The sequence below is a fragment of the Peromyscus eremicus genome, chromosome X (assembly GCF_949786415.1).
Source record: "Peromyscus eremicus chromosome X, PerEre_H2_v1, whole genome shotgun sequence".
Lineage (NCBI taxonomy): Eukaryota > Metazoa > Chordata > Mammalia > Rodentia > Cricetidae > Peromyscus > Peromyscus eremicus.
In genome coordinates this window covers 131051343-131115040 of record NC_081439.1, presented here as the reverse complement: position 1 = coordinate 131115040, position 63698 = coordinate 131051343, and the positions used below count along the sequence as shown (strand labels likewise).

The 63698-nt window shown below is 45.4% G+C and overlaps 1 protein-coding gene across 19 annotated transcripts; it reads right to left on the bottom strand.

Annotated features, from left to right (window-relative positions):
* Positions 1-7916: 7916 nt before the first annotated feature.
* Positions 7917-50902, bottom strand: Znf185 (zinc finger protein 185 with LIM domain). 19 transcript variants are annotated; one of them, XM_059251593.1, is made up of 22 exons: positions 50826-50900; positions 50059-50136; positions 49775-49898; positions 49367-49429; positions 48303-48341; positions 48140-48217; positions 46086-46169; positions 45780-45821; positions 43762-43845; positions 43511-43600; positions 42514-42600; positions 41008-41106; positions 36912-36995; positions 31316-31510; positions 27157-27354; positions 24170-24280; positions 22835-22915; positions 20680-20811; positions 16608-16710; positions 8871-8969; positions 8258-8294; positions 7917-8166 (listed from the first exon to the last, which is right to left on the bottom strand). In XM_059251593.1, the coding sequence occupies exons 2-20, from the start codon at positions 50090-50092 to the stop codon at positions 8871-8873; spliced, it is 1827 nt and encodes a 608-aa protein (XP_059107576.1). In that variant the 5' UTR covers positions 50093-50136; positions 50826-50900; the 3' UTR covers positions 7917-8166; positions 8258-8294. The 19 variants fall into 19 exon arrangements, with proteins under 19 accessions (XP_059107576.1, XP_059107575.1, XP_059107578.1 ...); XM_059251592.1 differs by lacking the exon at positions 8258-8294; XM_059251595.1 differs by lacking the exon at positions 8258-8294 and having other exon boundaries at positions 45780-45818.
* Positions 50903-63698: the final 12796 nt, after the last annotated feature.

The window sequence follows — 63698 nt, the reverse complement described above, 5'->3', positions numbered from 1 at the left end:
TAAGAGTTGATTCTTAGCACCTGTACAGCTCAGTTCCTCATAGTTTATGTATTTCGTCCTTTGCATGGATAGGAGTAACTAGGAATGTTTTGTTTTTCAAATTTATTGTGCACGTAGTATGTGAGCATCAGTGATATACTGAGGTCTTCTGTACAGTTGGAGCTCTTGTCCTGTGATTTCCTTTATATATATATATATATACACACACACACACCATGGGAAATCTTTACCTGGAAACATTTGATTTAATAAACATGAAATTATTTCAGACTTGCTGGGATGAGTCATCTAATTGCCCTCCCTTCCTGACGTTTCATGCCTTTTAAAACAAAAATGGTCCCATGCCATGTAGAGGGGTGCTGTCACCCACGTTTCTGCGTGGGGCCAGTTGTAGTCCCGACCACCTGTCTCATTGTGTCTTGTTGTGTAGAAGCACTGAAAACAGAGTGCGTTCAGCATCTCCCCTTTTCTGCAAGTGGAATTCGTTCCTGTATAGTCAATGAGGGCTTCCCCTCTGGGATCACTTTACTTCCTAAACTTTGAATTATCTGGGGGGACTTCCCTGCTTCGTGCAAAGTATGTGTGAGTGTATGGACCTTTAGTACTATTTCCAGCTTTGAATATCTCCTACCTGAGATATTCTGACAATCGCTACCAAATGATAAATACATTACCATAGCGGAGAATCCTGTATGGTTCGAGTGTGTGCGTGTCCCTGTGTGTGTGTGAACACTTTGGTATGTGGAGCATGTGTATATGAGTTCGTATGTGTAGCACACATGTGAGAATACGTGAGAAGGCGTGTGTGTGTGCGCGTGTGCGTGTGTTTGTAAATCTTTTGGTATGTGGTGCATGAGTATATGTGTTCATATGGTAGGCACACCTGTGTGTGAATGCGTGTGCATATGTGTGTGTGTGTGTGTGTGTGTGTGTGTGTGTGTGTGTGTGTGCTTGCCACCAAGGGGGTGCACATATGCCACCACACGTGCTTTTACATGTAGAAGCAAGAGATATTTCAGGTATCTAACTTATTTTGAGACAGGGAATCTCTCTGAACATGGAGCTCATCGATTAGGCTAGAGCGTTAGGCCATTGAGCTCCAGGAATCCACCCTGTCTCTACCCTCCAGTGCTGGTGTTACAGACACTCACTTTGGGGCTGAGATTTTTTTTTATTTCCCTTATTTTATTTATATTATGTGTGTATGCCTCTATGTATGTATGTGCAAATGTGTTCTCAGGTGTCCGTGGAGGGTGTCAGACCCCCTAGAGGTGGACTTATCAGTCAGTCTCAGGCCACCTGACAGAGGTGCTGGGATTTGAACTCGGGTCTTCTGCAAGAGCAAAAAGTGCTCTTAACCACCAAGCCATCTCTACAGAACCCTGTGCTGAGGTTTTCAAAGGCTTGTAGGGAATCTGAACTCAGGACCTCATGCTAGTTCAGCAAGCATTTTACCCACAGAGCCATCTCACCAACCCCATGTATATATTTGTTTCTTAGGAGCTTGAACTCAGATATTTTATCTGTTCCTTGTACACACTGATGATGCATACAGAACACATTCTGACAGCTCTCATTACTTCACTGTGAGGCATCTAAACTTTGCAGGTGTGGGTCTTCCTCCCTGGGTACACCTCAGCTCCTATCACAGTATCCCAGGCTGTTGGGAGCAGGCAGGTCCTTGTGCTCATGGATCTCCATGGAAACCAGGAATGTTAAGGATGCAGAATTGTCTTTTCAATGGAAAAGATGTAAAACCTGTTCTTCCATCCAGAAAGCTGGGGATTGGAGGTGATTAATAGCCTGGTGATCTGCACTCTCTGTTGAGCCAGACCATATCAAACTCCTACAAACAGGACCAGATGTAGCTAATAATCTAAAGGGCCCCAACAGCCAGGGGCTCCCAAAATCAGGACCAGAGATACCAAAGAGCCCAAATGACCTTTACATTGCTTGTAGAGCCAGGAGCTCCACCAAGCTCCCAAGCCCAGCACCAGATATACCTAAGAGTCTAAATGGCCCTTACATTCCTTGTACAGCCAGGGTCTCCCTTAAGCTCTGACAAGCAGGAGCAGAGATACCAAAAAGCCCAAATGACCTTCACATTCCTTATACAACAGGGACTCCCTCAAGCTCCCACAACCAGGACCAGAGATACCTAAGAGTACTAATAACCCTTAAAACCATGTATGTCCAGGGGCTCCCCCAAGCTCCCACAACCACGACCAGAAATACACAATAGCCCAAATGGTCCTTACATTCCTTGTACAGCCAGGGATCCCCGAAGCTCGCCAAACCAGGACCTGAGATACCTAGGCGTCTAAATGACCCTTACATTCCTTGTACAGCCAGTTGCTTCCCTAAGCTCCCACAACCAGATCCAAGATACCTAATAGCCCAAATGACCCTTACAATCCTTGTACAGCCAGGGTCTCCCCAAGCTCCCACAACCAGGATCAATGACCCTTACATTCCTTGTAGAGCCAGGGGCTCCCCTAAGCTCCCACAACCAGATCCAGAGATACCTAATAGCCCAAATGACCCTTACAATCCTTGTACAGCCAGGGGCTCCCCCCAGTTCCCACAACCTAGACCAGAAATACACAACAGCCCAAAGGACCCTTATATCCCTTGTACAGCCAGGGTGATGGGGGGAACGTCTTTCTGTAGGCTGCGAATTTGTGTTGCTCTGATTGGTTGATTAATAAAGCCATTTGGCCTACGGCAAGGTAGCTTAGAGGCAGGAGGGAAATTCAAAGGGGGAGACAGGAAGAAAGGAGGAGACGCCAGCCCGCTGTCCAGGCAGAAGTATGTAGTGGCACACAGGGAAAGCCACAGAACACGTGGCGACATACAGATTAACAGAAATGGGCTGAGTTTAAGTGTAAGAGCTAGTCAGTGGTAAGCCCGAGCTAATGGCAACAGAGATACCTTGGCAAAATGATGGGGCACCCCAGACAAATGGCCGGGGAAATGAGTGGTGCAGAAGGGCAAGACGGCCAAGGCCAGGGTAAGGCACCCCACTTGCCACTTGCTAGAAATGATTCCAACAAGCAAAAACAAGCTCTACCTAGCTTGGTGACTACCATAGCCCAGGCCCATGGAGAGAACCGGAGAAAAGAATGGGGACGTACTATAGCCAGACTACAGGGTCATCCAGATCCCAATTGGGACACTAGTGAGTCAAAGGATAAAGATGGTGAGGCTTGGGGCTCTGAGCTAAGGATGCCCATTGGCACTGAAACAGCACGGGGCGTGGAGGAACCAGTCCCAGGGTTGTCCTGGCCAGAGAGAACCAATGCCTGGGGGGAAGTGCAGCAAGGCAGGGAGACAGTGCTCCGGAGAGGAGGCCGCAGGATCCAGCCCGTCTTCAGGATCATCTACACTGCTCTAGGGGAGCCCCATGAGGGCAGTACCCTTGAGTCCTTTCGTGAGTGAAACCCCTGGGTCCCTGGACCCAAAGGCTCCGGGAGGCCAGTGCCAACCCAGAGGCAGTTTCCTTCTGGGCACCTTGACAGGACTGTGAGTGGGAAAAGACACCAGTGCCCAAGAAGAGCCCCAAGCTGGGGGTGTGCACCCAGCACCATAGCATTCATGCCCTCAGCTGGCCTGAGAGCCTGTGAGTGTGTAGAACAGACTTTGTGTGAAGAGGAGGTGGAAGAACAGCAGCAAGAGGACTTGGGGGAGGGGTGAGGGTAGTTTTGTCCAGGGCTGCTGGAGAATTCCAGAAAGCAAGCAGGGGGAGCCTGGTGAATACAACTGGGCAGGCAGCTGCCAAGGCTGGCCCCAAACCCTGCCAACCTGGGAGGGTGGCCAAGCAGTGCTGCCGAGGTACCATCCTCCATCTGCCACCCATACCAAAAGGGTGGAAGTTACAGAAGAGGCCATCTCAAGGGTTCTGCCTGGCTCTCCCAACATGGATGCCCTCTCCCCATTGCTATCCTGAGGCAGGCTACTTCCTGCTTTGGAACACCTCTCTTATCTGTCAACCTCATACTGACCCAGCTGTCCAACCAGTCCCTTCCCCCCTTGTGTGCTTATCCCCTACCCATTGCTCCTGTACAAAGCTGTGAGTGAGGTGTGTGTTAGCTTGAGCAGCTGGAAGCCCTGACTACCTGGTCAGGGTCACCTCTACACCCTGGCACATGTTGTGAGCTTCTGTGCCAGCCAAGGCTATGCTACCTCCTCTCCCACCAGTGTTGTGAACTCCTTGTCTGCTTTCCTGGTGTACATCTAGACCAGCCTCCTGCTGCTCGTTCTCCTGCAGATGTGTGTGTTGTTACCTGATCAGGTGCTCCCCAGAGTCCCCAGGCTCAGTCCTGGCAGCCAGTGGGAAGCAAGGACGTTGACAAGGGACTGGTCAGGGACTTCAACATGGGATTGTGCTGTGATGTTCCACTCCTGCTGTTACTTGTGACTATTTTCTAGGGTTGGTGGGGTTTTGCAAGCTATGCTCCACAATTCCTTGTGACGGGTCTTTGTATACTCTAAGGCAGCACCACCCTGCAGTGAATCTCTTGAGAGAATTCCTTAAAGCAAAGGGCATTGCCAGAGCTTGACAGGATTGACATTGACCAGATCTTGACAAGAGACAGATGTAGGGCACCCAAGACAATATATTGTAGCAGAAAGTCCTTGTGTGGGCAGGGCTTGTGGCTTTTTGTGCCCACTGAAAGTTTCTGTGTTTCCTCTTTTTAAATGGTTTTAGTACAAGTTTTGCTGAATAAATTTCATGAATGTTCCAGCTGTGTCCTGCCTCTGATGGGAGTGAGTTGGATGGCAACAGTGGTGGCTGGGTTGACACTGGCATGTGTGCATGTCCAAGACCATGAGGGACTACAGTGGTCTGGATGGGAAGGAGTCAGTCTACTGGTAGCCAATGGATGTGGGATAAAATGATGGTCTTCTCAGAGCATTTGGCAGGAGCAGGAATAAAGGGGCTGCATGCTGAAGGGAGGGTGCAGTACATAAAGCAGGCCCCAGGATTCTTGTTGCAGCACTAGTAGAGGGCACAGGGCATCTATGTGACAGATTGACAGATATGGAAAGGACTCCAAAAGGGTCAGGGAATGATGCCCCTATAGATGTTGTGCATAACTCAGGGCATGGTGTTTTTCCACCCACTCTGTTCAATCTACCCCCTGACTGGGTAGGGGCCAGCTCTGTCTCCACTAAAGGATATTTGAGGACTAGTTGGACAGAGTGCTTGGCAGACTTGGGTGTCACAGGAAAAAGGGGGAAAGAAGGACTATTTAAGACAGCCTGCCATAGCATTTTTCCTGTCCTTTTGTGGGGATGTGTATGTTGTGATCCCTAAGCAGGTATGACTTTTTATGTGCACTTGTGTGTGCATGTACCCACTTGTATGTTAGTGTGCATTTTTGACAGTGAATGAATAAGAGTATTGGCCAGTGAATAGGTGCATATATGAGTCACTGTGTCTGTGAAGGAGCATGTTTTTGAATGTTGGGAGCATGTGTGCCAGTGTGTGAATATCTCTGAATGTGAGTATCACTGAAGGTGAGTGTGATAACGTCATTGTATGTGAGCATGGGTGTGTCGGAGCATGAGACTGGACTCAGTGAGGGTCCAGTGTCTTGAATGTGAAGCATGTGTGTGTTGATAAATGTAAATGTGTGTTACTGAATGAGTGTGACTGTCATATGTGTCACTACAGAGCTTGTAAACCAGTGTTTTATAAGGTTGGTGGGTTCTGACTTGATCAAATATAGGAGGCAGAGCCTGCTTTCCTCTCAACACGAGCTTCGTTTTCACAGATTTCATGCATCACTCTCTCATGGCCCAGTATCATCTATAGTGGGTGCTCAGGAAATATTTATTAATGAGTGAGCAATCCTTCCCCTTCCTTTAGGTTTACAGCTCCAAGATTACCTCCCCCAACTCTGAGTAACTTTCTCCCCACCCCAAACTTTTGGCAGTCTTTGTTTCTTAATCTCCTGGGCACTAGGATTGCAGGCATGAGCCACCATATCCAGCTTGGTTTTATAGTAAGAATGGCTTCTGGTAAACCACGTGCCCCAAATTACCAAGTTATTATACTCAAGTGCATATGTACACACAAAAAACCAAAAATGTTTTTTTTAAAAGGAAATAATAATACTGATGTGTAATATCTTAACATTTATTATAATTTGTATACATTAATGTGGGTTAGCAAATTTAGCTAGAAACACTAAGCAATTAAAAAGAAAATAATGCAAAACCATCCCTCTTTTCTTTTAAGACACAAAAGGGCTATTTTGTAGTCAAATCAATACCAACATTGTAACCTGTCTTTGAGTATCTTCCATATTTCTAAAACTCCTTAAATGGCAAAGTACACCTTTAAGGTGGGGAAACCATCCTACCTTGGGCCTCTTTACTGTGGATCCCATCTGTGGGGCCTGCACTGAGACTCCCAGATAATACCTCTAACCAAAGGAGTAACTTACTTTTCTCTTACTAATTCATTTGGCACCCATACGTTATTGCCTACAATCTGCCAAGTCCCATGCTCGAGCTGGACTTGAGAAAGACTAGTTGGTAATTAGTGTAGGGATGTGGCATACTGTACTTCTTCTCCCCTTCAGAGTACATGCAGCAGATAAATATGCAAATAAATAGAATGTTCTTCTCTGATTACTTGATAGGAAGAACAAGTATTTACTCAAATGTGCTTAGAACTCAGAGTCTAAAGAAAGAGATCAGCCTTTTTATAAGTAAATCAAATGAAGAAGCCTCCATTTTGCATCCCCAAATCTTGAGGGCTATTTTTCCTTTCAAGGAGCTTACAATTTAATGCTGTACCCAAAGGCAGCAAAGTGAAGTTGAATTAGAGCAGCATATTAGCAGACTGCAAAGAGGAACCCGCCTCTGCTCTGCCAAACATCAGCTTTTAGCACTTGGAGTACCTGGGGACCTAGAAGTTGATGTTGGTTTGAAACAGAATCAGGACTAGAAAACAGGTCACTGTGTGCTTAGGGCAGAGAGCCTACTGCACCATTCACTGGATGTCAATAGATTACTGTAGTGCTTCAAGGAGGGATCCAAGAATCCCAGAGATGGAGTGAATTTCACACTTTTCCCATTTCTAAGAGTATGCTTCAGGGCAGTATTTCATAGCAGGGACCCTCTACACAGTGCCTGGCACATGCTCAATACTAGTTCAGTGTCATGATGGTTATTGCTTCTGGAAAAAGTATAGGCTCCAGAGAGAGACAACAGTGGTTCTATAGGATTCTTCCCACTTCTTTGAGCATTACTATGTTCATTTCTAAAATGAGAATATTTTAGAGACTACTAAAGAGATTAAAAGCCAGTGCTTTGTGGTAATGCCTGGTGTGTGGTGAGGTCTCAAGAAACTTTATCTGTTTTCTTCTCTACTCTTTTGGAAGCTACACACCTAAAATCAGTTCAGAGAATTTCTATGTAAAGTCTAGGAAACAGGACACTGGGGGTAAAGACTTGAACTAGCTATTAAAATTCAAACAGACACAAGATATCCCTTTTGTTAGAAGCCTCCTAATATTGTATCTTTTCAAATTTAAACCTGGGTAAACTTTCCAATATGTACTGACATACCTGACTGGAAAAACTCAAAGGAGAATGGGAGGAGGTAATTTAAATCTGCTACATAATTCAATCAAAAACAACTATTTTAAGAATTGTATGAGAAATTAAAAATACATACATACACACACACACACACACACACACACACACACACACACACACACAGAGTGATTAGCCTGTTGCCAACCCTTAGCATTCAATGCCTGTAATTTCCCTACTAGGGATAATCAACAGCATTTGGTTTGGTCCCTCAGAAGCCTCCAAAAGTCTGCATACACTGATACCTACACTTGTGCCCATGTCTAGCACACCAGGTCATCTGCACTCATTAGAAAGCCAACATATCTTAGGGAAGTCAAAGTGGAGTCCTTTATCCTGGGAGCAACTGAGATATGGATTTGAGTTTCTAAGGTAAAAAAGGCTATACATGTGTAATTATAACATCATTGAGATACAATACTAGATGTGTTACTTCAGTACAAGGTGGGCAGAAGTACAGTGAAACCAGGTAGGGGAGGATGTAAGGGAAGAACCAACAATTTGGGGGCAACTGGACAGCCAAATGCATCTGGGGCTCATCAGCTTCTGTTCAGCCTGGAGGAACAAAAAGGAAACAGGTAGCAATGAGGGTAAGCATCCAATACCTGACAACCAGGTTCCCTTGGGGTGGGTAACTGTTACTTACAGTGATTGTGAGCCTAAGTCCAACACAAATGCATTTCCTGGAGAGAAGGCAATTTTTGTGTAGTCAGAGAGGGAAAATATGCTGTGTTCAGACACTTGGGACAGTCCCACTGGTTATTGGCCCAGAGGCTGCTTTATTCAACATCTTCGTTATTAAGTCTAAATCTATAGTCCAAAGGAATATAGCAGAGAGCACAGCACTAGAATCTGAGACCTGGGATGAGGTCCAGATTCTACTACATACCAACTGGGTATTTATCCAGAACCATTTCCTTTCTACATTTTTATTTCCTTGTCACAAGATAGGCCCAAGGTGTCACAGGGTTAGAGGACTCAGCTGAGGTTCTGGATGGGAGAGGTATTTCTTTAGAGGAATATACTATGATTCTAGCAACTTGTAAAAGGTCTTTAGGGAGGGGTTTTGTTCACATCACTTAAGATCTCAAAGTAGCATAGAGCACAGAACAAGGACTTGGGATTCTCTGATTAAATGACTGAGAAGCATAGCAGTGTCCTGAAGTAAAACCCAGGTCCAAACCAGGGCAAATGTTTGTCTTGTTCCTTTAGTCTAATGAGGCTTTAGGCTGCTTATTCTATGGGCTTCCAGCACTCACCTAGAAGAGCTTCTCATAGCATTTCCCACAGTGAATGGTGTCACGGTGAATGAAGATCTGATCTAGGAGATCACCCATCGGTTTATTACAAATCCCACACTAACAGAGAAAGCAAAGTTGAGGTCAGGACTCAAAGCAGGTTCTGTAAGCTGATGGCACATCCTGAGCTTCCAAGGAGATAACAAGACATTGCAAAAATAGATATAAAACCTGATCTAGAAAACAAGATAAAACAAATAAACACACAAAACACCAAAGTAAGATGGTAGGGACTGGGGAGATGGCTCAGTCAGGAAAGCACTTGCTGTGGATTTGATCTCCAGAACTCATATAAAATCTGGGTGCAGAGGCACAAACCTGTAATCCCAGTGCTTGGGTGGCAGACACAGAAGTATTCCTGTGGCTCTGACCACTCCAGGGTCACTGAGAGACCCTGTTCTTGCTCAAATAACACAGAGGAAGGCATCCAATGTCTGGCTCGCGCGCGCGCACACACACACACACACACACACACACACACACACACACACACGGCGGGGGGGGCAGGATGATCAGCATTCTGGCTAAGGGTCTCAGTTTCACAATTCAGCCCAGGTTGACTGAGTGAGATGGGCAAGTTATTGAAACTTTTCCAGCCTCTATTTCCTTATAAGATTAGGAGAGGCTGGAGGATATGAAGTTTAAGTTCCTGAGGAAGGTAATAGTGCTCCACAGAAGAGAAGGATGTTTTAGTAGCCCAGTTCTTCCCACAAACCCGTGTCCACAGGAATGTCAGTGGCAGGACTTCTTGGCACTGGGGGTTAAGTAAAAGACCAAAAAGTGCCTGGTTTTCCAGATCTCTCAATATCTCCAGCCTGGGGCTTCTAGCTTCAAGGAGTCAAAGGTGCCGGGAAGGATAGGACAACCCCAAGTCCGTTTGCTCATTCCCACCATGCACCCTTCTGATGGCAATTTGGCTACTTCTACTTCTCAACATTCTCCTGGCAGAGTATTCCTCAATGTAAATCAATTATGCTTTTGTTTCCTATATAATGATTCTATCCTTTTAGTTACTGTGCACCAGATTTAGAATGGTGCTCATCCATTTAGGGGGTCACTTCTGGGCATGCAGAAAATGAACACTGCATACAAATACTAACCTGTGTGATCACTTTTCTTGGGGCAGCAAAAAGCAGCTGGGTAGTGCTGGTGATAGAACTCAGCGGCAAAGCACTAATACAACATATATAAAACCCTAGGTTCAATCCCCAGTATGGAGAAAAACGTCTGAGAGACCTCTAGCTCTCTTGTCACAATCTGGAATTGAGCAGGTTGCTGTCAATACTGAGTAACTCTGTGACCTTAGAAAAATAATGCTGGACTAGGGAGATGGTTCCATGAGTAAAGCACTTGCCAAGTAAGCATCAGGACCTGAGTTTGGACCCTTAGAATGCATATAAATCTGGATGTGGTAGCACGCATCTGTAATTTCAGTGCTCCTATGGTGAGATGGGAGGCAGAGAGGTGACTCTGTAGAAACTCATAGGCCACCTACACTGGCATACAGTAGCAGACAAGAGACCGTTTCAGACTAGGTGGAAAGTAAGTCCCAACACCCAAATTGTCCTATGATCTCCACAAGAATGCAATGGCACTAAAGGCACATGAACACCTACACATACATATACAATAAGCAAACAAACAAACAAACAGGGAATATCTCTCTAATCCTGCACTTAAGGCCCATGGGCTACAACTCTTGGTCATTCTACTCACCCTCCAAGAATCCCCTAAGCATAGCAGTTTTCTACCACAACTCCAACTTTGTCACACAGTATGTGATTCCTATTTGGGCCAGGTTAGAATTTGTCTGACATCACTTCTCCCTATGTACCAGTTAGATGTATACATGGCAGTCGCTTCATGTTTGCTACTTTGAAACTAACTTCCCTTTACCTGTAACTCCTATTCATTCTCCCTCACATAGCCTCCCTGCAGTTCTTGCCCACTCCAACTGCATTCTCCCTTGTGAATGGTCAGTGCTGTGTAACCACATGTATTCAAGAGTAGCCTAGGTCTTATGTTCCCCATAATTTTGTTGTGCTTTATGTAATGGTCTGTCATTAAGTACATAACCTCAAATGAACTCTTCTGGTATTATTCATAGAAGCCCACCAGTCAAGGAAAACAATATACTTTGTACCTTCCGTAGGTGACCTACAAAGTTGGCCGGTTCCTCAAGCAAGTCACCCAGACTTCTGCTTACCACCTTTCTGCTGTGGGATGGTCTGTATGTCAAGTGTGTTGCTGATTGGTCAGTAAATAAATCACTGATTGGCCATTGGCTAGGCAGGAAGTATAGGCGGGACAAGGAGGAGAATAAAGCTGGGAAGTGGAAGGCTGAGTCAGAGAGACACTGCCAGCCGCCACCATGACAAGCAGCATGTGAAGATGCCGGTAAGCCACGAGCCATGTGGCAAGGTATAGATTAATGGAAATGGATTAATTTAAGATATAAGAACAGTTAGCAAGAAGCCTGCCACGGCCATACAGTTTGTAAGCAATATAAGTCTCTGTGTTTACTTGGTCAGGTCTGAGTGGCTGTGGGACTGGCAGGTGAGAGAGATTTGTCCTGACTGTGGGCCAGGCAGGAAAACTCTAGCTACACCTTTCATATGACCTCTTATCTCAAGTCCAGTCCACTCACAATTTGGTCTCCATCATATCACTGAACTGTTCCTAGTAAGGCACTGATAACTATCATGTTACAAAATTCACTGGTCACATTTCAGTCTTCATCTTATTTGCTCTTAGCAATTGCGGGCAGGGTGACTTAGCATTCAGGCATTTACACTGGCCTGCTCTCAGGGATGTAGCAGGACATGTCAGCAGCAGCAGCCAAGATGTGACACTGTAGCTACTCAGCCACTAAGTAGAGCACTGTCCCTTTGTGCATGCATTATATCCCCTTATAAATGGCAAGCCCTGCTGTCCCCCCTCTCTCTTTCCTTCTGCTTTCAGAGGCCACCTCTGCACCTCCCCACAATAAACTTTGCATGTGAGCTCTGTTGCATGGTGTGACTTTGTGGTGCTGTCATGTCATTTTTCATTCATCTGGTGTTGAAACCATGGGAGTGGCATATATGAGTTCCTTTCCAAGTGACTCACCTTTCCGAACTGAGCTGCTGACCTGACTCTCCTAAGATATGTATGGATCCCTTCTTTTTGCTGCCTTCTTCTACCCACCAAATTTGACTATAAATACTGGAGTCCACCTCTTCAGCTGCATCTTCCCTCCACCTGCTTGAACCATTCATCTCTCCTCATCTACTTGGTTAAGTATCTCTCTAGCTCCTGCAGCCTGCTATACTTTCTGTGCACTTATCATGTAACTGTTGGTCTCTGGCTCTTGGACCCTCCTATGCCCTTCTGGGATGACTATCACCTGGGCATCTCTCTGTCTCTCTGGCCTGCAACACCCAAGTGGGCATCTCTCTGCTAAAGACACGTACCCCCTCTCTTTTCCCAAAAGCCTCTCCCAGTCCACTTCTTCAACAGTTTTCCCCTCTACCTATTTTAACCATGTCTCTCTTCTTCTACTGCATAAGTGTTACCCTGGAGCTCCCTGCTTTGTCTACTTTTAATACAAAAGCCACACTGGTGTGCCAGGACATTCCTCTTGCCCTACTGGACCCCTATCACATAGAAAGGGTCACCTCTCCTCTGTGATTTGGAACATTTCTCTTTGACAAGTCTCTCATTTCGCTTGGAGATGCCCTAGATTGAAATTCTTGTCACCACTATACTCACTCCCTCTGCTCCTTTTGTTCTCAGCTCCTTCCTGAATCTTCCTCACCTCCTGCTAGGAGCTTCAGTGTGACCCCTTCCTTGTCTCTTCCCAGTCAGAGCTACCAGCTCTATCTTTCCTTTTGCTGTCCTGGGCCTCCAGTTTCTTATCTCCTCTTGAGCCTTATATGACCCTTTCTCTCTTCCTCCTTGGACTCAAAGATTATTAAAGTCTCACTGTCTTACTGCAAAAGGCTTGGTATATAGATCAATCAGTGGCCAAAGATTGGCACACTAGATTTTCAAATTCTCTCATATGGTAACAGCTTCTGCCACTGCACAAACAAATGATCCCCAAATCTCTTATATCTAAACTTGCTCTGCTCTAAGGTTTTTCTACTTTCCAGTCTTAAAAATCTTCTTTCTATCTAAGCCTGGCAATGATAGCATAGGCCTTTAATCCCAGCACTCAGGGAGGCAGAGGCAAGTGGATCTCTGTGAGTTCAAGGCTAGCCTGGTCTAAAGAGTTGAGTTCCAGGACAGGCTATGGAGAGAAACACTGTCTTGAAAAATCAAAAACAAAACAAAACAACAACTTCTATCTCTACTATTTCTTTGCTATCTACTCTCAAAGAAAATCTCTTAAAACTATGCTGTAAACTATGTCAGGATTTTTTAAGTTCCTTGGGTTGGTTAAAAAAAATCTGTAACAAATTTAGCTTAAAACTTATAACAAAAAGGTTACAGTTAAAATCTTAATTTGCTACAACTTACTATTCAACTCCTGTTTAAAAAATAGATCTATTAGAAGACAGATGTTTTTAAATAGCAACCACACGGCTGATAGCTGTCTTTACTAAGGTTAAAAAAAGAGTACATGCCATGTGACTTCACCACCTTGATTAAAATGACTACATGGTATAAACCAACCAAAGCAACAATTATAAAAGTTCTTAGTACTACTGAGCCCTTGGCTTATCAGTGTATCTCCTTTTAGACTAAGGCAACAGCAGGTCTCCAGAGTATTTTGGATTAAGATGGATTTTCATATGATGATCAATTCCTAAGGTTATAAAGGTCTACTTAGGTTAACAGAAACTGACTTAGAGATGTATGTCTAACCACTTATGTCTTTGCTAACTATGTTCAATACAAGGCTTCTGAAAAATCTTAGATAAGGAACAACATATGTTTGATGAATAATATATATTCGATAAGTAAGGTTTATAAATTCCTAAGATTTACTTAGGTTAACAGTAAGTAACTTAAAGATATATGTCTAGCCTCTTTGTCTTTGTTAATTTTGTTAAGCTTTAGCCATTTGGAGAAACTGAGTCACACAAGAAACTGATATTCTGTAATGATGCACTATAAAAAAGATCAGGAAAGTTTCCAGTCTCCTATGGACTATATTTACAGTTTAAAGTTTACTCCATTTATGGCTTAAAGTTTTATTTTGATGCTAAAACATCTTCAATTAAATCTTCAACTCAATTTTTTAATGCTCAAACTTAACAGGGATAAAGTTATAAAATCCTAATCTTATAAAAGCTACTAGCTTATTGTAAACTGTTAAAGTGAATTAATACATGGAAGTTAATGCTCAGAACTATGTTCTTAGTCATGCTAAGTACAAATATAATTCATTTACAGGGACATGCTTTATTCAGCCTCCTGTATGTGTTTTTAAGGTTAAGCCTAAAGCAAGTAACTAAAAACAAGTAAAGTTTGCTTAAAATCAGGTACAGTTAATAGATAATCGTACTCAAACTCTTCAGAGATCTGCTGAATATGGTGTTTAAAATGTTTAATGAAAAGAAGCTTCCTGTGATAAACAGAAATGTCAGCTCCTAGTAGCAACCCTAAAGTCTCCAAAGAAAATGATGAGAATAACCACGTGGAACTATGTCTTCTCACTGCTAATGTTTTAGGGACTCATGCTGAGAAATCCATCTTGCAGTATTGTTGGTGAGTTTCCCTGTCTATTGTTTGCTGACCTACCTTGTTAAGCAGGGCTTGCATATTAACTTGGTTCTGTTTTTCTGGCCAGACACCCACTTAGTGTTTGATAAGTGCCACTGGCACAAAACAAACAAACAAACAAAAAACAAAAAACAACAACAGAAAATTTTTTGACATACCCATACTCTGCTTTTGGATCAGATGGAATAGTACATGGCTTTTCCATGAGACGTCTTAAGACCTAATACCTATGTATGTCCTCAGTCATTCTTCTACCTCCAAGAGAGCATCCCAAGAAAAATGGAGAACTACTTCCTCAAAGTAGCACATTAGGAATAACTACTTGTTATTCCTAATTCTATAACTTTTAGGTTCAAAATAGATAAACTTAAAGTAACATCGAGGAAAACATTTTCATCAGTAAATGCACCTCCTCTCCCTCAGCTATTTAGTTCATTAAAAGAGAAAAAGATATTACTTCATGTCTACATGACAAACTTCATATTTTGATTTTTTGTATTACTAAGCCTTTCTCATATCTTAAATAGATAGGGATATAAACATTCTAGCTTTTTACACCATTATAGGCATACCATTTATAAAGGCTACTTTTACTAAAATGTGGTTATAGATAGAACCAACTTTCTGAGTGGACTTAAGGACTTCTTCACAGGGGGAAATTCACATCTGGTTCAGGGAACTTAAATAAAACTTTGTTGCCAAGTCATAGGCCCAGTGGTTAAACAACTGCCTTTGCTTTAGTAAATGAGTGTGATGTACTGTCTAAGATGATGTCTATGCAGGCTGCTGAGGGATAATTGTCACCAACAGTCATACCTGGATGACAATCCTGCATGCTATACTATCAATACATGAGATATGTGTGCTGGTATAACCAATAACATTCCAGTTGGATTTAAGGCCAGCTTTATGGAAGGGAATTCACATTTCATACTGTAAGCCCTGTCAAAGGCAGTGGCTGGGGAGTGCATAGGCCCTTGTGTGGAAAATACTGATGTTGTTCTGTTAAATAGACATTTGTTTATAGCCACAGATTATTGCTACTGTTAACTTTTATCAGGGAAGCTTCTTTTTGTAGTGAGAGGTGGTTACTCTAGATTTCTAATTGGTCACAGTGCTGAATGATACTATTGCTGAAGCATGGTAGCTCTAAGTGGGAGAAAATAATCATGTATCTGTATCACCCCATTCCAAGACCCAGAGAACATCACAGAAGAAGGAATGGAAAAAATTGTAGGAATCAGAGGGAAGGATAAACTTCTGTGGAACTCTGTTTTCCTGGCAAGGCATGGCTGTTGCATCTTAAAATCAGAGTGTCTATGATCACCTATGTGAGATCCTTACAAGACTGGGCCCAATAGCATTCCCTTGTAGAACTCACAGGGCAGCTCATGAAAGGGTCACTGGCACTTCAGGAGAGGTATATGAAGCATATTAGACTAGATACAGTAGGTCCCACCCCACCCCAAGAATATATAAACAGTTAATGCTTGCTACGAGGAGGGTACTTTTCTTTGGTGGTGTAGCTATGTCATAAGTTACCCATGTTCCTATAGCCACCCCCTCACCTATACTCCTGTAATTAACTCTGGTTAAACTCACTGTTTCACCAAACTAGACTTGAGTGGAATCATTTCATTCATCTGTTTTTTGGTGTTCTATATGGGGTGAAAGGACATCTGCTCACACGTTCCCCTAGGAAAATTTAATACAATACCCCCCCCATTTCTGCCATCTTCTTCATGCCAGTTAGAATGAGCCATGTTTCTATGTTGGGACCTTTGCATTTCTGATCCTCCATGAGAAATAGACTCTGCACAGAACACCCTTTTTGCCTCCATTATGTTACTAACCATGTGGAACTGCCAACATTCCTCTCTAGTCAGCTCAGTGCTCTGTTGAGCCTCTAAGACTGTTCAGAGCTGTGCGCAGAAATCCAATGTCCTCTATACTTCCATACTCTCTCATCAGATCTGTGCTCTTTCTTACCTTAAAACAGTACTCATGGCAGCAGATGCCAAGATGTTCAAGGGTAATCTTTGGACAGTCTCGGATCTCATGGCTGCAGTAAGTACAGACCCCTTCAGTTGGTCTAGGAGACAGAAACAAGAAACAGGTACTCAGGCTGGTACCCATACTTCTTATATGATGCAGCAGATCTTATTTGGTGCAGACAGACCTAGGTTTGCCAGTATTCCCAGCTTCCCATTGTGTTTTATGTTGTATAACTGAGAGCCAAGTTTGTACATTGTATCACCTATGCCACCTGGTTCTCAAACTTGGAACTATTCTTCCAAACCAGTATTCATAGCCCTCTTCTGCATGCCTGGGACCATGAAGCCCAACCTTTCTCCCAGTTACTATCAAGGCCTCCTTATCTTTAGTCTGATTGTGTAGCCTGCTCATAACTCATCCTAAACTCCTAGAAGATACTAACTTCTGGATCAGTAGTATCCTCTGTTCTAAGATTCCTTATATTTCTGAGAATCATCTCTGACCCTCCTATTTATTTTCTATCCTTAACAGGAACTGCTGAAAAAGTCTCTTTTCTCTGATCCTATAGGCTAAAATTAGGAATTCTATTTCCAGAGATGTAGACTTAATTCCAACAGAAGCCAGGATGTCACTAGCAACCAGGACCCAGCACTGCCATGGACACTGATGGTTTGCCCTGTGTGGTGGTTTGAATGAAAATGGCTCACATAGGCTCATAGGGAGTAGCACTATTAGGATGTACGGCCTTGTTGGAATAGGTGTGGCCTTGTCGGAGAAAGTGTGTCACTGGTGGTGGGCTTTGAGGTTTCAGATGTTCAAGCAAGACTTGGTGTATCATTCTCTTCCTGCTGCCTGCAGATCTGGGTGTAGAACTCTCAGCTACTTCTTCTCCAACACCATGTCTGCCTGCATGCTACCATGCTTCTTCCCATGACAATAATGGACTAAATCTCTGAACTGTAAGTCAACCTCTTACACAGCAATAAAAGTCTAAGAAAGAAGTTGGTACTAGGGATGGGAGTATTGCTGTGATAGGCCTGACCATGTTTTTGTTTGGAGGAATTTCATACTTTGGGTTAGGAAAGGAGTGGAATGCTTTAAGTGGGCCTTAATGGGACATACTAGTAGGGACAAGGAAGACAATGGTGCTGAGTGTGATTTGAACTGTTGGGGCCCAGCTCAAGAGGTTTCAGAGGAGAATAATATTAATATGTGAAGCTGTGAAGGTGAAGCCTGGATTGCCTGGAGACTCCAAGATGTTGGAGATGCCAGAGCCATGGGATACCTGCTTAGAAAAGCTGCTAACAGGGAGTGGAATCAGACCAAGAGAGAGAAGTGTGTTTGGTCAACAAAGCTGCAAGGAGTTGGAGATCTGAAGATGTTTTGACATCAGACATGGAGATGCAGAGTTTGTAGGGAAAGCTAGTGAGCTGACCAACCCAGCTACCAACCTGCCCCAGAACCAGGTCTATGAATTAGCACACCTCAACATCCACCTCATCTATAAGCTGTTGGAGTAAGTGAGGGGGGCAAAACTACAGATCCAAAACAGCAGGATGTCCATGACACAGGACAAAAACAGGATATCCAAGAACTGCCCAGTGAGAGTTCATTATCATTATCTGTGGCGTAGCAGAAACCAGTGGCCTTGAGCCAGACCAATGACTCATGACCCTGGGGTCAGGTCTCTTGCAATTGGGAGAGAGGGTCCTGAACCTCACCTGTGCAAACTGTAGAGCTCTGGGCCCTGGTGATACGAGATATGGGGGAGACCCAGATCTGAGGGTTCAAGAGCAGGAGAACTGGGCCTGCTCCTTGCTACAAGCTGCCTTGTGTGAGCTAGCCAAGGCAGTGCTGGAGAGTTCATCAAGTAGTGGCAAGGGAAAGCATAGTGAGGAAATACTGGACCAAAACAAGACCCAAAACCAGCTGTGCAAACTACAAACTTTGCATCTCCATGTCTGATGTCAAAACACTCTCCAGGTCTCCAAGTCATAGGAATGAACACTTGCAAGTGAAGATGAACAGACTAAAGGGTAAATGGTATGACTCACTGGGCCACACTACAGCTTCCACAAGATTCTTCTTTTCTTTTTGTTGTTTTGTTTTGTTTCTTTGTTTTGTTTGTTTTTTGGTTTTCCTTTTAAATTTAGTTTTGTTTTTGGGGGAGGTTGCAAGGGCAGAGAGTGGATGGGAGGGGACAGGCAGATGGGGGGATCAGAATGCATGATGTGAAATCCACAAATAATCCAATAAAAGTAAAAAAAAGTTGGGGCCTAGCAGGAGGTAAATAGTTCATTGTAGGTGCTTCCTTGGAAGAGAATAATTTAGTTCTTATAGGATCAGTTTAGTTACTGTGAGGATACACTGTAATAAAAGAAGCCTGGCATTCCTTTTTTTCAAATATGACACTCATGTGTCTTCTAGTCTATGTGATACCATCTGCTATGAGATCCCTAACTACAGCCAAATAAATGTTAGATCCATGCTCTTGAATTTCAAAGACTGTGAACTAAATAAACCTCTTGTTTTTATAAAGTGGGTATTTTGTTTGTATGTTTGTTTTTGATAAAGGGTCTCACTGTTTAGCCCTAGGTGCCCTGAAACTTGCTATGTAGACCAAGCTGGCCTCAACTTCACAGAGGTCCCCTGCCTTTGCCTCCTGAATGCTAGGAGTAAAGGCATGTGCCCACACCCAGCCTTGGGTATTTTGTTAAAGCAGCATGTAGCAGACTATGAAATCATCTGATGATTGACTTACCAAGTGATCTGTTATTGTTCAGGATTCAGTTATTTGGATTTTTCTTCAGATACATTGGAGGGGACATCTGTAACTTTGTGTTGGAATTCCTAGCCACTGGCCACGCCCCCAGCTACATTATGGTGCATGCGCTGGCCTTACATCCTACATAATCTGTGTGCTGCGTGACCATGTAATTTGCATGCAGCATGATCATGCAGTGTATGCGCATGCGTGGCATGGCTTTGTAAGCCCATATGCGCACGTGCAGGGGAATCTATAAAAAGCCGGTCATAGACTCCTCTCCGTTTCTTCTACCTCCTTCTCCTTTTCCCCCTTTCTCCCTGCACAACCATTTCCATAGGCCTAAAGCACATTCCCCTCTGCTCCTTCCCCTAATAAACCTTTATAGTGGGTTTTGTCATACCTCATGGCTTTTCTCGCACGATAAATAGCACTGCTTAATGAATAACATTGCGATGCCGCATAAAACCAACACCTTGTCTATTCACAAGCCCCATACTTGTTTGTGTGGGGGAAGGGTAACACACTGGTAGGATTTGCTTCATCTTAACTTTCTCCCCAGTCTAGCTGTGGCTTCTGAGTGTAATCCACAGTAAGCTAGATTGCATAATAAATGAGAACATTTGGCAGGGGTGAAATATCCATAACCAGGATTCATTTTTGGCTCTGCCAGTAACTCCCCATGACTTCTCCCCGCCCCCACTATAACTTGAATAGATTCACTCTCTAATGCAGACTCTTTTCTTTCCTATTCCAAGAATTTAAAAATAGCCCTTCTTTGTCCTTAAGATCATCCTATGATTGCTGTTATCTAGTAACTACTTTCAGGACTGCTAAATGAGGTGTCCTAAGCTCCTACGCTCAGTTCCATGGCTCCAGGCCACTGTACATCCTTAGTTCTGTCTTCTTGATGATAAAACACTTTTTCCCTATAGGACAATCTCTTGTGTAGTTGTGTTTTCTTTTGACATCCAGTCAGATGTGCGATTTAATCAAATGAATCATTGGGTTCTATTCTTAAGAGCCTATCCTGCTGTCAAGAGCCTCCTTGGGTTTTCTTTCAGACACTGAAATTTTTTTCCTCAGAAGCCTTTTGTGTCTATACTTCATCTGGGTTTACAGGCTTCAGTTGATGCAAATGTGACATCCTAATTGGGATAGTACCACCTTATGAAGTGTTCCACTGTGTGACTGTTCTCAAACAGATCAAAGGCTTTAAAGCAGCAGAGAAAAGACCCATGTGGAGATCTTCCTTAGCTCTCTCTCACCTAGGAAGACCTCTGTCAAAAAAAGCAGCCATACCTCTCAGAGGGTGGAGTGCCTTCATGTGGGGGTTTCTTCTCCAGGTTCAATGAGTCCTCAATGCTGCTGGTACTGCAGGGAATGTAATGGAGAAGAGAGCACATGAGCCAGCAGGATCTTCGGTTCCTTTGACTAGCAGGAAAAAAGTAGAGTTTTACTACTTGTGGATATGTATGGGTTACTATGGGAACTTTCAGGAGCCCATACTCTGAAGAAATCAGAAACTAGATGTGATTGCTAGTTTTATGTCAAGGTGACACAAGCTAGAGTCATTTGAGAAATGGGAACCTCAATTGAGAAAATGCCTCCATAAGATCAGGCTGTAGACAAGCCTGTAAGGCATTTTCTCAGTTGGTGGTTGACATGGGAAGACCCAGCCCATTGTGGGTGGTGCCATGCCTTGGCTGGTGGTCCTGAGTTCTATAAGAAAACAGGCTGAGCAAGCCATGAGAGCAAGCCAATAAGCAGCATTCCTCCATGACCTCAGTATCAGCTCCTGACTCCAGGTTCCTGCCCTGTTTAGGTTCCTGCCCTGTTTGAGTTCCTGTCCTGATTTCCTTTGACGGTGAACAGTGATATGGAAGTATAAGCCAAATAGACCCTTTCCTCCCCAACTTCATTGTGTTTCATCATAGCAATAGTAACCCTGACTAGGGCAGAAATTGGTACCAGGGTAGTGGGGTAGTTCTATGATAGACCTGACCATGTTTTGGGGAGGATTGTGGAAGGACTTTGGAACTCTGGGTTAGAAAAGCTACTTAGTGTTCGAAGCTTGGTGAGCTGTTCTGTGGGAACTTGGAAACTAAGAATGCTGAGAGCAATTCAGATGATCAAGGCCTGGCTTGTGAAGTTCCAGAGGGAAGTTTGAGAGAGTGTACCTTAATGACTCTTATAATGGCTTTTGCATATTCTGAGTTAAGAATCTGTAGTTCTGGTTAGCTGGAGCTAAAATAAGAAACCAGAAGCACTAAAGTGAAACTTTTGTTTTGCTGAGATACTCGATGCTGGTCAGCTGGGGCTGAAGAAATCAGCTCTGATTAAGATACCAGCTTCAGTGAGGTGAAATCTTGTGGGAAGTGTTTCCTCAGAGTTAGCACACAGAAGCTGGATTCCAGAGGAGGCCAAGGCTGTACCTTATGCTGGCAGCTGAACTTGGTAGTGTAAGAGTCACCCAGGTGGTACTGGATTTGAAGGCATGAAAGGGTGGGTCATGGAGAACAGCCGAGGCTTGGCACTGTGTGGCAGGACTGGAATTCCTGAAGAGAGCCTGGGAGAGGCTACTATTGGTGAAAGTATAGCCCAGTTGTAGCAAGAGACCCCAACCGGAGCAGCAGCAGCTGTGGAGTGGGGCCAACCAGAGCCTAGAGAAGACAAGCTGTGTGTGCTGCAGAGGGCAGAGCTGGAGAAGTGACCCAAGCACTTTGGAGGAGCCCAGAAGATGGTGAGTGGACCCCAGACATTGGATACTAAGTTGTTAACAGAGTTTGGTTTTACTTTTATTTGCTTGTGACTGTGCCTTGGTTCTTTCCTCTTGAAGTAAAAAAATATTTATTTTTATTTTATAGGTGCCCACAATTGAGAAATTGGATTTTTAAAAAGTTTCAATTTTAGAAGAGACTGGGTGTTTAAAGAGACTGAATTTTTTAAAGACTGTGGGACTTTTAAATTATAGAATGTTTCTAATGTAATGTAGATATTAACATGTGATCTTGAGGATGAAGAAGAAAGGAAAGGTTATGGCTTAACAGTGATATGCTTGTGTGTCAAGATGACAAGGGGTCAATTGTCCTGGGTACTTTTATATCAACTTGACACAAGCTAGAGTGTGGGTGGGTGGTTCAGCACTGAAAAGACATGGGAGTACCTTCCTTCATGGCATCAGAAAGCAAGCAGACAAGGTGATCAGTGGAAAGGTGTCTGTATATGAGGCCACCTAGCATGAAAGAACATGGGGGCTAAAGATGATTTTCTATCCACCTAACTAGACAGAAAACCTGGAAACCCATAAATCATGCATTAGCAGGCACCTGCAGTATTCTTCATTCATTCAGTAGCTACTCTCTACTGAGTCCTGAATGAGGGAATGGGATGTAGGAATGAAGGCAGCATTGGGCCTGGTACAGGCTATGACAACAAAGCTGAAACTTGTTCTTACCTGCCATAGTGTGAAAACACTGGCTTCCCAGAAGACACTTCACTAGCATTCATGTACTCCTTCACGAAGAGAATCCCTTTGCTGTAGAAGGAGCACAGCAGAATAGGACGTGTACTAGAAGATTCCAGGGGACTGGGCCTGGCCCACAGAGGAGGGTCAGTGCCCCCTGCCCAGTTTGATGGAAATACAGAAGCTCATGTGAAGGCCTAGGAGAGAGGGGCTACTGGGCCTCACAAGCCAGGCTGCAAGGGTAGCTGCAGACAGAGATGCCAGGCTGTTGATGCTATTGTCACGTGGGCTCAAATCTTAGCTTTTGTGTTCATTTCATGTTTTGTCTTAGAGATGTAAAAGGTGGCTCCCTGAAATCAATGGTAGCATGCCCTCTTCCATAGAAGCCTCAAGCCTCCAACCCTTTCGCAGACTTCTGTGAGTCAGTCCCTTCGCTTTCCTTTCCCTCTGCTATGGCTGAGGCTTTTCTCCATTCTACCAACAATCAGAATGTTGTCAGTGACTGAATGATGGACAGCTGTTCTTTCTACTCAGCACCTTACCTGTAGCATTTACCTGCTACTTCACATTCCCTTATCAATCATGTTTCAGGGGCCTACAAGTCACCTTATTCTAAGCCTTTGGAAAGCCTCTGCAAGCTTTGGAAACAAGGTCTGCTTCGTGCTGGCTCAGTGTAGTTTCATTGTTGACCCTCAATTCCATGCTCCAGTCCTCTGGCCTGATATCAGTAGAGAACATTTTTGGTATCTCAACACATACCTCTCACTCAGTAGGCTCCCTAGAATGGCACCCCTTCTTGTAGGCTAAAAGGTATTCAATAGTACAGCTGAAGGAGTGAATGTGTGTGTGTGTGTGTGTGTGTGTGTGTGTGTGTGTGTGAGAGAGAGAGAGAGAGAGAGAGAGAGAGAGAGAGAGAGAGAGAGAGAGAGAGAGAGAGAGAACAATGGCCTGGCCTCCCTGGCTTTCATGGGTCTTCCCAGGCATGTCTCCCAGGGATGCTAGCTAGCAAAACTCTACAGATAGCAAAGCCCTGCAGCTGATTGCATCTGCTAGTGTCCTATATGTGCCACTTTAGCTTCTTGTTGAGATGAGAAGAGGGAAAGCATGCTGCAGGACCATGTCTAATCCTACCAATAGGCTTGGGGAGTGCAAGATTTATACTCGAGGAACTAAGAACTATATTATATCTGTCCATTTGTTACAGGATGCTAGGAGTTGTCAAAGAGAAAGCAACATAGAACAAAAGCAGCATCCTTTACTTGCAAGGAGGTTACAGGGAACCTACATGCCTAAGAACATTGCATCTTGCTAGATGCCCCTTCTTACATAGTTGAGCCGAAGTCCAGCTCACTTGAGGCAGCTGGAATATGCAAGTGAGTCTGTTCAGAGGTGGTAGCAACATTAACAGTGACCGTGCAGCTTGAAGGGCCTTTTAGCCTGAAAGAAATGGAGAAAAGAGTGAAAATGTCTCTACTTTGAGAGTTAAATAGTGCTTTATGGGCTAACCTCAAATTTGCCACTTCAAGACCTTTGAAAGCATGCCAGTGCTATGGGATGTCTTTCTGTATGCTATGAATATATGTTGTTCCCATTGGTTAATAAATAAGCTGCTTTGGCCTATGGCAAGGCAGCTTAGAGGCAGGCAGGAAGAAGAAAGGCAGAGGTGGGAGAGACCTGAGCCAGCCGCTGAATGAGCAACATGTAATGGGATGCAGATAAAGCCACAGAACACGTGGTGATACATAGATAAACAGTTATGGGTTAGTTTAAGATATAAGAGCTAGCTAGCAAGAAGCCTGCCATAGACCATACAGTTTGTAAATAAAATTAAGCCTCTGAGTGATTATTTTATAAGCGGCTGCAGGACTGCAAGGCTGGGTGGGACTGGAGAAACTTTCTGGCTACATGCCAGTGTTTTGGGACCAGTAGCTGCAAATCTTATTATTGCTCTTGAATGTTTCTCAGAGATCAGTGAATAGAGCCTCTCTCTATACTCATGAGAAAATCTAGGTAAGGATGGCAGGAGACACAGCCCACTTCAAAATGACTCAGGAGTGAAACTTCCATATTTCAATTTCTACTCTAATTTCTGGACTACAGCCTAGGGCCTTGACATTGGTAACTTATCTATCAGGCTACTGGGAATGTGGCAGCTAGGAGGGAGCAGCTGGAGAAAACAGTATAGTTTGCTAGTTTGGAAACCAGACAAGACAATCCTTTTGTAGGATTAACTCCCTCGCCCCATACCAAACTCCCTGGAGAACAGCAGGCTATGGGAAGAGTTAGACTCAGGCCTTAATGAGAAGGCAGATCAGATGCACCTCATTCTGCAAGACACCAGTCACTTTGGCTGCAACACATGGCCCTGGTCCTGGATGCCAGCCTCCAAGGCAGCTCACAAGGCCTTTCTTTGGCCAGCCCTTACTGACTCAGTATACATATCCCAGTGATTAATAGTACAGGCTCTAGGCTCTTGACTATGAGCATTCTAATTCATGTTAGGACCCTTCATACGGAAACAGTGAGATCCAGGTGTGATAAGATACCCTGTCTAAAAAATAAAGTGGAGAGGCTGGGGAGAATAAAAGCACTTGCCACACAAATGTGAGGACTGGATACATATAAAAATCTAGGCAATGTGGCAGCTACCTATAATCTCAGCACTGGGGAGGTGGAAATAGAGGATCCCTAAGGCAAAGTGGCTAGCTATATTAACAGGAATTGGCAAGGTCCAGGTTAGCAAGATATCCTGTCTCAATAAAAAGAGAATTATTAAAGATATCTGATGCCAATTTGGACCCATATACATGCACCTGCACCCACCATGTACCTACACATGCAAACATATGCACACATACCACATACATACCCATGCAAACATTAATAAAGTGGAGAGTGATAAACAGACTTGAGCTCATCTTCTGGCCTCCACATACTCATACATGGTAAACATGTCTGCACACACACACACACACACACACACACACACACACACACACACAGAGGCAACAGTAAAGAGACAAAGTAAAAAAACATTCAAGGAGACTCCCCAATACCTGCAATGTAAATGCCAAGAGGCCTTCAAAGTTCTTCCCTAGTGGTAATGAAACATTTCAATCCCTTCCCAATGATCTCCTCTCCCTAACCTACAAAAGCCCACCTCCTGTCCCCTGTTCACCTTACTCTATCCCCATCAACCACAGGGCCCATCTTTCAGGCCCTCTTTCCTCTTCTTTCTGTAGGTTGCTTTTTTCCAGCTACTACAGGTCTTCCCTGTTAATACTTTGCCTGAGCCCCTCTCTGTCATAGTACAAGATATTTTTTTCTTGGCTTATTACAAACAGAAAAACAGTATGCGCATCCTGGTGATTAACAGTGCAGGCTCTGGGCTCTGACTATATCCTAATTCTTGTTAAGACTCTTGGAACTGAGAGACATGGAAAGACAAAGGTGAGAACAAGACAGTCAGTCAAAATCAAGTCAGAAGGAAGAATAATAGGTGGTAAGCCCAAGAAATAAAGGAATACTGAAGATAATAAGCATGTGCTGCCTTGATCAGCAGCCTCTACTGCACATCCTGCTAACGCAGTAACCAGTGACAGCTGCCAAGGAACCCATGATGGATGTGGAGTTCAGAAAGTTTCATCACAGAAATGGAAATGAAAGTGACCTTGTAGGAATAGAGAGAATGCCATCAAGTCATGCAACAACCCTTAAGCCCACATTATAAATGAGAATTGACAGAATATTTCAGGATAAAGAACAGTTGTACTAGACTTTGGGAAATAAAGCGGTTTTTTTTTCCCAATGTGAAAAATTATTAGCAACCTTGGCATGGTCAGGTCCTGCTTTTCCAAGGCCAGGAGTCAGAAAGCTCCCACTGTGGCAGGCCTAAATTGCTCACAGAAAGTGAAAGAGGAAACATTGTTTACTTCCTACTGTCTTCTGCCTTGGTCTTTCCTCCTCTTGCAGAAAACTTCTGACCCTTATTTCCTCAAACTACTGCAGTCAGCCCATTTCAAGCACCACACACTCCTAGGTCAACACTACAGAGGTGATTTATTGCCTTACTGGTCCGTCTCAGTCCATCCTGGTTGAGAGAACTTATCCAACTGGCAGCCTTTAAATATGGCAATAAGTCTCATCCATACCAGGCTCTACCTTTCTGAGACCTTACAACCCCATGAATGCAAAAATATCCCATATCTTTAACTCCAACCCCACGTTTTCAGGCTTTAACTGGCTGCTGGATAACATGGTGCTCTATGCCAGTCCTGGGTCAGGGGCAGCAGACAGCCAGTGCAAGCCCTTACTTGTTGGTACTATTGCCCAGTTTGGTTTGCTGCTCAGATCTGCTGGGGCTGCTCTGTGGCTCTGGAGTGCTGGGATCTGCAAGTTGTTGAATAGCCACAGCTCGGTCTCCTTGGCAGCCTCGTGGGGGCTCAGGTGTCTCCTGCCAGACCTCACTGATCTTGGGGGCTGCATTATTCTCCTTGCAAGCAACTGGAGTGCTGAGAAAAAATAAATATTGTATATATTATGCTGAGAGGAGCAGAGGCCTGACATTTGCTGGGTCTCTGGGGTCTGGACGTCACTTACCAAGGGCATTGGGGAACCCATCTCAAGAGCCAAGCAGCCACTTAACTCTCAGAAACCAGGCAGTCTCAAAGTGGCAATCACAGTATAGTCACCTTGGTTTGGCTTCCATGACTTCAATCTTTACTAATTTTTCCATTTATCCAAACATTTCCTTCTTGGTACCACACCCAAATCATCTTCCTTCCAGGCCCTTCAGTATTTTCCTTCAAATTTCTGCCTATATGGTTTTGCTTCTCTCTTATTTTTACCATTGTGATGGTTAATCTCGACCACCAACTTGATGGGGTTTAAAATCATCTAGAAGACATACCTCTGGGCATATATATGGGGGTGTTTCTAGAGATACTGAATTGAAGAAGGAGGGTTCTTCTTGAATTGGGGTGGCAACATGAGTTGAGACCCTGAACAGAATAAAAAATGAAAAAGGAGGAACAGAGCTGAATAGCCTTCAGCTCTGCTTCCTGATTGCATATGCAATGTGACTAGCCATCTCATGCTCTAATGCCATGCCTTCCCTACCATAATGGAATATTTCCCTCAAGCTGTGAGTCAAAATCAATTTGGCTCTCCATAAATTGCTTTTTTCAGGTGTTCTGCCACAGCAAGGAGAAAGGCAATTAATATAACTTTTTTCCCATTTCATTTCCTTCTTTGCTTAGGATTTTAGGAGAAGACACTCATTACTACCTCTGTTTTTCTCATTTTGAGTTAAAAAAAAGCAGAAATGTAGAGAAATGGCTACTGATTAAGGTTTGGAGCCTACAAGTTTGTAACCAAAAGGAAGGCTCCCTTTACATCCCTGAACCACGTGGATTTACCCATCCAGCTGACAGCGGCAGCTAGCCAGACAAGTAGCATGGGGATTTTGTAGAGAAAAGCAGAGAATAGACACTGGCTTCCAGACTTGTTCTCATCCACACCCTTTACTTGTTACCTATAAACTGACAAGTCTCAGCACTCTAGACAGAGGTCATATCTTTACTTAATTCCAGCCTAGTGGGTTGACTTATCACCTGGATCCTCTACAAGCACTTCAAAGTCAACATGGCCCAATGACCTTAACATCACATCTGTACAGTAACTCCTCTAACTTCCTCATCCTCAACTAGTTCCTTTCAGTGTCCACCCTGTCACCATTACCTTTACTTAAAGTCAGCAACACCTGTAGCCTTATCAGATCACCCTCAGCCTGAGACACAACCTCTGTACAGGTCTCCTACCTTGTGTGCTGTGCATCTCCTTGGCCTAACCCCCTGTAACTCATCTTCTCAAGGCTGTCTCCTATATGAAAACCATGTTTGTTGGCCCCTTGGATCCTCAGGAGCAAGTACTTGCCTAGCCCCCTCTCAGCGCTTCCTGGTAAGTCACAAATTAGCTGGGCACACAGGGGCTCCCTAGCAAGACCTTACTCAAGGTCAGGGAATCTGGGCTTGCTTTACCCAGCAGGGCTGCATAATGGAATGATTTGACCACAGGTGTGGTTACCAGGTGTTTTGAAGGGTCTACACTTGGCTGTATGTTGTGCTTTGATCTTGAAAGGGGGAGGTCTTTTGCTTTTCCCCTTGGTATTGTATAAAAACCCTTTGGAATAAACCTTGAGGCAACTGGGTATTGACCCAGGGCCCTCCCGAAGCTATCCTGTGTCTCTGTTTTTCTTATGGTCTCCTTTTATCTTTCTATCTAATACTTCCTATTTCTCTCTCCTCCCTACAAGATCCCTTTGACAAGTTGCAGCTGGACTCCAGCAGACTCCCTTACATTCCCTGTAGTCACCCTGACTCTACATTCATCATATACCCTACCCTTTGCCAGGCCTCTGGTTTCTTCAACCTGGAATGCCTTCTCTAGCACATCTATTGGGGGAAATTCTCCTTAGCCTTCAAACCTAGCTCCAACCTCACTCTTCCTGTAAAGAAAGCCACACCACTACTGCCCATCCATAACCAAAGAAAAGGAAAACAGGACCAATCACCTTCTCCTGCATCTGTAGGGTGTACTTTTTAAAACTTATTTTAAAATTTTTTGTTGTCTCTTCATTGTACCTGGTACTATATTACATAAGGGCAATTTTAAACAAGCATTTTGTATACTGAACACATTTCCCCCAGACACCTTACCTCACATTTCACACACCCCTCCAACTAACTCCCTTTGTTCCCCTAGCCAGTTTCATTTCTATGTGGTATCGTTGATTTTATGTACCTTTAAAAAAATCTAGAAACCATAAAATAGAGAAAACATGATTATCTTTCTGGGACTGGCTTAATATGGTGATTTCCAGTTACACCCATTTTCCTGCAAGTGACAACTTTTTATGGCTAAAAAGAACTCCATTGTGCACAGAGACCAAAGTTTCTTTATCCACTTCTCTGTAGCTGGATACCTAGGTTGGTCCAATACCTTGGCTGTTGTGAAAAGTAGGCTGCATATCTTATAGCCCTAAGTATACAGACATGAAGCACTGAAGGAAACCACATGATGTGACAATAACTACAAAGTTGTTTCATCAATGTCCTTGCTCAACTGTACCTTCTCCTGTCTCCCTGGTTAGAAAGAGTCTTGACTCTCAACATTTCTGTCTTCTGTGAGGAATCTTTTGCTTTGCTCCTCATGAGTGGCTAACACTTTTGCTTGTACCCTAGAAATCACCAAGCAGCACAAGCACTGTGCATGTAATCTGTGTGCATGCCCAGAGTTGTGTGGAACAACATGGTGGGACTGGCAGTCTGACAGCCTTCTCAAGAGCCTAGACTTGAACATCTGCCCATACTTCACAGTCACCTGTACTTACAGTCACAGTACCCATCAATCATGTACAGAGACACATCAAAACCTACATTCCTCTTCACTCTTTATCTTGCTTTCTCAAGCATGTTCTCTTCTTTGTCTTGTGGCTGTCTATGTTTCACTTTATTCTCTTTTTCGTTCTCTCTATTTCTCCCTCCCTCACAGTCTGTGTAACTCATGCTCTCTGTTGTTGTTGTTGTTGTAAAAAAATAATAAGCAGCACTGTTACCGGGTGAAAACGTCATAAGACATGACAAAACCCAGTATCAGAGCTTTATTAGGAGGGGGAGGGGGATAGAAGAGAGTAACCAGGCCTGGGGAGACAGAGAGAGGGAGAGGGAGAGGGAGAGGGAGAGGGAGAGGGAGAGGGAGAGGGAGAGGGAGAGAGTGGGGGGAGGAGAGAGCAAAGAAGAGAAGGGAGGAGTCTGTATCCGGCTTTTTAAGGATGCCCCTGCACATGCACAGGTGGGCTTACAGAGCTACGCCACGCATGCGCAGATTGCGTGCATTACATAATCACGCAGCACATGGATGATGTAAGATGTAAGATCCCTTGCTTAGCTACTGAACTGTGCATGTGCAGTCATGAAGCTGGAGTGGGGGCAGAATCATAACAGTCGTACTTTTTTTTTTTTTTTTGGATTTTCGAGACAGGGTTTCTCTGTGTAGCTTTGCACCTTACTTGGAACTCACTTGGTAGCCCAGGCTGGCCTCGAACTCACAGAGATCCGCCTGCCTCTGCCTCCCGAGTGCTGGGATTAAAGGCGTGCGCCACCACCGCCCAGCCAGTCATACTTTTTGACACCATCATTGTATAAATAAAAATAGTCTTCACCATCCCTAGGACCCCCCACTTGTACACTCTGGGAAATAACCAGGCTTCTTGCATTGATTACAACCCCATCCCAGCTTCTTAAATCTCAGGAAGCTGTCAACACTGCCTAAGGACTAGGCTATCAACATCCTGAGCATATTCAGAGAAGAATCCACACAATGGCCTGGAGTGAGAGAAGCAGCTCCCACCTATGTTGTGGCCCTCACAGAAACCTTGGCCACAGGCATCAAAAGGCCAGTGTAAGACCTTACCTGCTGACACAGGCCTCAAGTTTGATGACCTGATTGCGTACACCAGGGCTGCTCTTCAGCTCTGGGGTGCTGGGATCTGCAGAGTATTGAGTGGCCATTGCTGGGTCTCTCTGGCTGCCTTCTGTAGCTCCACCTGTCTCCTGACAGGCCTCGATGGTCTTGGGGGCCACATTCTTCTCACAGTCAGCTGAGGGGCTGAGGAAGAACAAGTGTCATATAGAAAGAGGCCCAAGGGAATGTCCCACTGCACTCTGATTTTCATCTCTCATGAGTATAGGATGAGGACACTCTCATCTAAAGAGAGGAGCCAGGTACTGAAAAGGGATGCCCCCATGTATCATAAACACAGTAATGTTTTATGTAATGTTTTACACCTGAAGCCATCAAGGACAGAGTGTCTTCCTCAGTTTTCCTGCATTGGCCTCACCATCGTGTCTGCACTGTACTCTCAATGGTGGGGACCACAGGAAAGACAGTAGCTGCTGTTAGATGGTGTCCCATCACCCCTCCCATCACCATTCCTGTCTCCATGGACAAAGACAAGGTCAGATTACTGAGGTTGTGACCCTAGCATTCCAGCATTCCCTCTTGAATCACTCCAAATTAAACTTTCCCACAGGATAAGAACACGACTTCCATCCCTGGAACTCATTTATGGAAGTTAAGCCCATAGAAGGCAGGCTCTAAGCTGGTGTAACAACGAGAATGAGAGGTAGCCATGACTTTCAGGGACTATGCTGCAAAACTAATTCTTCAGCCTCAGGTAAGGGGAACCCCTCTGCAGTGAAAAGAAACCAATGGTCACTTCCAACTGTATCAGGAAGTAGTAGTAGTGCTCTGTAGAAACAGGTTGTCCTGGCAAAATCAGTGAACAGAACAAAGATTCTCCAGAAAGCATCTTGGAGGCTAGGGCAATATAGGCGCATCCTAAGCCTCAGAGCAGGGCCACTGCAACTTCAGGAGTTGTAAACTTTATAGGTCATAAAAAAGAAATAACTGTCAAACACTCACAGGATTGCCTATATCTGTGCAATATAATGTCTTGGAGGGAGTGTCTTAGTTTCTTGCTGAGCTGCTTGCAAGTCAAGTGGGTAGAGAGAAAATAGCACTGAGGGAAGCCTATGGATGTGAGATTTGTTGTCTTCTCTGAAGCCTGCACAGAATCTGGTAGTTTAAGGCAGCCACTGACAATTCCTGACCTAACTACACACTGCATAGAAGACAATGCCACTTTCTACACATGTGCTTCCACAATGTAACCCACTGCTTGACAACAGTTGCTAGCTGTGAGAACATATCTAAAACTCACCCTCTCATGTAGGATACAAACTAGGAAAAACTCAATCTAGAAGGAAAAAGGCAAGACAGTGTGTTATCAAATGACTGAATAAAGAAATTGGGAACCAGAGGATAGCTTTTTGAGTATCTTTAAAGAGTTTCAAGTCAAGGAAATATTTCTCTACAACTACATTTAGTTTGAAGGCTTTATAAAACGAGTATTTGATAGTATTTTGTATCCCCCCCCAAAATGTCCCGCATCCTTTACATATGTAAACCCACTTAACTCTATGGTAGGAGCTATTTCCATTATTGTTCATGTAAGAGCTGAATAACACGCCAAAGGTCCCATAGACTATCTTGGGCTTAAATCAAAGCTTCAGAATCCAAACCCTTAGCCCACTATGCACAATCAAATGAACATCGGGCAAAATCCTTACAGCTTCTGACAAATTAACTGTGATCTGGGCAAAATTTTGCCTCATGGCTGGTCCTGACCTCACACCGCTCAACCAGTCTGTTTATCAAATGTACAGGGAACTATGAATTCATACAGCAGAGTCCCGGCCCAGCTGGTACAGCAGTAGCCACTGCAGTCTGCCAAGGTGAAGCCATCCACAAGTTGGCCTCTGTAGCCAGCTGCCCCCCACCCCCAAATTGGTGGTGATGATGGTAAAGGGAGCTCACTGTCGCAACCAGGATTTATGATCACCCAGCACCATCTTGCGGCTCGTGAGGGAACTGCCTCAGGAGAAGTCCTGTTGACGCCAGTCTCTGGAGCAGCCATTAAGCCTTTTGGGCTGTCTTATTTCCCAGCGGGCACCACAGCCTGAACTCGTGGCTGCAGGAAATGGCTGCGCAAGCAGGCGTATTCATATGGAAGCTCTGGCCTAGATGCCGACGCCCAGCGAGCACATCATGCGCATGCACACATACGCAGGCAGTGCACCAAATTGTAGACCTGCACAACTAAAGTATAAGGCAGTCTAGTTGGGCTAGGCACAGGCGCATGCGTTTGGTGCATGTTTGCGGCAGTTTGATTGGACCTATAGTTCACTTTCACATTTTCAGTGTGTGTACCCAAAGAGATGGTGCTAAAGGAGGACTTGTCAACCTTAATACTATTAACATTTTTGACTGGATAAAGCTAGTATGTGTGTTGAGAAGAATCAGGCACTATTTTCACTTGTACTATAGGTCGTTTAGCAGTATCCATAATTCCTTTCCTTTAGAAGGCACCCTTGGTTGTAGCATCCAAAAATATCTTGTTATTATGACACTTGAAGACAGGGGGTGAGCAGGGCAAACCCCTGATTGAGAACTGTTACCCTTAGATTGGTTCCCAGTGTATACTGGAGAAGAGAGGAAATTGGAGAGCTTAAGAAAAATACTGGAGACATATGCTCAGGAAATTAAACAAAAATCTCAGAAAGTGTTTTATTATTAATACTTTTCCAGGCGAGGGGCTGGAGAGATGGTTCAGCAGTTAAGAGCACTGTCTAATCTCCAGAGACCCTGAGTTCAATTCCCAGCAGCCACATGCAGCTCAAAACCATCCGTCTCTGCAGATCCTTCACCCTCTTCCGACCGCCACTGACACTGCATGCAGATGGTGTGCAAAAATACAAGCAAGCAAACACCCATACACATAAAATTTAAAACTTTTGAATGAAAAAAAAAAACTAAAACAAAAACAACAAGAATTCTTAAGCACACCCAGAGTTACGAAACCCCATTATCAGGAATGTTTGCACTGAGTTTTCAAACTGGTAAACATCAAAGGAATGTATCTCTTGGAACCTGGGCTCTACAATTGGCCAGATTTAGATTGTATTCCTAGTTCTGCTCATCACATGAATGGACCCAAGTTTCCTTCCCTGTCAAATTGCACAATCATAAATCTTTCTTGGCTTGGGTAATGATAACACCAAATCAATACACCAGCTGGAAGGTGACGTTTCTGGTCCTGACATTAGGCTCTAAACAAATTTCAACAACTAGCTTGCTGAAGTTTCTCTTAAGGTTTATCTTTAAGCCTGTTTATTAAGACAACTCGGCCACAGGTATGGTTTTGTATAAGTCACTTAACATTTCTGTTAGCTTCCCCATTTACCCATCTCACAGTTATTGGGACAACTTTAAAGTACATAAAGGCAGCATACTGTAACTATTATCAGCTAATATTTTCAGAGTGTTAATTGTTAGTGCAATTTAAGAGAAGAAACAGTGCATAACAAGGCCTGTAACTTAGAGGGGAACTGTCCATACCACCTCCCAGCAAATGATTTAAAGTAAAAAGGCAACTGTAGTGATGTAAAAATCACCTTTAAGTCCATAAACCACAGCAGTCTCTTCTTTGGATTAAAACCTGATAGATAAAGTCTCATTATTATACTAAACAAGTCCCTGTTCTGTCATCCCTCACTCATTAGTCAGCAGCTACTCTATGCTTTGGAACATGCTAGGAACATTTTCTCCACAGGGTTATTGGATTTGCAGTTATGTAGCTTCAGCTGTACCCCTTCTTTCTAGAGTTGATTCTCTTTGCTCACTTGAACTACCTCCACCACCCCCACAATCCCTTTAACAAGTATCCCCCTGCCCACCATCTCTATATCTTAGAACCATGGCTGTTACCTTCAGAGCACTGTCCTTCCAAGAAGACATGGGGACCTGGGTTTCAAGCCTTTGCTTTTCATATAAACTAAGTACAAACCTGAAAGGTACTGTGGAAACAGAATTGAAGGTTGTGGCAGGATAATGGATCATAGAGAGAGAGGCATCGTGATTAACATAGCAAAGAAACCATGGTTAGAAGACTGGACCTCTTCACACATACATCACAAGCTACATGTAATAAAACAGTACAAATGAGAAAAAAAAATCATGATTTCAAATGTGTGAGTGTGTGGACCTACGTAAATCACACATAAAGGATCAAGATACTCCTCATACAAGGCTTTTGGGCTTCAGAATGTTCCCAGATTTGGTCCACTTCCATTCGTGCGTGTGCGCACGCGCGCGCACGTGCATGTGTGTGTGTGTGTGTGTGTGTGTGTGTGTGTGTGTGTATGTGTGTGTGTGTGTGTGTGTGTGTGTGTGTGTGTGTATACCTGCACATTTGGAGGGTAGAGGACCACCTCAGGTGTTACTCCTTAGTTACACCATCCATCGCCTTCGAGACAGGGTCTCTCACTGGCCTGGAGCCCACCAATCCAGTTAGGCTATACCAGTAAGACCCAGGGATCCTCCTGTCTCCACTTCTCCATTGCTGGGATGTCAAGCTTTTTATACGAGTTCTGGAGATTGAACACAAGTCTTAATGCTTGCAGCACAAGCACTTTACCAGCTAAGCCATCGTACAGCTCCCTACTTCCATTCTCAGGAATGCTTTTCTTTTTCTTAGTAAACTGTCTCTACTTCTACTTCTATCTCCCTGGTTCTATTCTCATTGCTTGAGAGGCTGCCATTGCCATCTCATTATATAACTTCAGAACCAATTTCCACTAAGCTATCTCAAAGACCCCTTCTGGTGTAGTACTGATTTCTTATTTAAAGCATAAGAGTTCCTTGAAAGCCACATCATGTCTTCATTGTCTGTGGACTGGTGTATGGTGATATTTTATTTGTACTAAAATGTTATTTGTATGTTAATAAATAAAGTTGACCGGGGATCAGAGCTATTAGCAAGCCATAGGAAAGCTGGGCGGTGGTGGTGCACGCCAATAGCAGAGCTAGGTACATCTCTGTGTGTTCAAGGATATAGTCAGCATTGGAGACACACGCCTTTAATCTCAATACCAACCATAGAAGACCTGGAGGTCTGTACAGACAGGCAGTGACAAGCAGGTCATGTGGTTGGGTTTACAACCAATGAGAAGACAGAATAGGAAGTAAATAAAAAGCACAAACACACAGGAAGTAGGTCTCTTTCAGAGAGATAGGACAACAGTGACAGTGAAGGGTAAGGTTTTTAGCTTTTAGCTCTGACCTCTTGGCTTTCTTCTTTGCATTGGTTCTGTGTTTCTTATTTAATAAGACGGTTGGTTACATCTACACTGGTGTAAAAGTAAAGTGCCACACCAGCGGTTGAAGGAAAGTGACCTTTCTTGATTAGAGAATGCTTCTTCATTGGAAGCAATTGTACTTAATGGAAAACTTCCTGGCACAGACAGGGGCTGAAAAGTTCCAGCTGGACCTTCTGTCTCTTGATATATTTCAGGCTAGTTCACAGGTATAGCTGGCTTCATCTTCCTAGCCAAAGTCTGATAGATACCTAAGCTGCCTGGATTTCTAGCACTGTCTGCTAATGCCTTACCCCTTGAGGTCTGCCTTTTTATTTTCCAGGTCTGGTGCACTGTTGTTCTTGCTTTCCAGGAAAGAAATTATCATGGTGCCAGACCTGAGGAAAGGAAGCACTAAGGTTTACTAAGGCCCAGAACAGAGGAGACTGGGGTCCATGGCTTCCCCTTTGCCAGTTGCCTTCTCAGAGGAAAGGGAAGGACTGAGTTTGCCAGTAAAGAGTGTCCTGTCTTTTGTTCACTAAAGTCACTGCCATTCCTAGAGAAGTGTTGTCTAAGACTCAGACTTCTAGTGCTGGCTGTCCACCCCTGAGGTTTGTCCCCCCAAATCCTACTTGTTGGGGCAGGCTACAGTCTATACAGGAGAGGTTCACTGAGACTGGCTGCTCAGCCTTCTGATGACGTTTTCCACGTTTCCACCACTACCCAAAGTGGGTCCATGTAGGTTGATGCTGGAATTTCTGGGCCAACAGACTCATCACATGTCCCTCTTGTACTGCTTCCAACGTGGGGAATGCAGTTCTACGTCATGCCCCAGTAGGCTTTTGGTCCAGCTATGATTATCTGATGGGGTAAAGGTCTAAAGATGAGGGGATCCTTAGCCACTGGAACTGAGAATGAGCTGGGAGGGCTCTGTCTGATAATAAGATAGGTTACTGAAGTGCTAGCTGTACCTTTACTGGTACAGGCTTGCAGAAGTGAGAGCTGGCACCTTGCACATCCTGAGCATCTAGAAAAGGGGTGAAGCTAGCAGCTGATCCCAGCCTGTGGAAGGAAACCAAACCTTGTCTGAGGTCATAAGTCTGTTTCTGCATGTCTTATCCTCTTCTGAGTGAGTGGCCACTAGCCCTAGCAGATTATGGGCAATGAAGAGCTGCTCACATAGATGCTTGGTGGAGTAAGACTCACTTTCATCCCCAAACAGCCTGATATCTGGGGGCACTGTGGATTCAAATCACAGTTTTGATGTCTCTGAGCTCCTGGGCACACTGACTGACCTGTTTGGCCATCAGTTTTATCAGTTAGTAAATTAGGAATGATAATCATGTCTGTCCCATAAGTAGTCTCAATTCATACTTCAAATAACACTTGGGCCATAGCATCTGCTAACATGTTCTCCACTCCTGCTAAGCCCAATGGTCATTGACAAAAGCATAGCTCCTTCACAATTCATCTGTATGTGCCCAGCTGATACTGGTATAGAACTCTCTTACCTAGGCTTCCCAGTTAGGCCCCATCCTCTTTCCTGGCAAACTGATGCCCACAGGGCACCCATCACTTACACAAGCCCCTGTCTTCCATATGGATAACATACTGTCTTAGAGTCCTTTATGTTTACTTATAGGCCTAGAACTAAATTCAACTATTGAGCAATCTCATACAAGGAAAAGGAGGGTAGTGCTTTCCGGGAGAGGCAACCTACCCTTTGAAAGGATTGTAAACCATTTTCTTAAAAGCACCATTTTCTTAAAAACAAAGAAGCGGGTTGAGGATTTAGCTCAGTGGTAGAGTGCTTGCCTAGCAAGCACAAGGTCCTGGGTTTGATCCTCAGCTCCAGAAAAAAAAAAAAAAAAGAAAGAAAGAAAGAAAGAAAAGGAAACAAAAACAAAACAAAGAAGCAAACAAAAAACAATTGGGTGGGAGGGATGGCTTAAATGATGATGAAGAGTTTGTCTTGCAAGCCCAAGAACCTGGCTTTAAACCCCAGGACTCATATACAAAACAAAAAGCCAGATGTGGTGGTGTGCATTTGTGATCCCAGCACAGTGGAGGTAGAAACAGTCAGACCCCCTGGGGCTTGCTAATTGGTAAGTCTCAGGTCCTGGTATGAGACTGTCTCAAAAAACAAGGTGTATGGTGTCTAAGGAACAACACCAGAAGTTGATCTCTGGCCTGCACACACATGCACACACGAGCATACACATGGACACACATACACTTGTACACACACATATACACACAAAGTCAAACTATTATAAGTAAGACAACTGTGATAGACTGCACTAACACCCTACAAATCTAGAAAATTCTTCATACTATTTTGCAAATGGCTTTGAGGTTTAGTCTCACTCTAAGGAAATGGATTTGTTTTATGAGGGTGTATAAACAGGAAGGATGACTCCAATGAACAGTCAAAGAGGAAGCCACCCAGAGTCAGACCCAATCATACTGGATCAGATATTTTCTATAGTAGCCAACAGCACACTGAACCAGTCTGAACCACTGTGGTATGGGAGAAAGTAAAGGATGGATATGGAGTCCCCACTACCATGCAGAATGATGTGAGCTACGGAAAGGGGTTTGGACTTAATTTTAAGGAAGTTGGGAGCCACTGCAAAGTTGAAAGAGGGGATAAATGTATTCTGGTTTATTTTGGGAAAATTGTTCTGATGCCTGTACAGACAGCAAAATGATATATTAGTGGCAAAAAGAACTGAGTCCCTGGCTCAAAGGACTTTCCTAGACCTGCTCAGAAACAGAGATTTCAGAGGTGTGTCCTTCTGTATCTAGTTCCAGGTACCTATTGCAACTAGGTAAGTTAGTGAGAAAATGAACCTACTGAGAGAACCAGTTGGGAAAGCAGCCAGAAGAGCATCCTCCCAGGATCCTTCTGGGTAGACTTCAAGAGGTCATGGGGTTGGGCCGACCCTCCAGCAGTTTCAGCTCTTGACAGACCAATCATAAGGTTGCTATCACAGTTTGAAACTGTACTAATATTTGTGCCAACATCTTCATAACTAGCCTTTGTCTCCAGGGATGACTCCTAGCTTGTTTCGCTGATCTACTTCTTTCACTGACTCTCAAAAACATTTGATTTAGAGATCTAGGGGCTTCTTCCTCTTCTGGAAAGGGAGAAATAAGAGACAAGGGCCCCTGAATTTGTCTTCAGATCTCAGTCATGAAGTAAGAAGGTGCCGATACTTCCATTATTAGGTCATTCATTAGTTTGTTTCTTCCATTTTCCTCACACATTCATTCTACCCAAGGCCAGTCCTTGCTGAGGGATGGGCCTTTAGCTGTGAGTTAGGGGCTTGTATTTGCTCTGCAGGAATTTGAGAGTCAATGATAGAGGTGTGGGGGTGGCTAGACTGGAATGGAAGCAAATCCAACAAGAAGTAGAAAATCCAAGAGCAAAGGATGTGTGTGTGTGTGTGTGTGTGTGTGTGTGCGTGTGCGTGTGTGTGTGTGTGTTGGGGGGCACAGTAGAGAGAAGTTCCAGTCACAGAAGCCCAAGGAGTTTGGCTGCTTGAACCTGGACTCTCACCATGGATCTGAGAGAACTGTCTCCCACTAGCATCTCACCCTCTTTTCTCTGTGCCAATGCCTGCTCCAGCCAAACCTTGTGGTGGGGATTCTGTGGCTTCTGGTTGCTCATTGCCATCATTCAACTGTGCAGCTGATTTGATATCGGAAGAGAAGCATTTTTTGACTTTGATCAGGCTGCAACCTTGTGTAATTTAGATGTCTTGAGAGTAAGTCTCATGACTTGGAAGCAGAAGTCTTTGGTTGCCTCCCTAACTTGCTCTGATCAGAGCGAATCCAAGCCTAAGTGGACTCTCTCAGCAAGTATTTCTGTTTCATTCAAATTTAGTGGGTTGAGAACATGAATGGAAACAAAATAAGCTGGAAACTCAGTGGGAGGTCGCCACATGGGTGGCCAATAGTCAACAGAGCAAGAGACAAGGAATTTGGGGCTGCTAGTAAGCCAGAGAGGGCAGACAAAACAAACAAACAAAAAACAAAAACAAAAAAACACTTCCCATTCATCTAAGGCCCCCTTCCCTCATTCTCAGGGATCAGTCCACAGTAGGGGTCTAGGGATCCCAAATGAGAAGATGGGTGGGGGGGAACAAAGGGCTGTGAGAGAGATAGCCTGGTCTGGATTTGGTCCTCCCCTGCAATTTGATATCTGGGGAAACATTACAGTTTTGCTCTCTATAGGCCCACCCCCTCTTTCCCTCTACTTCTCCCTCTATAGATATGCAGCAATAGTATAGTGCTGGTCTGTATTTCAGCTACTGACTTTGGACCCAGGCGCATGGAAGTCCTTTGGTTGAGTGTACATGGGCTTTGTATTCTGGGGAAAGTCTACTCCCTGCTGCAATGAGTTACCTTTCAGAATCTGTGTTGCAATTCTTAAATTTATCCTCACAAGCTGAATCTCTTTTGAATTCTTCAGAGCATGATACTTCATTGTTTTTGTGGGAAGACCTGCAGAGGAAAGAAATGACTTAACTACTCCTCAACCATTCACACTCTGGTGGTTACCTCATCCTTAAATGCCAGCTGTCTCTTAGGAGCTGAAAATTTGCTAATGATGGGCTGTCCAACCAATAAATCCTCATTATTAGTCACATTATTAGTTGTTGACTAGCAGCCAGACTCTATTCTTCTAACTTTCCACACATTATTTCTCCACGTTAGCTTCAAGGCATAGGTAATAGTCATCATGCCCATTTTCCAGATGAGCCACCTGATGCTCAAAAGGCCTGAGTGGTGTGCTCCAAGTTCCACAAGTAACAAGAAGAGTTGGAGCCCAGGCAGCTGTCTTCAGAGTTCTAATCCTAAATCCTCTTTCCACCCTGAGATCATCAGGGAGCCATGTTATCAAGGCCAGGAGTCAGTCTCAGTATTACTCTGGGTCACCAATGGGTCTCCCCCTCAGACTTATCACCTCTTTTTCCTCAACCCTGTGAGTCTCCCTGACCACATATTTCTGGTCTCCTTTTATCTTTTCCACCTTATCTGTCCTTTAAACATTCATGCTCCAGTGTTCTTCCCTATCTACATACTCTACTACCTACTAGGCTACTCACATTCCTTTCATGCCATCAACTGTCACCCTTCATCTAATGACCTCCAAATGTCCCCACTCAGATATGTGGAAGACAGCATGGGGAGTGGACAGTAAGAAAGGTGGCAGAAGTTAGATGATTGATGATGGAGCTCTGGGTAATATTGTTATCCATGCCCATTTTCCAGATGAGCCACTTGATGCTCAGGAGGCCCAAGTGGTGTGCTCTCTAGTCTTTGATCCTGCTGGCCTGTCTCCTGGCTGTTTACCCTAGTGCTTCTCCCAGGAAAGGAACTTGGACCTTTTTGCTCCCTGATGGATGCGGCCCCTTCATCTATCTTCATCCCAAGCATGGCACTGGGCATTATGAGCCATGGACCCAAGAACCCCACCCTAATGCCTTCTCCTATAAACAAGACAATTAAATAATAATTTAATTTTAATAAAGGGCTACACAGACCCAGTACCCCCACTCAGCTCTGTTGGCCAGTCCTGACACTTTCTGAGGACATTGGGGTATATGCTATGGTCAGCAATGCAGGTTGATCTTGTCCGTATTAGCATCTGTCTCCTTTGTCAGAGTCAGTAGTTCTGGCCCAGGGAGTTCCAGTCATCACTGGGTCCCAGGGCCAGGTCTTTGGCCTCATAAGAACCAAATACTCATTACATAATTATTGTTGAATAAAATATTGAGACAGTGATGGAGAACCCAGACTGGCCACACCTCCTACCAACCAGTCATCCTGGTAGAGCTAGCTTCCTGCCTCTCTGCTCATCTTAACAAAGGTGCAAAGGGAGGCAGGACAGCAATGGGGCCCCAATACCTCAGGGCTTCCAGATCTGAGGCTACCAGGTGGAGTCCTGCTCTGGGAGTCGTGATCTGCAAACGGACAATTTCCTCAGTTTTCAAGCTGTGGGCCAAAGGAGAGACTGGAGAATTTCTGGGAGAGAAGCTTCCTCTTTCCCTCTGTGTCAGCATCCAAGAGCATTCTCCATCTGGTGCTTCCCTGAAGTATGATACTCACACCCATCTTCCTCCCCCTCCTTGCCTTCATCTGCTCTTTGTTTTTGAGACTTCTTAGTACTATAGCTAAGCTCAAGCCACTGATCTGTAGGCCTGTGAAAGGGTATTGCCAGTCTCCTACTCAGAGCTCACTCTAGGCCACTCTCAGAAAATAAAGGGGCTTCTAGATGGGCATTTGAGCAGATGTGTCTGTGAGATGGGCTTAAAGTAGAGGTGAAGTTTTCACATGGTCAGGCTGACATATTAGAAAGGCCACCAGGGCATGGGAGGCAGCAGCCTGAAAGCAGGGAGGTAGGCAGTCCCCAACCTAGATCACAGCCCATGGAAGGCTAAACCTGGTTCCTTAACTCTGTCCCTTAGTCTCTACCCTGAATAGAACTGACTTATAAGAATAGACCCCCTTTCATTTCTGGCTTCAGGAGTTTTTCCAGGGTGCCATGGAGACACAGCCCTTAGAAGACTATGACCTTAACCAAGACTCAATCCAGGTTGAAAGAAAAAGCAACAGGAAAGCTGTACCCTCTGCCAGACTCAGCAGCATTCAATGCAAAGTACAAGGAAGCATTGAGGGCTTGTCATCTACAAAGAAGAGGAGAATGCCTGTAGCTGGGGGGGATGCTCAAGGTTTGGAAATCAGGGCAAAGCATATCCCCACCTGGAGTGAGATGGGCAGAACTTAGATGGCCCTGCACTGTCACCTCACTGCAAGACCTTCCTTGGTTGCCAAACCCAGCCAGCCAGGCCAGTGGGAAACCATGTTACCATCTCATAGTCCAGAGCTGGTTCATGATACCCACCTGGGTTCCTGACTTCCAGAGGGGCTGGGTACACTTGGCATGCACTCAGTTTGAATTGCTTGAGACACTTGGGTTTTGCCTCCATCCACACTGGCAAAGAAGGCAGGTGTGAGAAGTGCTGGACACAACAGGTCTGTCTTCTAGGTAGGGTAAACTTGACCAGGTTAGAGAAGTACCAGGAGCAAGCTTAACAATGGGATGCCACTGCTACAGTGGCCAGTCTCTCACAGCCTAAGGGGAGTGACTATTACCTGCTTAAGCCAGAAACAGGTCTTGCCAGAGCAGGTGGCTCCTGTTTTTTCTGAGGAAGCACATCTTCATCAACCACATCAACCCTGTGGGCAAGAAAAGTAGCACCTGTGGTCTTCTCAGCTACCTTGGTGCTTCCTGGCCTTTGAAGGATGTGTTTTCACCAGTGTCCAGATGAGGTGGGTGACTGAAGCCTTGGCCACTCCAGCTCAGGATGAGTAGAAAGACATTGCCATTGAATATTCCCAGGGAAGCCATGGAACTTCATTTGGAAATAGGTTCTTAGGAGATGTAAGCAGGATAAGATGAGGTTCCGCTAAATTAGGGTAGGCCCTGAATCCAATGGCAATGTCCTTCTAAGACTAAGGAAATCTGGACACAGACACAAAGTCAATGTGAATGAAGATAGTGGCCTGGCGAGGCAAATACAATTAGTACCAATCCTGCCAACATCTCAATTTCAGATTTCTGACCTCCATTTCTGGGGTTTTAAGCTATTCTGCTGGTGGTACCTTTCTCCATTAGTAACAGCTAATAAGCACACACTATTCTCTGTTACTCTGTGCTGCCACTCCCTCACCCCTCAGTGCTCAATGTATTCTAGTCAGCTACTGTCATTTAACAACAGCACCATATTTCCACTCTGGGCCTTTGCACTGGCTAGTTCTTGGCCTGGAACACTTGGAATGCTGGTTCTTCGTTGACTTTCTACCTACAGCTTATTATGTATGCCACCTTATCTGGAAGGCCTTTTTTTCTTTATTAAGAAATTTTTTATTCAGTTTACATACCAACCACAGATCACCCTCTCTTCTCACCCTCCATTTCCTCCTCTAACAAGGTAAGGCCTCCCATGGGGAGTCAGCAGAACCTGGTCCATTCAGCAGAAGCAGGTCCAAGCCCCTCCTCCCTGCATCAAGGCTGTGCAAGGTGTCCCACTATAGGGAATGGGCTCCAAAAAGCCAGCTCATGCACCAGGGATAGATCCTGACCCCACTGACAGCGGTCCCCTTAAGCAGATGAAGCTACACAACTGTCCACTTATGCAGAGGGCCTAATTCAGTGCCATGGAGGCTCCATAGGTGTTGGTCTAAAGTTCATGAGTTCCCACTAGTTTGGTTTGGTTGTCTCTGTAGATTTCCCCATCATGATCTTGATGCCCCTTACTCATACAATCCCTCTTCTGTCTCTTCCACTGGACTCACTGGAGTTTGGCCTGGTGCTTGGCTGTGGATCTCTGCATCTGCTCTGGAAGGCCTTTGATATCCACTCAACTAAAGTCTCAGTCCCTAAGATTCAGCTTCATACAAGTTTCTTCTCCATCCTCTATCCAACATTTTCCTACTATAGAAATTGACCTATGTCAAATAATAATAGTTGCCTCACTCAACTAGTCTCCTGACATATGGATCATTCCTTTTCATCCTGTTTGCCCTATAGAACCAATCAGTATCATCACAGTCAGCTCCCATGGAGTTTCTCTTGGTGGTTCTGGTTCTGGTTATTCAAGTTCCTTGGGACATTTTGAATCTACACATAAGCCTTTTCTGTGGACCTGTGTTTCCTAGATTCTACCCCTACAAGGTTCTTAGAAGTTTCTCCTGAGCTGGCCCAGCACTGAGAGGTAGTTCATAAACTTCTGGAATGACAAGTGTACCTACACACTATGGGGTGTTCTCAAGGCTTATGTGGAATGCATTTTGTACTCTGGCTGGTATAATTCTTTTCAGCTGTCTGTGAAGACTCTAGCCCCTGACCTACTCATGGGTATGCCCATAAGAGAAACCGTTACTGCCATTTCTGTTCATCTGAGATGAAGGGCACCTCCTCCTCCTCAGTCTCTGTGGATGTGACAGGAGAGCACATAGCAGGACAAGAGCAAGAGAACTCTTGCTATGATTGAGGATGACAACTCTCTTTGCTCAGTGAGAGCAACCTTCCTTTTCCCTATACCCTACTGACAGGAGGCTTGCTGCCTGGATAACATCTGGCTCATGAGGTTTCCCTTGGTGATACTTACCTCTTTGCAATAAATGGGGCCTGCACATCTTGAGTAGGACTACTAGAAATGAAGCAGAATGGAGACATATTGGAAAAAGCTCAAGCGCAGGTGCCATCTTAGAGCCTCTCCTATTCCCAGTACCTCCTGCTTTTATTCTAAGAAGTGCATCTGAGACCTCCGAGAAGGTCAAGATTGAATACCCTTATTCTTTCACCAGTCAAAGAAAAGCTGAAGCCCCAAGCAGAAGAGAAAGACCCAGATCATGGAGTCAGTAGTGGCCAAGGCAGGCTCAAGCCCACTGGGCCTCATTCCTGGACAACTCACCTAGTGTTCTTCTTAACTGCTGAGAGGACGTAAGAGTGCTCCTGTGGGGCTGTCTTCCTCAGAACACCACTTGCAGCTTGTGACCTGGGGTAGTACAAGGTGGAGGCATCTGATGTGTCAAACTAGCCACTGTCAGTCTAGCCTTGGATATTCACTGGCTGACTCAGGAATATCCCCAGGGAGTTGAGGAGGGTAAGCCAGGGTAGCACTGCTCTAAGAACTATTCGGAGGACCCATGGACACTGAGGAAGGACCCTTACTTAGGGAGCATGTAGCATGTGCCCAGCCCTGCCCTGAATACTGACATTCTCACATTGGTTCATTGACCCTCACAACCAGGCAAGTAGGTGCTGATATATTCCATGACTGACTGAGCCTGACCATTGCTCTGGTGGTTTGCCCAAGTGAACACACCTAAGCATTCAATGTGAGGCGCCTCCAGAGCTTCTTATTCATTCCCCTGCTCTGCACTATCCATATTTCATGCCTCATGCAACTGTGGTCTTTTTGCACAGAACTGTTGGCCTTCTGGGGCCTTCAGCAAGGGATTGTCACTATGCTTCCTAAACCACATATGGGTTGGCAGATACTGGCCTTTAGTTGGGCTCCTTCTTTGTAAGCACAGGGCATTTGAAACTCTGGAGACCATTCCTGCACCCAAAGAACATTGCAAACACAACACACTCAGACACAGCAGGGTGCAGATGGCCTTTCCCAGGGCACTTTACCCTGAATATGGATGTAGCACTGCGCCTGATATTGTACAGTGCCCTGTGGGGGAGAGGAGCAGGTGTGGCTCTTCTTCCTCCCTGTCCTTCCTGTTCCCTGTTACAGGCTACTCCCCTTGGCTTCTTGACTGCCAATGCCACTAACATACATTGCTGTTGCAACCTTGAGCCTTAGCTCCCACTTGTTCCTCCTTAAAAGCCAGCACTCTTTTCTCCTGTTCTGTCCGTCAATAGCCAACACTCTTACTACTTCCCTAGAAATATATGCCAGCTGTTCCATGAAACAGAACGGATGGGGCAAGGATAAGCTGTATAAAGATGTGGAGTCCTGGGAAGTGCTGGCACAATCCAGACATTTGTCCAGAGTTCCCCTCCCTGGCCAGGGCCCCTTGGAAGGAACCTCAAGGGAAGCTCAGCTTTAGACACAAAATGTCCACACCAATAGTCTATGGGGACAGTGACAACATAAGAAACATCATGCCCCCAAGGACAGCTCATCTGAACCCAGCCCAGTCTGAGAACCTGAGACCTGAAGGGGTACAGGGGTACATCTAGGAAACACAGACAGTGAGCAGCAGCCCCCATGGCCATGGCTCATTGTCCATTCTCTAGACCTAGGACTAGCTTTCCTCAGGTAAGTGACTAGCTCAGAGGTAAGTGTCCACCTGCCCTCAGTAGGTCCAGTGTCTGGGATCACTGTATACTCACAGCTTTTTATAATCTTCTGTAGTCATCTTATAACCAGAGGACTGATGAGAACGACCAGAATTAGCTGTTCCCAGCAGTTCAGAAGCACTAGAAGAGCAAGATATTTCCATCTGCCCAACCATAGGTCCCCTCTTGTCTCTAAGTTTACCCACACAGCCCAGTAGAGACAGGACATGAGCCACTAGGAGACTTTCTTCCTTGTTGTCAGCCCTGCCAGACATTTTGAGCATGGCAGACCCAGCTAAGTCACAAGGAAACAGCCCACCAGGCTCTCATTTGTATCTTCCCAAATGGAGCCCCAGTTGTGACTGATACCAAAGTGTTTATGTAACATGCCACCTTGGCATACCAGGAAGGTGAACTAAGCACATGGCTTCAATACCCTCAGTAAGTGCACAGTGCCAGCCATGAGGCCAAGGGGACAAGGAGTAAGTAAAATAAAGATATGTGGGCACTAAAAAGTACAGGCACAATCTACATCTCTGTCCAGAGCTCCCCAGTGGCCAGAGCCAGGCAGGACATTCCCTTACTTCTTTGCTAGCCCTCTCTTGGACTTGGCTCTGGACAAGGCTCTCCCACCTTCCTATTGACCATCTGGCCAGCACACCAAGGATGTACCTTCTTGGCGCTCCATTGGTCTTAGACAGGTGCTGTTGGTAGTGAGAAGAGCTGTCTATTGTTCTGGTGAACACTCCCCTACAAGAGATACCAGAAGGTATTGAGAAGTCTAGGTGTGGCCCTAATGGTATGAGAACGCAGGTAGAGTCTTGAGGTCACTTACCGGATGATGTAACCAGCAGGAGCCTTTGTATTTGGAGACCTGCCAAGACAAAAGGAGACATAAAGAGAACAATGGCCTCACTACAGAGCTCAGGCCATTTTATTCCTTCCTGTTCCCAACTACAGCTGATGGATGTCCCAGTATAGTGGCCAAGTTTGTCCCAATATAGTGGCCAGGTACCCACTCTGCTCCACCTATCTCTCCTTCAGTCTCTCCCAGGAACATTGCCATGGCTGACTCCTCCACAGCCATGTCCAGCATAGCCCTGACTTACAACAGGGTACCAGGCAGGCTTGGTCTATGGTTTAACATTTACTGCAAAGTTCCAGAAGTTTCTGCTCTTCCAGGCACCGGGGCACTTGAAAGAGAGCTCTTCCTGTTCTCTCCTGGAGCAGACTGAAAGACCCTTGGTCAGAGCCCAGGCTGACCTCAATCTGAGGCTGAAGTGAATAGAAGGTAAAGCCCTATGGCCTTCCCTTACCACTCCTCTAGAATGTTTCCTCCTCTGGCCCTTAGGGCACTCACATCCCAAGTGGTGATGGAAGTATGAAACCAGAAGGTACTCCTCAGGCTTGGTCACTGGCTGGAAAACATTAGTTTCTAGGTACTGGGGCTTTCCATTTGTCAACAACAGATGGGGTTCAGAAGACTCGGGGGGCACTAGGGAGAGCATGCTAGAAGTAGTGAGAGAGAGGGTAATCTTAGGCTCAGGGAAGGCAACGAGGGCCCCTCCAAGGAGTTGGCAAGAGGACAAGGATTCAGCAGACACTCCTATTCAGCAATATAAGTGCTCTGGGCTGGAACAGTGGGGTTAGGTCTAAGGGTACCACAGAGCCCTAGCATTTATTCCTACAGACCCTATTTTTTTTAATCAGGGAACAGCTTCTTGCAGATGGCCAAGTTGCAGGAACACTAAAAGGGAAACCCAAAGAGCCTGTCTTTTCCATGCATTCCAAATTACTCAGTTCAGGCTCCCTATGTGTTTCCTATGTGATACTCACCCGTCCTTACAGCAGAAAAGCCTCTGGAGTCCATTTAAGAATCAGCTATGTACTGCCTCTTACCTGGCATTTGAGACCTCTCCAACTGATGAGGATGTAGTACAGTTTTGTCCAGAGGGAAGCTGTCTGTGGAAAGGCAGGGCCTGAACATAGTGGCTCCCATGCTTCTTGCTACCTGTTACCCTGTGGCTCCATCCCAAAGTTGGCCTGTATGCACCACCACTGCATCTTACCTTCTCTTCTACTGACACACTTTACAGGTATGTGACAACACGTGCCTTAGTATCTAGGACTGTCCCATCTGTGGCTGTGTTCAGGTTTTACCCTCACCTGGCTGGCCAATGGACACACAGCCTGACCTAGCTCTAAATGGTAGAATGTCCTCAGTATCCCCAGCTAGGGTTGGGTCCCATGCCCCCACCCCCAATGTTGCTTGCTGCCTTTCCTTCTGGCCCTGCCTCTTGGACTTACATAGTAGGGTCCTCTGAGTCTTCATGCTTGATGATCCAGCTCTTATCACCCTTCAGTGTAGTTCGTACTTTCATTTGTTTTAGGACATTATTGCGCTCCTCTTCACCAGATGACAAAGGTTTCCCTGGCAGGGGCAAGCCTGAGAGCCTTAAAGGGGGAACCCCAGCCCCTAATCCCAGAGCCCTTGCCAGCCCTCCCATTGTGAGGTCATCGCCTGGGCAATGTTCATCTCCCTCTAGGGGTTTGCCTGGGATAATTCAGGCAGACATGTAGCCCAGGCTCACCTTTTCCATTACCTCCTAGTGCTGAGACATTCATGATGTTTATTTTTCAATTCTGTTACTAGTGGATTCAGTGGGCTCCTGGGGACAAAGACAAACACAGATTTGTCAATACATGAATTTGTAATGGCTTATGGGTCACCTCTAGAGTTTGGATGTGGTTTGTCCGCTAAGGGCTCTTGTGTTGGAAGCTTGGTCCCCATATGGCAATATTAAGAGGTTGTAGGTGTTTCAAGAAGTAAAGTTTAGGGGATGGGGAAATGGCTCACTCTGTGCTAGGCATGGTAACACACCCTTATTTCTAGCACCGAGAAGGCAAAGATAGCAGGATCCCTGAGGCTTGCTGGCCAGCCAGTCTAGCCAAATTGGTGAACTCTAGGTTTACTGAGAGATCCTATTTCATAAAGTAAGGCAAACAGTAATAAAGACACCCGATATTGACCTCTGACTTCCACATGTGCATATGAACATGTATACACATGTACATCTATACTTAATCCCCTCTACGCACACATCCACACCCATGGCCCCCACCCCCACCCCCACCAAGTAAGGCTTGATGAAAGGTAATTAGATCATTGGGAGAACTGTTGTATGATAGAATTAATGTCTTGGGAGAACCTGTTTAATTTTCATGAGTGTTTGTTACCCAGAAGCAAGTCTAGCCCACCTCTGGTTTCTCTCTGGCTTCCCATTTCACCATGTAAGTTGTCTCTCTGACACACAGGTTCTCCTGCCTGCCACTGTGATACCAGTTGTGAGATCCTCACCTGAGCTAAGCTGCTGCTAAAATCATGCCTTTGAGTCTCCAGAACTAAATGAGTATCTTTCTTCTCTAAAGCACCAAGCCTCAGATACTACATCATAATAACAGAAAATGAACTCATAGAAGCCCTTTGTGATCCTAGCACACCAAGATCATACAGATTTCCCTTCACGTATCAGGAATGACAAGAGTCAGTAGAGTTCTGAATGATTTCACTGCTGAATGCCACACCTGCCCATATAGTCATGGCTGCTTACCTGGAGAATATGGAACTTGTAGGCTGTCAGGAACTGTCTGTTCTAGTCATTTTTTAAGGGCAGACCACAGAGAGTGCTAATGGAAAGACTCTGGGGAAGAGAGCTGGCAGCAAGGAAGTTCCAACAGTGCCATAGAGACTAGTATGGAGCTCAGCCAGCACTGTAGAATTGGGAGGGTTAGGATTGAAGTACATCTCAGGCAAAACACCTTTGGAGGTAGGTAGGTGGCTTGGAGGTAGGGAAGAACTCAGGGAACCAGCTGCTGTGGTGGTATTTTACTTGTACTGAAATGTGATTTTAATTGTATGTTAATAAATAAAGTTGCCTGGGGGTCAGAGTTATAGAGCCATAGCAAGTGCGTGGCGGTGGTGGCGCACGCCTTTAAGGACCTGGAGGGCGGTACATACAGGCAATGACAAGGCAGTCACGTGTTTAGTTTACAACCAATGAGAAGGCAGAACATCTAGACTATTTAAAGACATACACACAGGAAGTAGGCCTCTTTTTCGGAGAGCTCTCTTGGCTGAAGCAGGATAGCTGAAGCAGGAAGGGTAAGGCTCTTAGTTCTGACCTCTTGGCTTTCTTCTCTGAATTGGCTCTGTGTTTCTTATTTAATAAGACGGTTGGTTACATCTACAAGCTGCTTTAGGACTGGACCATCTTTCTTACACCTTTGTACCTGTCAGATCTTGCACAAATCAGTTATTCTCTCTAGGATGCCTCAGTTTTATTATCTGTAAGATGAGAGTGAAAATTCTCTACCTTTCTGGACTGCTGTAACGTCAGGAAATATCACTGGGCAGCAGGACATAAGCCAAGTCACAGTGACTTTCAGGCTGTTTGCTGGAGGAAAGATAGTCAGTGTCCTCCAATCAGTAGAGGAGAAGTGGGTATTTGTAGCCCTATTTGGGGTTAGCTCCTCATCCTGTCTCCTTACAGGGACCTAGTACTAAGGAGTTGCCTCAGCATCTGACAAGGAAGACAATCTGGTCAGGACCAGCAGGTTCCTTGTACTCTGTTCTCCCTCCTTACCTCCTCCCTGGCTTGCAGTGAGTGGGCCATTCCTCTTCCTCAGCTTTAGGTCTGTTCTCCATGCTGAGAGTCTCAAAGCTGAGGAAAAGGAAAAGCCTAGACTGTGGATTTGGATGTTTCCCTGAATAACCACAGGTGATCCTTTGGACCTAAAGAGAGCCTGGGAGGTTCAGAGGTGTGGGCATTACAGAAAACAAGGCCCTGGCTGTGTTAAGGCAGAAAAGCCTTCCTTCCTTGGGTCTGTCACCCTCTGGGTCCCTTCAGGGCTAGGCTTTGACCAGCTCAGTAATGATGCCAGCTGGCAGGACCTGGACATATTTCCATGGAAGTCAGAGGCACACTAAAAGGGGAAGGAAGGGGCCAAAGACCAGACTAAATTAACCATGTCAGCAAGAGTCTGCTCTCCCATAAACTGTACCAAGTGCAGACCAGGCAGATTGAATCTTCTGCATGCCAGGAATGATGCCTCATCATGGCATTGAAGCTTCCACATCAGAGTTCTGTTGCTCTTATGATTGCATAAACCCAATTGTCTGCATCCTAGCAGGATATGGAGTGATCCCATTAGCCAAAATGCATGGGTACAGTCAGTGCCTATAGGCAGACCATTGAAGCCTGAGCCCTTGGTCCCTGGGTCTTTTGATGCTACCAAATGAAAAAACTTGGACAGTCCCTCGCCTCTTTGCCTGGAAGCAAATGCCCACTTGTTGGTTCCTCAAATCTTACTAGGTCATTTTTGCTGTCTTAACTTATTTTCTGTAAGGCATCTCAAAGACATACTCCTTTTTAAGACCCAAGGGATTAAGCCACTGGTTTCCATAGAGGAAATGGGCAAGCAGGTGAAGTTCATTCCCAGTATTAGCAGTCAGATCCATCCTAGGCCAGTACTAAACTCAGAACTTGTCAGTTTCCCCTTGATAGATCCAATGGCCATGTTGTCTAGAAGTTTTATAACACATTAGAACCAAATAAGCCACATCTCAAATCAAGACAGACTCATACATGTGCATAATGTAAGAAGCAGAGGGTCATTGGCAACTCCTCAGGCAAAGGAGCAAGGACATGTGCCAGAAAAGAACCAGGGCTGGTGCTCCTGCATCAGCTGCTTTCCCTTGAGCCTGACTACATCTCAGAAGTCCAGTTCCTTTTTCAATAAGACGGTAAACTTGAATGGCCCGGGAATGTAGCTCAGTTATATCAGTACTTGTTGAGTACCTACAAGGCCCTGGGTTCCATCATCACCATATAACTAGGAATATGGTAAATTTCTGTACTCCTAGCATGGGAGGATCAGAAGTGCAAAATCATCCATGGCCATACAGCAAGTTCAAGATCAGCCTGGGATAAAAGAGACACTGTCTCAAACTATAAAAAAAGAAAGAAAAGGAAAAAGAAAGAAAGAAAACACATATTGTGGTGTAGAGCTGGGCATGGTGGTATATGACTGTGATCCAGCACTTGGAGGTGGGGGCAGGATGATTAGGAGTCAAGGTCGCTCTCAGCTACTCAGCAAGTTCAAAGTCAGCCTAGGTTATTTTGAGATCCCCTAGTGAGAAACAGTAAAGAAAAGATCACTGCTGAAATAAACTGAAGACTAGGGGATTTCACTGGAAGGAAGAGCCAGGTCAGAAGACCACAAGTTTGCTCCCAGTCTTAGTAACTACAGGGAACCATGAGTAGATGTGTGAGAATCAAGTGCCTAGTGGGATTACGGGGCCTGTGAATGCTGTTGGATGAGGTACTGATAGAGGCAGGTAGACTGGGAAAAAGGTCAGAAGTGACCCTGGCTTTAGCCAAAGATAAGGAAGGGAGAGGGCAGCAAAGCTGAGGAAGATGCCAGCCCTTTGACTGGCATATGGGTATAAACCCCATTTTTCAATCTACCTCACTAAAGTGCATCCCTTTAAAGACTGTTCCTCTGACATACATCTCTGTCCTATTAGTGCAGTTCTTCCTTAGACTAGACTGCTACAAGGGAAATGGCTGGAGAATCAGGTTTACCTTTAAGAATGTATGTATTGGTGGGAAGGTGAACTGAGGCATCTTATAAGAGGATAGACACGTCTGTAGGTGTCAACATTGTTAAGTGTAAACCTGTTGCTCCAACAGTTTCCCTTGTAGCAGTCTAGTCTGCTCTCCCAGCTCTTTTAGGACAGTAATTATCCCTGGGAGAAGTCCCCAGGTTTGTCTTCAAGCCTCGTGATCCTTCTAGGTTCCACCCACTTCTAGGCCAGCCTGCAATACCTGGCATGAGGACAGAGGGTCCTTGGGGAGTACTAACAAGACTGGCCTGAATTATAGTGAGTCTGTGAACCATATAACCACCTTCTCACACACACACACACACACACACACACACACACACACACACACACCAGAGATAGAGCACGGATGTCTGGAAGCCCATCTGCAACCCATGGACAGGAAGCATATTTTCAACCTCACATCACTGTGAGCAAAGTGAGCTGAGGAGAGCCAGTGGCTACCTCACAGATCAGCCCTGCTAACCCTAGATTTGAGAGCTTCAAATCTCCTGGGACAAAGTGATGAGATCCAGGTGACTTAGGTATATTCACTGCTGGCCACTTCTACTGCTTCCTCCAAAGCCAGGCACTTAACTTCTAATGTCAACTCTCCTTGCTGAAGGGAGGAGACTTTAGACTGGGGCCAACTGCACAGTCCCTCAGCCTTGCCTGGCCTAACTGCTGAAATTATCAGCATGTTCCAATTAAAGCCCATTTGATGGCTACTGCTGGATGGATCAGGGACTAGGAGTTCTGGTCTTGGACCTGGGTTTGATTCCCATTACCTGCCATGGTATAATCATTCTGAACACTGTGTGAATATATGTCGCTATGATTGGTTTAATATACAAGTTGACTGGCCAATAGCAAGGCAGAATAAAGTTAGGTGGGACAACCAAACTGAGGATTCTGGGATGAAGTAGGGTGGAGTCAGAGAGCCACTGGCAGTTGCAGAGAGAAGCAAGATGGACATGCCATACTGAGAAAAGGTACCAAGTCACATGTCAAAGCATAGATAAGAAATATGGGTTAAGTGTAAGAGTTATCTAGTAACAAATCTGCGCTAGCAGTCAGCATTTATATTAAGCTTCTATGAGTTTATTTGGGAAGTGGTCATGACACAGGAAAACTCCGCCTACAATTATCCGCATTGAGAGGCTCATAACTGCCTTATAACTACAGCTGCAGGGGATCTGTTGTCCTCTTTTGGCCTCCAAGAGCAAACATACACAAGTGACAAACACACAGACACACAAACATACGCATAAAAACATTCAGAAAGATGTCAAAGTACAACATACAGAGGTGAGGTCCCTGCACATTCCCATTCACCCATGTCTAGCTGCTTCCATGGGTACTCTTCTCCTTTTCTGGGTACTTTGGCCACTTGATCCCATCACACCTGACATCCAGATATGGCCCAATCTCAAAGCAGACAGTCTTAAAACCTCTGCTCCTCTCCCCAAAGTAGCCTCACATGACTGTGACTGCTAACTCACTGAGCTCAGGTCTCCCCATCTGTAAAGTAGATCAGGGCAAGTGGGCCTTCTCCTGGCATGGCACCCTTAAGTTACACTATGTGCCCTATCTGGAATTTTCCATTCCACGAAAATGCTGGTGGATGTTGTCGCCTCCCAAATGGCCCACAAAGACACAATTCTAGTCAGAGGGCCTTTCCTATACTACCTTGATGGGAAAATGACTTCTGGCTCTTTGGGAGTTGCCAAATAACTCTTCTTGGGCCTTGGTCTGTGCCACCAGGGAACAGGTAGCTTAACTAAGATCTTCCATGTAAGTGTCCTTTATGGTGTCCCCCTGAAGCCCCACTTCACTGTACCCTACATCACAATACCTCTTTCTTGCTAACTGGATGTAAACTTCTGATCTGTACTTGTCTCTTTGGGGCAGGTTAGGCTGAGAAGGGCAAAGAGAACAATAGAAGGAAGTATTCTGGCCTGTCTGAGTGATGGAGATGGGGACAGTCCTTCCTACTATTAGATGATCTCAAAGCATTAATGGGTGGTAAGTTCCTTTTCTACCTACCTCCTTACTACTGCAGCTTCTCAAGGCTGCCAAGCAACCTCTGGGAAAGAAGTCCTTGCCCTGATTGGACAGACAGAAACAGCAAGCCAATGAGGGAGCTGCAAAGATCTTGTTTTTCTAGACTACTAAGGCCTGTTTTTTGTCAGAGGCATCAGAGTAGAGTCAGAGGAGAGTGAGAGTGACCATGAGAGCTGCTGCACACAGGAACAGAGGGAGTAGGGAGTCAATGGACAGTGACACAATGTGAGAGAACAGAGATGAGAACAGGAGCAGCAGCAGCAGCAGCAGCAGCCTTTTGCTCCACAAGGCCTTGCTCTGTCTCTAAAACTAACTCAGAAAGTTTAGCAAAATCTCCTACACCACACACACACACACACACACACACACACACATACACACACACAGAGCTCCACATCCCCCACCATTCATGTACACCCCCACATACACATACCACATACACCAGAAACACACACACTGCATATACATCGCACATTCATACATACACCCCATACCACACATATACATACCACACACCATCCATGCATATATACACACTCACACACATACACAACCCCACACAAAAATACACATGCATACAACACCCCTATACACACACAACACACATACACCCTAGACCCCACACAGTACATACCACACACATACCACCCGTACCTATACACACACACACACACACACACACACACACACACACACACACACATCACCCCTATCTATATACACACCACACGCATAACATATCCCACACAACAAATAATAACTCCACACCCTGCACATACTCCCCTACACATACACATACCAACCACCACACACACACACACACACACACACACACACACACACACACCATACCATATACTTCGCATACATACTCCAGACCACACACACCACACACCCTCCACATATCCCTCCATATATACACATGTGTGCACACACATACACACACACATACATGCACTACCCACCCCACATCTACATACATCACACATTCCTCACTCACATACCACATACATGACACACACATACATACACAGATCACATACAGCAATCACATACCCCTCACATGCATTCTTGATTACCTTTGGGAGGTATCCCCCCCCAAAAAAAATCTCATTTTCCCACTCCTCTCTGGCTCAGGGACACAACTTAGTCCCACTTGGTCATATTGTACTAAACATAGAGGGAGAGGAAACCATGGGAGAAAGGAAAGTGTCAGGTGGTCTGTCTAAGGAGTTAGCCTCCTTCTGACCAAGTCCAGGCTCCTTGATGCTCTAGCCTGGAGGTAGGAATACCTGGGTGCCACTCTATCCTAGGGCCATCACTCTGGTCCTGCTGCTGTTCTCATATCCACCCATCCCAGAGAGTTGGAGTGGATATTGGGAAGAGATAAGATGGACTTATCCAATCAGCAGCTGGCCCTCAGCTCTTGGCCCACTGGCCCTACATTAGGCTCCTTTCTTTCTTTCTTTCTTTCTTTCTTTCTTTCTTTCTTTCTTTCTTTCTTTCTTTCCTTCCTTCCTTCCTTCCTTCCTTCCTTTCTTTCTTTCTTTCTTTCTTTCTTTCTTTCTTTCTTTCTTTCTTTCTTTCTTTCTTTCTTTCTTTCTTTCTTATCCCAGGCCACTATGTAGCTAAGGATGACTGTTAGCAGGGTGACAAGGAGATGCTGCCAGAGGGCATAGGTGACAGGGCTTGTCTGAGTGCTTGTGTGCTAGACACTGGTCTGAGTGTAAGCAAGAGCAGAAAGAGGTGGGGGGGGGATAAATTGTGCCCAACTCCACTTCTACAAGCATGCAAACCAAGTTTACAGAGATCACACTACAGTTCTGTTTTTTTAGTACAGAATCCATATCTCAGCCCTAGATGGACTCCCTAGGCATGGAAAAAAAAAAGCAGGATAGAGCAAGAGCATGTGACCCAGTGGCTAAATACAGATGGATCAAGTGACATCTGTATGAATCCAATAAGGCTGGAGATTCCCAGTGTAGGTGCCCAATGTCAGCCTGACATCAGGCCATGCTGTAGAAAAGGTTTGCCTGAAAGTATTTCTCTGTTGTTTTGGGGCAAAGGCTGCACCTACTGTGACAGAGCCAGAGGCTTAGAATGTGGCTGGGAATGAGCTCTTCTTTACACCTGGTCATGAGGATAGCAACAGTGACACTAAGTTCCAGTCTCCCAGGAATTTGCTATCCAAGATGGATGAATGCAGTCAATACTAATCTCTTGGATGGGCACTGCTTGGGGTGAGAAACAGTCTCAAAGACAGTTGGTCTGTGGGAAGGAGAATGCATTCTCATACTAGCTCTGTCACCCTGGGAAAACCCTCCTTCTACCCACATGGGACCTTGGTCCCTCACTACTGTGTACGGGTACAGGACCAAACTTGGAAAATCAAAATCTGCAAGGGAGACAGACCCCTGATGTTACAGCTGTCCTCTATGGCTGTCCTGCAAGAGCCTGATTTGGGCTCTTCAACTCTGAGAATCCAAGCTTCCTGAGCCCCAGAACCCAGCCAGCCTAGGTAGCTCCTTGGCCAGAGTCCTTCCAACCCTCCCTTATTGTCCAACCCAACCTGTGCCAGCAGACACAAAGATGGTCTTAGGGAAGCCCTGTTCTCAAAAGGCACACGAGCCCGTATCTGGTTTTTCCTGTGGGGAAGGCAGGGGCTTCAAAGCAGCTTCTCTGCTCATCATCCTGTCCACCGGAACCCAAAGAGTGTTTTCTGCTTTGTATGGGTGGGGTGGAAAGGTCAGCATAGTAGGGAAAGTCTTGGCTGTGGCTGTCTCCCTCTAGGGGCTGCAGAAGGAAGTGCAAAGATGAGCAGGTACATTGGGTTTGCCAGGTTGGAAAAAGCACTGGGTTCTCAGTTCAGGTCATTGCCAGGAGTAAGAGGGGCTGAGAAATGCTAGAATTCAGGAAACATGACCTCTACCCCCAATTCACACTCAGCATACTTAGCTGTGCTAGTTCAATCCTTTCTCAAGGAATGCACTTGGCCCATGGAAGTTTGGACCCAGGCTGACCTAAGCTAGCTAGCACTCAAGCTGCCAACTCGATTCTCTAGGCCAAAAGGACTGGAATGGTGAAATGATCCACTTGTGAGGCAGCCTTCTGTGGCCAGGTTTTATAACCCTGGGCATTCTGATTCCCACTGTCTTCCACTGGAGCCCCAGCAGTAGTCAGCAGACAGGTTGCTTTTCACCCATAAGGACCTAGAAGAGATACTACTGTCGCTGGTCCAGGAGGTGCTGAGATCAAGAGCTGGGATCTTAGGAAGGGAGTTGCAAGTGATTTAGAGACCTTAGACAGAGCTGGCTCTGCAAGAGCAAAGGCTGAGCAGCAGCTGGCTCCCATCTGAGCTCCTGAGTCTGTTGCTCAGTGTACAGGTCCCAGGAACTGAAGGCTGGGCCCCTCTGGCAGGAGCTTGTGACCTGTCTGCAATGCTGTAGTCACTGAGGCTCCTGCATGCAAGCCAACAAGGTAGAAGGAAGGAGGGATACTACGTGGAAAAAAAAAGTTGGAAGAAACTTGGGTTGCAGAGGGGAAAATGTAATATGGAAAAAGCAAGCATGGCAGGGGGGTGTATTTTTAAATGTGCTTTACAGGTAAATGACTTCTGCATGAAAGTCTGGAATTTCACCTCCTGCCATCCCAACCCCAAACCTCAGATTCTAGACTTCTTAGCATCTGTGCTAGAGGAATTCTGGGAGGAAGATGTCTGAGGCAGGCCAAGTCCTTCCCAACTGAGTAGGGAGCTAAAACCTCAAAGGGGAAGGGGTACTGTTAGCTATCTGCCATTCCCAAGACCCTAGAATATTTCTGGCTCCCTTAGGGATGGAATTAAACACCTGCTTGGAGAAACTGGGCCACTTCAGGGGTGCCTTGGCCTACAGGACTACTGAGGGATGCTGGGAAGAGCTCTCAGAGATGCCTCTGAGATATCTGGGTAAGGCCAGCCTGCTGAGGATAGCAGGACCATGAAACCTCCTGCTCTCAACAAGACCCCTGCTCTAATTCCCCATATGAGCAATTTACATTGCTGCCATTGTTACCTCTGCAGCTATACCACAAGAAAGGGACCGAGGAGCTCATAGGCCTTCCTCCACAGTCCTAGCTACCTGTGCACTTTCACATCTTCACATCCCAATAGCTATTTCTGCAACTTGAGACCTAAGGTCTCAGGTCAGCCCTAGTCACTCAGAGATGCTATCTTCATCTGCAGATGGGCACGTCATGGGTCAAAAAGGGCTGGGGACTCTCGAACCCACCACCACCTCAACGTTTTCTCCCTTGGTCCTTTATGAGTATCCCAAGTCCTCACAGCTGCGACCTGTTCAACCTTTGTCAGAGCACAAAGTAACAAGAACTCAGCCCTACTTGCTCCTAACTTTGGCCCAAACTGCTCCTGTCCTTCTTGCAAGGGATTCTCTAGTGAGGATGAAAGGAGAACTACTTAGCAGTTCCTCCAGCACCCAAAAATGTTTCTCTCCATAACTTTCCCCACTCCAGGCCCTCTATAACCTCCCTCACACTTTCCTGCCCAGCTTAAACCCAAAGTCCCTTTCACTCCATCCTTGCCTCTACAACAATCCCCATTTTGGGATAAGAATATGGAAGCCAAGAGATGGGAATGCATTCGCCCAAAGTCACATTTTCTTTTCTGCAACAAGCACCTATGGAAAGCTACTGGTCAGATTGGGTGCTAGGGAGATAGACAGGAGTCAGAGGAAGAGAGATAGGTCCTGTGGGCCCTGACAGAGTGTTGCATTTTCCAAGGAGGTGCCCTTGGATCAGGTCCTAAACTATAAAAGAATGAGTAGGAGATGAGTGCACACATGGGCAGAAATGGTGAAGCAAGGGCTGCTTTTTGGGTTTTGTGGTTTTTTTCTTTCTTTCTAGGCTAAACCAGGCAGTGCCTAATGTCAGCATTTTCAACAGGGATCCCCATTCCTGTGACTGGAATCCTGGTGCCTCTTCTCTCCATAGCAACCCTCTGCCACATCAAGCTCTCTGGGAAAGTGACTTAGTCATCAGAAAGTGTTGTTCTGAGCCAACCATCACAGGGATTACCCTAGGGGGTTGAACCTCATGCCTGAGATATGCCTACAGAAAGATCCAAAGACAGGGACCACCAACAGGCATCACCAGTAGGTTGGGCTTGCCCACCACTGGCCCCAGAGGCCAAGTCTTCTCTGAATCCAGGGTGTGTCTCCAGAGCTCCACAGCCTCCCCAGGCCACCAGCGGTAACCTCAAGGGCAACTGTGCAAGTAGAGGGGCTACAAAACAGTCATTAATAAGTAAGTAAAGAACTGTGTGCTTTCTGAACCTGGCCGAGCAGGAGGTGCCATCATGGGTGTTGACATTCACCACAACAAGGACCGAAAGGTTCGGCACAAGGAGCCCAAGAGCTAAGACATCTACCTGTGGCTGCTAGTGAAGCTGTACAGGTTTCTGGCCAGATGAACCAACTCGACCTTCAATCAGGTTGTGCTGAAAAGGTTATTTATGAGTCGCACTAACCGGCCACCTCTGTCCCTGTCTCGGATGATCTGAAAGATGAAGCTTCCTGGCTGAGAGAACAAGACAGCTGTGGTTGTGGGGACAGTCACAGATGATGTGCAGATTCTTGAAATGCCTAAACTGAAGGTGTGTGCACTGCGGGTGAGCAGCCACGCCCGAAGTCACATCCTCAAGGTTGGGGGTAAGATCCTCACTTTCAACCAGCTGGCCCTGGAGTCTCCCAAGGGCTGTGCCTGTCTGGTCCTCGGAAGGGCCGAGAGGTATACTGGCGTTTTGTCAAGGCCACAGCCATACCAAACCCTATGTCTGCTCCAAGGGAATGTGCTAGAGGCAGAAGGGCTAGCGGTGGCTACAAAAACTAACCTTGGATCCTACTGTTATTAAAAAAAAAAAAACAACAAACAACAACAACAACAACAAAAAAAACAAAAAATGCCCATCTTCTGCTTTACCTATTCCCAAAGTTCCTAGCTCTCCCTCAGAATAAGAAGTAAGCACTGCCCACAGGAAAAGCCCAGACTGTGTTTCTGAGAGCAGCCTCTAGGTTTCTCCAGCAAATTTCCCAGGGACATCTGCTTGAGCTGCAGATTCCTTCCAGCCTCCTCACCTCTGAGTCTGAGTCTGCACATCAGCCTGGAGAACGACATGCACAAGGCCTCTTGGCCTTGAGTTTTCCAGACTCTTTCCTACCCAGACCCCACTCCCTCTTCCCTGTCCATACCCTCTAACTTTGGTCATTCTAGCAGGGAAAGCGAACTGAAAAGACCTGCCAAATGCTTTCACATGGATCCACAGAAGGTAAAAGAGCTCCATTCTGTGTCTCAGTTTCCCTTTGGGAAAAATTAACTGACTCCAGTTATGTCAATGGAGAATCAGCTCATACCAAGACCAGGGCAGTGTGCTAAAGGGTCTGACAGCAGATGAGGGGGATGAACTATCCAACATATTGCCCCTAGCAGGGTCTGCTGTCATTGAGGATAGTGTCTTTACAGCCTTATGGGTAAGAGAAAGGCCCAGAGGCCACATTGAGTTCAGAATCCAGCTCAGCAACCATCCACTTGTACAAACCTGGGCATGCCACCCAACCTCTTACGGCCCTGATTTCCCCCCTCGTATTCAAGCAGCTTGGTACAAGGAGAGGGTTTAACAAGGGATGATGGTTTCCTCCTCTGGTCATGAGAGCAAGAGGTGAGGTAGGGCCTAGTTTGAGATGAAAAAGCTGGATAAGTTGTGTGCACCCAAGTCTATTCTCAACCATGGGTACCCAAAGTCTGGAATGCAACATGAGAAGTTTCTCCAAGCACCAGAGACCTAGAAAGTAGCTTTTTCTTTCCTGGCAGTGATCCTGTCCTATGTCACCACAGGGCTGGCAATGAAAGTGGCCTCAGGGCTCAGCAAGCAGAATGTGTGTTATGTATGACCTGGCACAATATAGGCTATAGCTTAAAGCAACATCCCAGCTAAAGGCATAAGTCATATATGGAGGCTTCAGTGAGAAAGGAGAAGGGCAGGCTTCTGGCTCTCAGAATGCATCAAGCCAGAATTGGGAGTGTTCTCTTGGCATACAACTGAAGACAGTTCTGGAACAGGTGCCAATGCCTACCTTAGCCAGGTGCTGAGTGCTGGGAAACCAGAATCCCTGACCTAGCAGGACTTAGAAGCCTTTAAAGGCCTCTGGGAGCCCAAAGCAGTTTGAGGAAGGGTTATGCTAGGTTCTAGATGCTCCTGAGACCACTCACTACCCTCCCAACTTGAGGACACACAATCACTCCTGTTATGATTCAGATGGCAGCTCCTTCTGGAGTGGTCTGTCCCTTTAAAGATTTCTTTTTGTTAAATGTTGGGCTGATTTCTCTCCTACCTATCTTGACCTGGAGGCTGCTGGACTCTCATTCAAAATCTACCTAATCTTTCCAGCTAGGGTGGCATCTCTGATCCATGTTTAGGGAGTCACCAGTGCTTTAATGACCCTCAAAGCTACAGCA

Excerpts from the sequence above, each read along its gene's own strand:
- Znf185 (XM_059251593.1), bottom strand. The coding sequence starts at position 50,092 with ATGAATGTCTCAGCACTAGGAGGTAATGGAAAAG. Across the intron at positions 31,511-36,911 it reads AAAAAGGCAGACCTCAAGGG|CCCCTCAGCTGACTGTGAGA; the intron begins GTAAGGCATTAG and ends GTTCTTCCTCAG. Across the intron at positions 20,812-22,834 it reads GTGTTTTCACACTATGGCAG|TCAAAGGAACCGAAGATCCT; the intron begins GTAAGAACAAGT and ends TTTTCCTGCTAG.